Source organism: Clinocottus analis, unplaced genomic scaffold, assembly GCF_023055335.1.
Source record: "Clinocottus analis isolate CAN_PGR_092001 unplaced genomic scaffold, fCliAna1.0.p SCAF_8, whole genome shotgun sequence".
NCBI lineage: Eukaryota > Metazoa > Chordata > Actinopteri > Perciformes > Cottidae > Clinocottus > Clinocottus analis.
The window spans coordinates 11,557,830-11,621,420 of record NW_027176240.1 but is presented as its reverse complement, the minus strand read 5'-3'; the positions used below and the strand labels follow the sequence as shown (position 1 = coordinate 11,621,420).

Sequence of the window (63,591 nt, the reverse complement as noted above, 5' to 3'; positions counted from 1 at the left end):
TTAAGTTGACTACTTGTTTTCTTCTCATTGTCCGTATGAATGTTATTAGCAACTCGCTACGTCGCTAATACGCTAATGCTAACGCGATGCCGTCTTTGTAGGCATCACGCTGTCCACAGAAGCCTTACATGTTTGTCCTTCCATAACACAGGTATGTACAGTAGCTTTTTATATTGCTGTGATGTTTCATTTTTGTAATTGTATTTGTATTTTACAAATCCATTTTCTGTTCTGTTCATTTATTTTATTTCCATGTTAAAACCGATCACTATACGATCACTGTTGAATGTGTTAATGGAAAATCCTCAGTTACCAGAGGATTCTTGCACGAGGCATCACGCTGTCCACAGAAGCCTTACATGTTTGTCCTTCCATAACACAGACACGTGAATAAAACGGTGTTGCAAGAACGAATCCAGCTCCGAGAGAGTCATTTCAGCCAGGAGACATCTCACAGTGGTTACATTGGTGCCGTGACCCGTCCATGACTACGCCGGACCGGGCAGATGTCTTCTCACCACCGCATCGTTTCGGAGCTGTGACTCTTCTGACTGTCAGGTTCATTTAGCTAACAGCCGTATTCTCTTGAGACTGTATGTGACCGTGTCTGGTATTTTGCTATATATGTAAAAGTATGAGTCTTAACAGATTTAGTGCCTTTGATATGACTCCTCCTAGTTTTGGCAGGGGTAGAGGACTGCATGTCACACCTGTTCCATTTTCACTAGGCGACCATCAGGTGGGGGATAGAACAGCTTTAGGTGGGGATTCGGTGCACAGTCCTTTCAGATATAGGGAAGTAGTGACACCTCAGAGTCAGCCTATAGTTGAGTTAGATCCACCACAGGGCGCTAGTACATCAGTTCCAGACCCTCCTCTTGAGGAGGTGAGACTAGTTGACCAAATGAGCACTATTGTGCAGCAGATAGGGCTGCAGCTAGCTGACAGCATTATGTCACGCCTCGACACATTAAGCCCTACAGCTTCTGCGCCTACGGCTCGTGAAGAAACATGCAAGACACGTGACACCAGCCGCACACTGGATCTCTCCCAAGTCCAGCTGGTAACGCAGAGAGGCGTCAAGGACCCACCTGTATTCCGAGGAGAGAGTTTGGATACGCTGGCTGTTGATGAATGGGAGGACTCAATGCGAAATTACATCAGAAAGAGTGGCATTCAGCTTCAGAATCAGGCTGAAGAGATTCTCATCCACCTGAGAGGCAGAGCAAAGGACGTTGTGAGATTTGGCATAAGAAACGGTGAGGTTAATGTTCAGCATAACCCACAGGCCATATATGGACTCCTGCGCAGACATTTCGGTGCAAGCCATTGCTCCTCTGTGCCTCTGGCTGACTTTTATTCCACCATGCCAAAAGAACAGGAGGACCCATATGAGTATTGGCTTAGACTGAACCGCGCCGCTGATGTTGCTGCAAGCTGTCTTGAAGAGCAAGGTAAAATGTTTGACAACCCCAGTGTGGAAGTTACACGAATGTTCATCAGACACTGCCCCTGTAAAGATCTAGCTCTTACCTTTAGGTCCAAGACAATGGATAAATGGTCAGCTCGTGAAGTTCAGGAAGTCTTAGATGAATACCATCTAGAGAAGGGGATCAGATCTTCTGCAAGGGTGGGTAGCAGACTCAAATTGAATAAAGTTGAGGTTAGCGCTAATGCTACTTTAGTCTCAGACATCCCCGAACAGAAAAAGGCTGTGAGTCAAGAAACCTCTACTCTGGAGAGGTTGATTGGAATGCTAGAAAAAGTGTTGCTCCAGGGCCCGGGTCAGACTCAAGCTAACAGAAAGCCACATTCCAACAACAGGCTTCCGAGAGTTGAGGGACTAAATGAGGCGCCATGTTCCATATGTAAAGACGGCTCCCACTCTGCCCTCACACACTGTCGAGAGAACAGGCTCTGCTTCCTGTGTCACTTACCTGGCCATCCAAGACGCAACTGCCCACAGGGAGGACGCCCTTCTTCCCACGGTCAGCAGGGAAACTAAATGATCTGTGCTCAGGGGAGGACAGTGCAGATCAAGTGAGTGAGCCTCCCACTTCGGATTTGACAGACATGGATGATTATGAAACATTGTATGACAACTACAGCAGCATAGTGCCGTCACATAAAACATTGATTGTGCAAGGCTTGCAGAGACTCTCAAAGACTGACAGTCTATTCTACACAGATGTGACTACTGATGGCGGGCATGTACTCAGGGCGTTAGTAGACAGTGGATCCATGGCATGCACTGTAAGTGAGACATCCGCCACAAAACTTTCACAGTCCATCCCCAACATTGAAAAGAAATCAGCTGAGGACTTTGTCATTGTTGGATGTGGTGGTCACCTTGTCACACCTTCTGCCATGTATGACCTCACTGCATCAGTTTATGGCTACAAAGTGATAATTCCTGTTCTAGTGGTGCCAGGCCAAACTGATGAGATGATTCTCGGGAGCAACGCTATCAAATGGCTCATTCCACAGATGAAAGAGACTGTTAGTGGCGGGAACATCACATCTCCAGTGGACAGTGCTCTGAATAACGAGTTACCTTTTTTAGCATCCCTGCTGTCCAACTCTGAGGGATGGGAGAGCGGTGCAATGCCAAACAGAATCGGCACGGCTAAACTCAAAAGATGTGTCACTCTACAGCCGATGTCTGAACATTTAGTGTGGGCTAAGCTGCCTGCATCTGACATCTCTGGAGTGGGGAATACGGTCCTCATAGAACCCACTCAGTCCAAAGCCAGGCCTGCACAAGTTTTGGTGGGGAGAGTTGTTACTACCTTATGGGGAGATGGCTGTGTTCCAGTCAAAATGGTGAATCCTACAGACAAGCCTCTCACCATTAAAAGAAATGCCAAGGTAGCAGATGTGTCCCCCTGTCTTTCTGTGCAGGACTTACCTGAACCAGATCACATCCAATCCAGCGTGCAATTCACACAGAGCTCACCACCTTCACCAAGGTCGGAAGTGGAGATATCACGCATCCTGAGTGACATGGGCCTGCAGGATGTGGATCTCTCATCTTGTGAAGTTTCTCTTGAGTGGAAGGATAAGCTGCTGCGGCTCATCGAGCAGTACGAGTCAACGTTTTCAAGACACAAAATGGACTGTGGGGAGGCAACAGATTTTGTCCACAGAATCCGCTTGGTAGATGACAAGCCCTTCAGACTTCCATACAGGCGGGTCCCACCGTGCCATTATGACAAGCTTCGTACAGCTCTGAATGAGATGGAGGAATTGGGGATAATTCGTAAGTCTCAGAGCGAGTATGCATCGCCTCTCGTCCTAGTTGCCAAGCCGACTGGTGATCTTCGCATCTGCAATGACTTCAGGTGGTTAAATGCCAGAACAGTGAAGGACGCACATCCGTTGCCTCATCAGACAGACGCCCTTGCTGCTCTGGGTGGCAATGTGTTCTTTTCCACGATGGACCTCACATCAGGGTTCTACAATGTCAGAATGCATGAGGACGACAAGAAATACACGGCGTTTTCCTCCCCATTCGGTCTCCATGAGTACAACAGAATGCCCCAGGGTCTTACGAACAGTCCTGCCACTTTCATGCGAATGATGATGTCCATCTTTGGCGATGAGAACTTCACAAGCCTCTTATGCTACCTGGATGACCTTATGGTTTTTGCTCCATCCGAACAAGTTGCTCTTGAGCGTCTGCAAATGGTTTTCTCACGTCTTGCTACTAACAACTTGAAGCTCTCACCTAAGAAGTGCCACTTCCTTCGCCGGTCTGTTAAGTTTTTGGGACACATCATATGTGGAGATGGTGTTATGACAGACCCGAGTAAAGTGCAGGCTATAAATGATGTGCAGGAAACTGATCTAATGGAGTCTGATGGGAAAATACCATGTGCTAAGAAAATCAGATCTTTCTTGGGAATGGTTCTCTACTACCATCACTTTATTGAGGGATGTTCAGCTAAAGCTAAGCCACTGTTCAACCTTGTAGCTGAGCCTGCAACGCCACACAAAAGAGGGAGAGACCATAAACCTAAATTCAAAAAGGGCCACGTTAAACTGTCCCTGACGGACTGGACTGATGAGTGCAGAGAAGCATTCAGAGCTTTGAAACATGAGCTTGTGCACAGTGTCACATTAGCCCATCCAGATTTTAACGCGCCATTCATCCTTGCTGTTGATGCCTCCTTTGATGGCCTTGGAGCTGTGCTCTCACAGTTACCTCCTGATGGAAAGATTGCTAGACCAGTAGCATTTGCCAGCAAGACACTGTCACACTCCCAACTGAACTATCCAGCACATCGGCTAGAGTTTCTTGCACTCAAATGGGCGGTCTGCGACAAATTTAGCCATTGGTTGAAAGGGCGAAGTTTCTCAGTCTGGACAGATAATAATCCATTAACATACATCTTGACGAAGCCGAGGTTAGATGCATGTGAACAAAGATGGGTTTCAAAGCTTGCAGCATTCAGTTTTGACCTAAACTATGTCCCTGGCCCAAAAAACGTGGTTGCCGATGCACTGAGTAGGGAACCATTTGTCCAGTCATGCATAGGCCATCGTCTTGTAACTGAACCCTATTCCTTGTTACTGAGCCATATAAACGGGATGGTAGATAGGACAGTACAAGATGCATTCAGATGTACTACTAACTGCCAGTTGGTTGTTGATCAGTCTGAGGAGGGAACTACTGTCAGTCCACCTCCTACACAAGGGTCCCTCTCTTCACAAGATGTCTGTGCGGTGTTGGATGCACATGACTCTGGAGGTGTTAGTCAAGTGAGAGGAACAGGACCAGTTAGTCTCCAGCTTGCTGATGTCAACCAATTCGATTCACTGCCAAGGAGTGAACTTGTAAATCTGCAAGGGCAGGATGATGTCTTGAGTAGAGCCTTGTTTTATGTCCAGCGTCGCAGGAGACCCTCTAGGCGTGAACGTGCTGGCGAGTCTCGCGCTGTGATAAAACTGTTAAGACAATGGCCCAAACTCTCGATAAAAGGTGGCATATTGTATAAGGTGAAGAAAGACAGACAAATGAACATGACAATTCACCAGGTTGTTGTTCCAGATTCCCTGAAGGCCCAAGTCCTCAATGGCCTCCACGACTCAGCAGGTCATCAAGGGCAAGCACGCACGCTTTCTCTCGCCAGACAGAGGTTCTTTTGGATCGGGATGGAACGTGACATCATCGATCACGTGAGAAACTGCTTTCGATGTGTGGTTGGAAAGACTCCAGAGCCTAATGGCCGTGCTCCTCTTGAAAGCATTTGCACCTCTGAACCAATGGAACTAGTATGTATTGACTTTTGGACTGCTGAGCAGACTGACAAGAAGTGTGTGGATGTTTTAGTCATCACAGATCACTTTTCCAAAATGGCACACGCGTTCCCATGCAAAAATCAGTCAGCGAAGCAGGTTGCCCGTCGTCTCTGGAATGACTTTTTCTGCATATATGGGTTCCCTAAACGCATCCATTCGGATCAGGGAGCTAATTTTGAGAGTCATCTCATTAAAGAGCTCCTGGAGATGTCTGGCATTCAGAAGTCACATACAACCCCGTACCATCCTATGGGGAATGGAGTTGTCGAGCGATACAACAGGACTCTTGGAAACATGATAAGGGCCCTACCGCCCCAGTCCAAAGCCAGGTGGCCACAAATGCTTCAGATGCTGACATTCTGCTACAATTGCACTGAACACGAGACAACGGGTTTTGCACCTTTCTTTCTCATGTTTGGGAGGATTCCGCGTCTACCTGTTGACGTTGTGTTCCAGCATGCCCTCCCTAATGGTGCTGTAGTCGACCATCATGAGTTTGTCTCTCGCTTGAAACATGACCTATCTGAAGCTTCACGTATTGCCCGGCTGAACAGTCGGACAGAACAGACTCGTCAGGCGAAGAACTACAACCGCAAAGCAAAAGGGTCGCCCCTCACTGTTGGTGACAGAGTCTTGCTTGCAAATCGCGGTGAGAAGGGCAAGAGAAAAATAGCAGACAAATGGGATTCTACAGTGTATGAAGTTGTGTCTGTGAGGCCTGGGATTAATGTGTACAGCATCAGAGATCCTGCAACGTCAAGGGAAAAAGTTGTTCATAGAAACCTCCTACTCCCTGTGAGTTTTCTCCCTATGGGAGGTGACGACGCCTTGGAGTCGAGCTGCTCGTCAGTTGCTGGAAGTGGACAAAGTGACCCAGCGCTCTCTGTTGCTGTACAAGACAGTGTGTCAAAGACAATCGACTGGCTCCGACAGATGGATGATGCCAGTGATGGGGACGCCACAGCCAGCCAACCTGATTGTTCTTCTATTGTGGCTGGAAGCGCTCCACCCTCTGAGACTGGTGTGACTGTGGTTCCTCATGCTGTGAGTGAAGTTGTGACTACTCCAGAACCTTCAGTACAAGCTGCACAGTTGCCTGAAACCGCTGCTGAATATGTGGTGTCACAGGATGCCCTTTCCCAGCCTCTAGCAGAGGAAGCTATACAGATCCACATCCCTGAACAGGCAGATAACACACAGTTAGGTGCACTCACACAGGACCAGGTAGATTGCACACAGCCGCCTCCACTTCACACTAGGGCAGGTAGACCTGTAAAACCTCCAGTTAGACTCATTTGTGAAGTAAATGAACAGATTGTAGATGACTAAGTGTCATCAGTTGATTCTTTTTTTTTTTTTTCTTTTATGAAGGACATGTTTTTTGGTCAGATTGCTGACTGATTTGAGTTTTTGTTTTGTTTTACACTTGACTGAAGTGTTTTACAGTTGTTTGTCATAGAGCAGTGTTCGTCATATGAGAGGTGTACACGGCATCTTTTGAGTCTGTGTTGGTAGGGGGATTGGCCGATCCCTTTGCCGACTTAATTCCGAGTGGATAGTTTTTTTTAACTGATTTGAACTAGTTTGTGCTCTTATGGCTATGCAACTGGAGTTTTGGAAATGGTATCTTTTGGGTTTTGTTTATTTTATTTTGTGTGCCCCAATTTAGCAGGATTTATGGGGGGTGTATGTAACATGGTTAAAAAGGATGCATTATAAATCCAGCTAAAAAGGAAAACTGTGCCACCTGCTGTTGTAAATGTGTACCTGTGTCCCATATATCCGCAAAGGACCGTGGGAAATCCTCAGTTACCAGAGGATTCTTGCACGAGGTAACATGTCTGACTGTCTGTGGAAAAGTTTGTATTAGTTTGTTGTAAAAGTATGTGAGAGTTGAGCTGTTTCTGTTGTATGAAAAGTTATCGTATTCGCCTTTGTTTTTTATTAAGTTGACTACTTGTTTTCTTCTCATTGTCCGTATGAATGTTATTAGCAACTCGCTACGTCGCTAATACGCTAATGCTAACGCGATGCCGTCTTTGTAGGCATCACGCTGTCCACAGAAGCCTTACATGTTTGTCCTTCCATAACACAGGTATGTACAGTAGCTTTTTATATTGCTGTGATGTTTCATTTTTGTAATTGTATTTGTATTTTACAAATCCATTTTCTGTTCTGTTCATTTATTTTATTTCCATGTTAAAACCGATCACTATACGATCACTGTTGAATGTGTTAATGGAAAATCCTCAGTTACCAGAGGATTCTTGCACGAGGCATCACGCTGTCCACAGAAGCCTTACATGTTTGTCCTTCCATAACACAGACACGTGAATAAAACGGTGTTGCAAGAACGAATCCAGCTCCGAGAGAGTCATTTCAGCCAGGAGACATCTCACAGTGGTTACATATATATATATATATATATATATATATATATATATATATATATATATATATATATATATATATTAGATCATTTCAATAGCACCATGTTAGAATATCTGGTAAAGTGTTACATATACTTATACTGCATAGTTTAAAAACAAAAAACAAAAATATATAAAATGAACAGATACATATATTTGGTAAAAATATGGGAATTCTATAAAGTGAGAATGCTATTAAGTTATTGATTATGGTCATCGAAACGGAGCTGGAACCTTCTTCACGCATTTCGAGGGAAACCAAACACCGTTAGCAACATTTTATCTTAAGGTTAACCTTAAGAGACGGAGAAATACATAGTCAATACATAATCTAGAATAAGATTATATGAAACTCATCTGACAGCATCCCAGTATTTAGTGATCACTAGATGCGCCCGTGTGAGTGCGCTGCGCGTGCCCGCAGTCATCTTCATGAACGAGCCTGCATCGTCCGTGACAATCCCCTTTCTTCTTTCCTTCGATTGCCAAAACATAACATAGCCAAAGACAAAATCACAGGAAAATAAGGTAAGCAGCAACCAGTATGGTCGAGGACGTGGATGTTTACGAATGCAATTCGTTTATTTGTAAATGGTGGTGTAATTCCTGCAGGCTACACTAGTAGCGTACAGGCTAATTTATGAGAATACCGTGAAATGAACATCATGCATGCATGCATTTGCAAAACGTTTTATTGATATCATCGTACGTGTAATAATGAAAAGAGGAGCTGCCACAGTGCCATTAGAACTCAATATTGACATATAAGGATGATGGCCTATTAGGTATTAACAATTGCCATCTTTTGCCTTTTTTTCATAATCTTCCATGGAAGGAATGTTACTTCATCGTATATGCTGAAAGCTAAAAACAGCAATGTTATCTGGTGAGCATATTTATTTATAAACTGACCTACTTTAATGGCAAGGGGCAATCTGCAATATAAAAAAGGTGTCTTTACCAAACAGCAATATGAACACTACAAGATGTCACATTTAGTCATCTGAGTGGTGTTTACAGCATATTATGTCACACCGGTTTAGGATGATGTTTCTGTGTTGTATAAAAAATCGATTAGTGAAAATAAAAAGCATGGTTTCAACTGTTTGCGGAAATGTTCTGCCACCCAGAATCAAAAGATAGGTTATTGTTTTAAAACATTCAGATGGAGACAGATGGATAATTTCTCCATTTTACACTTTTTATGTGCAGTGAAACCACCGCAGGTAGGCCTAAGATGTGCACCATTGTGTATTCTTCCTGCCCAGATGTCAGGAATGAACCAGGTGGTGGCGACATGCTGGACTTGCCTGCTGCTTTCTGCTTTCTTTTGTGAGCCGGTGCTGTCCAAGGGCGGTCGTGGAGGTTCCCGGGGCTCGTCTCGAGGATCCCACTCCCGGAGCCCCACGACGGGGAGAGGAGGCGCCTATGGTGGGACCCGCTCTCGCTACAGGTCGACAGCCCGGTCCTCCCCCGTGAGGGTGGCAAGTGCAGCAGCAGCAGGGGCAGCGGTGGCGGTGGCATTATCAGCTGATAAATGGTACGCCTCTGCCTACCGCCGCAGCAACGCCGACAGCACAGATGAAGAGCTGGATTACTACAACAGGACCAATTACTTTGATGCACAAATGTCCAGCTCAACACAAAATGGATTTTCTCTGTCTCAATTGGTGTCTATCATTATTGCAACATTTTCCCCTCGAATATGGACTTTTACTGGATAGCGTACTGTAGATGTTCATCTTATGTTTGATTTAGTCTAGGATTGAGTTTCTGGTCTGGATCTGAACATAATGTGCACGACTGACCTGGAACCTGCACTGAAAAGACCAGTGGAAGGACTCAACAATTAGAATAACCTCTACTGTATGTTTTTACACATAATTATCTATACCAACGGACAAATGTACATTACCAACACAGTATTCAACGTGACATATCACCACTACAAGAGTGCGGTTTAGTCAAAACAGTGTGGGACAGATTATTGGGTCAGAGCTCAAGAACAATTAGTTTCCTTCCCTAAAGCTTGATTCTGAGATCCAATTTTTGTAATTGTTTTAGCAAAAAAAAAAAATACATGTTTTAGAGTGTAATCAAATCACGAGCTGCCAAATTTATTATTGCCAAAACTTAATCGTATCTTAAAAATCTCTATTTTCATAAACAACACAAAGTGCAGTGAATGACCAGCATCACTGCTCAGTAGGACTGGGGTGTATATTAGCAGATGTTGGTCTAAATATAAAGCCACAACTTTTTGTTGGAAATTGGGGGGGGGGGGGGGGGGATTGCAATTTGTAACCGTTTTCCTTCTACAAAACTTAATGTCAAGACTGTATTCACACAAAACATATATTTATAGTGGTAGTCATGTAAATTGTATTTAGATAGGTCAACATCACAAATCACAAAATAACCTCAGGGGGCTTTTACGATCGCAACATCATACGCCCTCTGTCCTTTTTGACCGTAGTCACTGGTGCCAATAGCCATAAGATGATTCTTAACCATAAGACAAGGCAAATGAGAGCAGTGTCCATTGAGAAAGTTAAACTGTATTTCCACAAGCATCTGAAACGTCTGTGCAATTTATACCCTTTTATAACACCTGAAATGTAAAAAAAAATCTCAGATCTGTGTATGAACCACATCATTGCTGGGAGGGATGCTAGGAAACAAACTGCTGCTCTCACAGTTTTTCATGTCTCTGGTGGTATGTACATCATTCCAGAGGAGCTTTCAACCTGCAGTAGACACTCAGGAGCAACATATGTTCCATATCAATAAGTGCACTCTATCACATACTCCAACACTTTTACATAACAGATTTGTTATTACTGTCTTTATGCAAATAAATATCCTGTTTACACCATTTCAGATATCTGTGTCATATAAAATTAAAAAAATGTCTTACTTGAATCAAGTTGAATCATTTTATTTGCGAAGGATCCAGCGCTTTGTACATTATCCAAAAGCAGACTGCATCATGTCCCCAAAACGTTAAAAGCATGATGACCTCATGCTTTCAACTGATAAACTTCCCCTGACAACATTGGTTAAATATAAATCCTTCCAGGTTGAGGGCAATTAGGTAAAACCCCAAACCCATCTCCTATTGTCTTCATCAAGATGTATGAGGTCAGTCCAGCATTACATGTCCGAGCTCTCCTTTCCTGAAGGTTCTTATGAAATCGTAAGCTGCTGCTGAGTAGTTTGGGACAGTGATGGAGATATTTCCTGAAAGAGACGAGGAACAAAGAGTTTCATTTTGAGAGCTATCTCATATCTGAAATGATGGTGATCACACTCTTGGCAAAAAAGTAAATACGTTTATTTTCCAAAATATCATTCTATTCCTTTAACTCAATGAGGCTCACAGATATAAAATCACTTATACTGTATGTAGCAGCAGCAACTGTATGAATATTACTTTCTTACCCACTCCAGTAATGGCTTTGACCCGTTGCGTCTTTCCAAGTTTTATAGCAATGCGTTTGAGGACATGCTGGATGTCATCGCTTGGCTCTTTGAGGTCGTATTTTTCCACATAACTACATAAAAACACACACACATACAATAAACATTCACCCTAATGTGAAGCAGGGCTACCATTATATGAACCCTGCATTATTTTAAATCATTTAGAACATAAATTAAAATGAAAAAGATTAAATAATGCTATCAATCAAATTCATCTTTAACTATGTATTTTGTGCAGACTGTCTCTTTTTGGCCAATAAATTACACTTAAAAAGCAAGTGAAAGGACTTGGAGAGAGTGTCTGTAAACCTAATTGTACATATAGATATATCATCTTATTTCAGAAGCGCTGACCATGTACAAGTTGATTAAATCATACCTGAACTTCCCTAGCCTGTTCAAAGAATAGAGAAGGTAGTCAGCAATAATGTCTTCACCCACGAGATGGTCCAGAATAGTTCCTAAAGAAGGAAGGAAAATATCAAAATATTTGTTGAGTACATAGTTTGTATATGTGACTGCATAAATAACAGCACTATTATATACAGACACATGTGACAGCAATTCCACAGCACAACAAAGTTTCCACATGGTTTCTTGAATGACAGTAACTGTTATGTTGGTCCAAGAAAAGAGCAATAATCCTCTTCTGCTCACCACATAAAGCCAGCTTCATGCCCGTTTCAACACTCTCAATCTTAGGAGGCAAGACCCCTGGTGTGTCCAACAGGTGCACTATGGGTCGTTCACACACCTGAGGACAAAGAAAAAAATAAATACTTTGCAGATGCGCACACAAACTATGAACCCATGAACACACAAACATACACAGTGACAAACATGTGATCAACACTCACCTGAATTCTCGTCAGGATTGCTTTTGTTATACCTGGCTCCCCACCTACTCGAGATGCACGACCTGGAATTGGTGTATAATTAAACCAAATTTTTATTACAGAGAAGACGATTATAGAGAATCAACGTTTAACAATTATCCACTACTTTATCACACAAACCTTTTTTCAGGTTTGTTCGTCTCAGGGAGTTAATAAGAGATGACTTCCCCACGTTAGGCACTCCAATCACCATCAGGCAAAAATTTGTATTCTGAAATATTTACATGCCAAAGTTAAAGCACAGGCAACACATTTGCCTCCAACACCTTAGAAATAGAAATATTGAGGAAAATACTGTAAATAAATGGTTCCAGCTGGATTCATCTCCACTGAGACAATAGAAAAGACACATTTGAATCACATCAAAATTTTGGTGAGCAGTAACATATTTATGCTTAATCAGTTAATGTTTCACTGTTATATTCTGACTTCTCATTTAACTGTATCTGTTTTATATTACACACACACTTGGCACGTCTCCTGATAGCAATGAGACTGGGGAAATTGTAGGTTTCTGTCTGGAAGAACGTGCATTTCCTTTGTTATCATATGACCATTTCTTACAAACCACTCTATGTGATGACGGGGGAAAGGTTCACGATTAGGCCAAAGACGTCATGAGGGTTTTTTAAGTAGGTCATGATGTGTATTTAAGAGGTGGTCTTTTGAGACATCTTTGAGCAGATTTTGATATGCAATTAGTAAAGTAACACATTGTGTCTCTGTCTCTGCTCCTTCTTCGAAGAATAAATGTTCCTGTGTTAATGATTTGACTCCAAGGCGTCGAGTGAATTTTTCTAACACAATAATTATGGCTCCGTTAGGGTATGACTTATTTTATTATTGGCTATTCCAATGTTTTATACCTCTTATATCAAATAAAGCTTGTTGCAGATATGTTTTTATACGTTATGTTGTGTGATACGTAACCATACATTATGTTTGAAGTTGTTTAGGAACCGTGAGGACACTGTTTCTATGGCAGAAAGTCCAGACTGCTGTAAAATGCTTATTGGCGTCTCATTACTTAGCTTACTACTCTTAAAGTTTAAACCAACATATATTATATATATATAACTGTCTGGAGTAAGCATACCTCATCTCTGTTAAAGCGTGGGTTGCTCTCAATAATTTCCACTACCATCGGCACCAACTACAGAAAAAAGAATAGGATTATTTTGCTTGTCATTTTTTATTTTATAACAGCTGTGAAAAAATTCTGCAAACAGTCGAATGTTGAGTATTCAGAGAAGATGACCTTTACCGTTTTGACGTTGTCATCTCTCTGTTTTAAACAGTCTGTGAAGAGAACATTCTTCACCCCATTTCTTTCTAGCTTCTGCATGATTCTCTGCAGGGCAAATGAAAAGAAGACATTGTATGTACAAGTACTTTATAACAGGCTGATGACGTGTGGCTGTGTGAAAACAACAGCAAGACTTTGTACCTGCTTGTTGGACAGATCGGCGAGGTCCATCTTGTTTAGAATTAGCAGGTGGGGTCTGACATCTAGAGTTTCCTGAAACACCGGGTTTCTTCCAGAGAAGGGGATGTCCATAATGTTAAAGAAAAATCCCACCGTTCTGATTTCACCGCTTCAGTAAAAAAAAAAAAAAAAGATGTAAAATGCTAGGATTTTAACTGAAGTTAAGAATAAAGAACTATATCTCAATTATCACTGTGCCCCCCTTATGGCTTCTGGTCAACACTTTCCTGATGGTTGTATCAAGGTCAGCATTCAATCAAACATGTTGTTGTCCGGGCTCTTACACTCTGTAATCTGTAAATCATAATATGTCCTTCTACCATTCTGCTCACTTTACCTCACATCATCTGATCACGCTTTTATGATTTGTTTTGGGATTCTCTCAATTTTATTAGTTGTGGTGTTTCTCCTTGACTGTTTTGCTGCAGTGTGTTTCTTAAGTGTACAAAATACGTAATGACATAACAATATGTCCTTTACATATGTAGATCAAAAATAGGATGTCACTTTATTTTGACGTACAAAAATAAAGGATATTCTGGCATCATGGATTTCTACGACGCAGTCGACACCCTTGAGGCTGGCTCTCATCTGCCTGAGTCCTGTAAACGGTTAGATGAAACTATTATTGACTGTCACTTTAAGGGGAAATTTGTGGCAGCAGCAAGCAATTTATGTCGAAGACACAATGATATAAGGTATGAAAAATATTCAATATATAAAACAAAACAGAACAGCAGAGCATATTAAATTTAGGACAATTAAACAATAGAGAAAGTGCAAAAATGCAAAGTATAAGCAGTGGATATTAAGTGTATATAATTTATGTGCAGTGATGAACGAAACAACAAAAGCGATGCAATTATTACAGCAGTTATGTGCCCTTTGACTTGCATTACATTGCGACGGGATGCTTGCTTTCCTCTCACAAATGTATACTCAAAATGCACAATTTGATATACTCTGGAGATAAGTTAAATCGACGGTGTCACCTTTAGCCATGTGTCCGGGGAACCAGTGAGCCACTTCCCGTGCCCCAAAGTCAAACCCAGTCCTGAACTGGCCGACATGACGCAGCGCGTGGTACAGTTTCATGGCTGCTGCTTGTCTACGTATCTGCGTCTAGCTTTTGTTTGTGTTCAAGACAGTTTTACTTTGACCGACTGGCGACAAAGCAGCTCGCTGCTTTTTTTTGACGGTGTACTTCACTGTTTACAGTCCGACTCGAATCTCCCGTCAAGCAACTCCGTTCCGGTGACTTCTTCTTCTTCTGTTGAATTCTTCGCAGTGTACACGCTAATGATGGTCCTACTGCCACCCGCAGGATGCATACATTAATCACTTCAACGACTATCTTTTGAACCTCTATTGTGCAGGAAGGAAATACAATAATAGTTTCAACTTATATAGCGCTTTTCATAGTACACAAAGACGCTTTAAAGGGGCAACAAATGCTAAAACACCATGACTCATACACATTATTCTTCTTTTACCATATAATTGCAGCCGCCTACCAAAATCAAGGTGTTTCTACTATGCTGGGGTAACACTTAGTTAGCTCTTACCAACTCTATCTATTCATTATTATCATTATTTCAAGTAATGGGCTGTCAAAATTCCTCACCTAAGGTTAAATTAACATTTCAGATAAATTTTCTGGTGGTCTGTTCCTGCATACTACTTATGTTTTATATTTTTTACATGCTTTTCTGGCTTCCAATCAAATTAGACAGTTGCTTGCTTCTTAAGAACAAATATGTCATATAGTCTGGTGTTCCCCCGAGACCAACCATTTTCTGTTCTCTGTGATATATTTTACCTTTTCAAATCTAACATGAGAGTTTGTGTTTGCAAAACTTTCTTCTGACAAAAAGTTTTTTGGAAAGTTTGTCAGTGAGGTCTCACTGTGCAGCTTTGGCTTGTAATGTTTATATTAATTAAATCAATAGTTATTTAAGGTTCTCCAGTCCAACCGCTCTTTCGAGGGCCAACTATGATTTTACAGGAGCAAATTTAAAACAAAATATGGTCAGTTACAAACAATAAAACAATTACTAAACTTTTTTTATATGTAAGATGCAACTTTATAAATATTTGTTGCACCTTCATGTGGTAATTTATTAACTCATTGACTGAACAGAACTGTTGAAATAGTTTATTCAAACAAATATATTTTATCAATATAATCTGATATTTCATTCAATACATAAGAAAACTGCATAGAATCTAATCAAAAAAAGGCGACCATTTTGTAAGATCACTACTAATTCTAGCGTTAACTTGATTTGTAAAACTGGATTACTGTGCAACTTTAAGCTAACTTTTTGTTTTCTATACAAAAAACCCTTTCATCAGGAATTAAAAGTTGTATTCTTAACTTATTTCATGAAAATTTCCTTATTGTAGCAATTCATTTTCTTGTCCAAGCCCACTTATATTTTAATGCACTGGACAGGTAGGCAGTACCTCACTTCACTGGTCTGGGCACTGCTTTATATCAACAACAGCACTCCACAATCAACTCGCAGATTTGAGCCATGAATTTGATAAATCATGTTTTGTCAAAGAAACATAGATTCCTTTAAAGTTTTGATTTAGACAACTCAGATGAACTCATGGAGGAGTAGTGAGCGATGAGCCTGTCAGCTTCTCTCCACCCACTGAGAAGAGCTCCATGAACGGTGGAGAAGTAGTTAGGATGAGTAGCCTCTCCAGCAAATAACACCTGCAGGGGCTGAAACAGACGAAATAGTTTTAAAGAGTCTTATTTCTTGGTTAATTATGTGTGAATCTGTGTTTGAGTATGAACATAGATACTTGTGACTTAGATTCCTTTGTAGGCAGGGGCTCCATCATGTTCTCCAGGTCCTGCTCTGAACAGCCTATTGCTGTGTTACTGTAAGATCCACATGTCCAGGGGTCATGGAACCACTGGGAGCGCATGATTCTCCTTGGAGTGATGGTTGGGTTTCCTAAACACACACACAGTTATTCTGCGGGTGCTAAAAGAGCTCAATCTAAAATTACTTTATATATATCTATATCTATATAGATATATATATCTCTCTATATATATAGAGATATATATATCTATATATATCTATATATATATATATAGATATATATATCTATATATATATATATATATATATATATATATATATATCTATATATATATATATATATATATATATATATATATCTATATATATATATATATATATATTTAAAAGAAACTCATAGATCCTGCAGATAAAATAATTCACTCTAAACGGTGGACAACTGTTGCCCGTAATTTCATTAGCATCACCTGTAAATCTGCGGAAGAGTTGTGTGACAGTGTGTGCGACCTCTTGTTCAGACAGTGTCTCCATGTACTCTGACTCATGTCCAGCAATCCAACCACACATAACATGGCCATACCTGAAAGTTAAACCACAACAGAACTGTATTCCCAATTAATGTATTTACCCGTTATTTTCTACTGAACACAAGAACGACACAGGAAAGCATCATCAATTGTAGTTGTCGACCTTTCAGTGGGTTTGAGCAGATTGAAGGCACACAACTTCCTTATCCAGGACCTTTGTATGTCTGTCACCTTGTCCACCATGCCGTCCTGAAACATGACAGGAGATGAAACAAAGTGTTTAAATGATTGCATGTGTTCGACATTTTGTGATCAATTGTCGCGGCATAAACATCAAACTATTTGGGACATTTGTAGGAGGAGAATAAGACATCAGTGTATGGTTGTGAATTATGATCCCGAATTGGTGATTTAACCCTGAAATGTGTGTTAAACCTGCTGGTCAAACAACCCCTCATGCTGAATTATGATGGAGGGTAATACATTTCTAGTGATCCAAAGATGAAACATGTCTATTGCTTTCTAATCTCAAAGCTGTTCTATTTTTCTCTCATAAACATATTTCAGAAAGAGATGAGAATAAGCTAACCGAGGAGTCAGGGACTGAAGAATCAGATTACCGGAAGGCAGCTGTGTAGAACTATGTGACTGACTGAAGGGTTGAATGGGCAGAGATGTCAGCCTGCACTCATTTGTGAGGAGCAGTGCTGTGTTGGCATTCATTTTTTGCATAGAATACTATTTTTGTAGGTGATTGAGTCCAGTGTGTGTGCACAAAGTACGTGTATAGCTTTATTCATTGACTGCACATCTCACCTCATCTTCCCACACAAGATGGATAAACTCACAGTCAGCATCCCACCATGGTTCATCAAACTCCACAAATATTTTATTGGTTGTTCCAAAACCTAGTCTCTGGACGGAGTGCAGCTTGTGTAGAGGCAGAGGAGGCTTGAACAGGGCTGAATGGTGCTTCTTTAGGTATCCTGAACAAACAGTGTACATTTGATCATTTAACACATCAAAAGTAACTAAAACCAGCATCTTATATTTGAGTTTGATCAAATCTTTTGTTTTCTAATCTTTAATCAGAGTCTACCTAAAGGTACTGTGACAATAACATGATCAGCAACGATCCTCTCCTCATCACACTCGATTGTCACAGGGTCTTCTCTCTTTTCTGTGTTGTTCCAGTGGACACAGCGAACAGGCTGATTGTAGGTCACCAAACCACTGGGGAGCTCCGACATCACATTTTTTACCAGACCTTCATAGCCACTGAGAAAGACAACTATGTGTAAGTTAATTTGGACATACACATGTGTGCTGTAGCAATTAATTAACAGAACAGTGTCGTGCTAACGTGCACTGCAAGGCCCCCCAAATGCAGCCTGAGCTGGGAGGGAAGCTAGCTGGCGAGAGTCTGGTTAGTCAAAATTTGACCCATGGAGACTCGTCCAATAAATAATGAAATAATTATATGGATCTATTAGCCTGTGAAGTGGACCCTCCACACGCAGGAATGGGTATTTGGGTTGGGAGCACTGTGAGCAAGGAGGCAGGCAAAGGTGAAAAGTGATACACTAGATGTTGGAGCAATGTTGGAGTACAAACCCTGGGAATGTACAGTCCAGTCCAGGAAGAGTTTTATAGAGGCCATAGGCCCCAAGGCCCACCTCATCCATGCTGTGAGTACCATTAATGCTGCACTCCAACTTCAACATGTTACTGATCATACACTGTCGCAGAGATCTGGTGGTTGCATCTACATCTTTCCACTCCTCTGCTGCTCGTTGTTGAACCTGCACCAGACAAGAACAAGAACAACTGTTAATTATTACAAGATGCAGTGAATTGTTTTGGTTTATTGCAGTTAATTATCAATAAGAAGTGAGATGGAATACCTCAGATATTGATAGCTAAAAGTTACTAAGAAAAACATACCTCTGACCGAACGAAATCTCCCACAGAGGCCAAGGGTTCTCCTCCTTGACTCTCAAATTTTGAACTTTCATTCATCAACTCAGCGAACATTTCCAGAGTTTGATACATGTCGTCAGTATTCAGCTTCCGACCTGAAAACGTTACACAACAAAGAGAATACTAATTAAGTAAATATAATCAGGTTACACTCTCACACTGCAGTAATTAATCAATAAAACATGCTTGCTACCTTCACCAATACATTTAGTTTTTGGTTGGCTCTATTCTGCTGAAAACATTAGTTTTATACTGTCCCTTATCCAGATTTTTACAAAATGCGTAATATTATATTATATGCTTATTATATTAATGAAATTGACTTGACCTGAACTGCAGAAAATGTTGGTGACGAAGGGGGGATGTCCTCCGTAGTCTTTGGCCTGGTTCTCTGGGGCGAGGGCCTCCGGATCCAGGAGCCTGTACTTACAGGCCAGACGAAACACAGGGTTCTCCTCGGATGGTCCATGGATCCAGTTTGCTCCTATCTCAACAATATTATCACCTGCAGGTGGAAAATATTTTGTGGTTGCAGAAAAAAGTATGTTACATAAGAAATGTCATTACATTGATACCGAAACATTAGGAATCAAAGATGGGACCCGAAAACACATGCAATCAGATTATATTTATTTAGAAAGGACCATATGTTATTACACGTTTTCGTGCCTTGAAATTTGTCATAAATGCTTTATTCTTCAATGTGTAGAGCAATACTGTAGAAGTTCATCTTGACCTAGTCTGATCATCGCCACCCGTGGAACAATAACAGGTTGATCTCTGTATTGTTTCGCGTTTCTGTTTCTTTTCTTTCTTCCTCTGTGCTCTCACTCTGGCTCTCATCGCCTCAGCCAAACAACAGGTGCTAGACAGCACCAAGGCCTGTCTGATGGCACCCTACTAGGAGGAGCATTAATCATAATTTCAATAATAATTGTTGATGTATAAAACTCATGTTGAACTATTTTTCTGGGTTAGACCTCCGAACCATCTATGGTGAAGAGCTCTGCCCATTCAGTTGAATTATTCCAAGTTTCTGTTTAGTAAATGCTTAAAGACATTTAAGAGTTAAGGTTAATTAATTTTCATTATAGACAGCACTTGTAATGTTGGTCGTTTATGATAGGGTAGTAAATCCATAATCATATCAGCACTTCTACTTTGAGTCTTGTAGTTTATTGCAGACAGAGTTCAGTCGGGTCATAGTTCAGAAAGAAGAAAAAAAATATGTTTGAACAATACTTGAATCTGTAAGGTCCCAAAAATCTGATTGGAAATAGTTGTAGTGACAGTAGAAGTTTCTATGTTTCTGTATTTATTCATGTGAGAGCTCAGCTTTGCTCTTCAGGATCGCAGGGAGTAAAACGTATTGCGAGGTTACACAACACTTCCTGCGAGGCAATGGAAATAACTTTGAGACTTTGCAAGAGCATGTCTTTTGGTAATTTGCCAAAAAACAACTAGAAGATACTCTACAGTCAAAGTTGTAAATGGTACTGTCACTCACCCAGTGTGCCAGTTTTTATTCTTCCTCCGCTTCTTCCTGTCGCTTCAAGTATGCGTACACGATGAAATCCAGCGTTAACGAGCCGGTGTGCCGCTGCTACACCTGATATCCCGCTTCCTATAATTACTACGTTAGCGTTCACATTCACAGACATACCTGGTTCTGTACTATTGACTCGGCCAATCACTTCGTGTTAACGGTCCTTCCTGTTGCAAAGACCGGTGACTTAAACAACGGGCTCGTTTGTTAGAGCTGCGCATCGCCTGAAATCCGGACGAGAGCACGCGACCGCTGCGGGAGGCGGTGACAAAAAACTGTCGGACAATTTTTCAGCTGCCTTCAACGTAATAACAGGAAGTTACGGAATAAAATACTCCCTGCTCCGATTTGTATGCAGCGCCCGGCTCTGAAATCGACGGCCGCCTTGCTCTCGTGAGAGTATCGTTGACCACGTGTGCATGACGTCAGAGCAAGGCGGGAGCAAGCCGGACACAAATTTAACCGCACGTGGATCGCCGGTGATCGATTGTACGCAGAACTGGCTCATCACGAACATGCCTAATGTCTTCCTGTAAAGATTTTCAAAAGCTAGAACCGGGCTTTTATTGTGAGAGCTATAATGGAGGAAATTAAACACTGTGATACACTGCTGATGGCTAGGAATAAAGTTATTGTCATCATTCAGATGAGCCACTCATAGCGAAACAAAGACTGTCACCATCTACCTAAACTACCCAAATACCCACTGAAGTACTGAGATTCAGCTGTGGCAGTACCTGCTGAAGTAATGAAACCATGTTTGTTCCATTTCAACCACCACTGAGGCCATCAATCTTAACAACATGTGGGATCTTAAGTGTCTAGTAGATTGGTGTTGATTGAAAAGAAACACTCTTAATCACTTTCATTCTCTCATATTTTCAATACCCCCCACCCCTCCCCTCCAAAAAAAATACTGCAGAATACATAAATTACTTGACAACATGAAGTTAGCTTCTCACCTGAGAGAGTCACTGGATAAACATGAGAAAACCTGAACAATGTCTATATTCTAAAGCAGTAAGAGTTTTTTCTCCTCATCACCATCAACAGGTTAATCTTCCTTGTGTGTTAGCTTTCTGTTACCATCTCTTGTGTTAATGGGTCAGTTTGTCTTAAATCAGCTGTGAAATACACTAAAAACAATTATCTATCCGATTTGTTTCTCGTCTCTTGGTTACCTTGTTTATTATATTGTTATATGTTTTAATATTTTTGGTGTGGGCCTCTTGACATTTTAGTATAGCTCTCAATTTCAATTTAAAAAAAATGTAAAAATGAAACTTAAGAGAATCATGCAAATTAATAAAAGGTTGTTGTGTCACTATTACTGAGAGATATTAGAACCCATCTAAAAATATACTTTTTTTCATTGTAATATTATTAACTATAGTAATACAACTATAGTTATATTACTGCTACGGGTCAATTTTTACCCATGTATATTTACTTCCAAGAAAAAGGCTAAAAAGTATTTTTTTTTCACCAATAAAACTTTAATACCAACACAACATGTTTTGCTGTATACTGTTTGAATCAATTAAGTCAGTCAGTTTTATTGTCAATTTTCTATTTGTGCAAACATACAGAAGATGTATGTTTCTCTTCTGTCCGACATCACTGAATTGTAATAATAATAATAATAATAATAATAATAATAATAATACTATTATTAAAATAAAGTGCAAAACAGTTTAAAAACAAAAAACAAATTAGGAAACTATGACAGTGAGACACTAATGATCCTTCCTGCTGCATTCACTATGCAGAGCTTTGCTGCTGTAGTCTGTGCAGCTTCTGTGCAGGTAGTGCCATGCCAAGTGGCACCATCTACTGGATATAAATGACACTGTTCAAAGCTGATACAATTTGATTAATGGTTTAATTGTTATGCATGTTGCTCTCTGTTATACACAGAGTATTGAGTATGAGTATTCACTTCTTTTTATGCCTTTATTAGACTTTAATAAATATAGGAGAAATCCTAAATTACATGCATTTAGTGCCATGACTAACTCCCACACCACCACTGGAGAGCTGAGAGCTGTCGTCATTGGAACACAAGTCGTTTTGAATATCTTTGCAAGATATCACTGTGATTACTTTACACAAACGCTGATACAGATGTTTTGTTTTCTAACAAGGCAAGAGGAGGCGCTGTCCCAATACCAGACGTTGTGATTGTTGTCATCTTGGCTTGCTCTCGGTGGTGGAGAAGCTAATTCGAGGTCTGACTCTGGAGGACAGCAGGAGCATGTTTGCACTCTTTGAACACGACAACGCCACAGACCGAGGCTTTGTGTGGCTGATGGGTTACTCTATAATATTTGATAAAGTTATGTTAATAGCTGGGTACTGTCACATAGGATACCAACACCATAAAACATAGATATGTTTGATAAGTGACAAGTTTGTTGCTTTCCCACCAGACTTGCTGGCAGAGAGGACGCTGAGTACGAAGGCCAATGGAAACTCTATTTTAAACTCTACTGCTTCCTGCATGTGGAGAGCATGCCTGAAGAGGGGGGGTGGGGTTTGCGTTTGTTTGAGGAGGTGTGTTTTACTCATCCTGTTATTAACTCTTTTCCATCACAAGTTGGTGCTCATGAATGATGACATCGCTTGTGCTGATCCTCCAGGCCCATGAAAGTTTGACCCGGGCCACTTCCCTGCCCGCGAGGAGACCTGCAGCACCTGGTCGCAACAAAGCAAAGGTCACCTGGAGCCTGGAAAATATCTCAAACCAACGTTCTCAAATGCTTTGATTTTCTTCTTATCCATAATCCGTGTGTCACTGAAAATGTCAGTCGCTATTTCATACCGTTACAGTATATATAAGTATAAAGTACAAAAAACCCACATTAGCAGACTTTAATAAATACATTATTTGATTAGTGGCTAATTGCCCTTGTTGAAAAAAAGTGGCGTGATACTACAATAATGTCTGTATGATGTGAAAATGGTCACTATGGCAGCTGTATAGTTTAACAGCTGATCACGCCCCCATCCAAATACTGTAGCAATAATGGTCAAGGTTGGTCCACAAAATATTGCATCAGCTTTTCTGTTTGTGAAACTGTGGGAAAACGGAAAAGCCCTTCTTTCTCAGGATACCCTCATTGTGTAATGGTAATAGGTTAACACACACACACGCACGCATGCACACACACACACACACATGGGAACTAGTTGGCAAATAGGGCCACTCAGAAGAACAATGCTAATCTCTGCTCCAGTTACCGTGGAAGTTCAGGAAATAATAAAGATGCTATTTTCTTCGTGGGAAGTCCGAGCTGGGTGTTATGTTTGGTGTCAGCACAGATCCAGCAGCATATTTAAAGGCCACAATAAAACAGATTTATTACTTAAAAAGGTCTAAGTCAGAGAATACATTACTAAAACAACAGCTTGTATCAATATTCAAATTTGCAGTAAGAGTTTTTATACAAAATGCAAATATATTAATAGTAGGGATATCAAAGCAGTTATACATTCACAAAGGAAGCACATTAGTGCGATGATATGGTTCTATTACAGCCCTTACTTTGACCCCTTTACCTCTACATTTACTACAGTTGTGGCAAATGTTCCCATATTTAATCAACAATCATTAGTGTTGAACTCTCTGCCCCCGACACACACATACAGGTCACATCAGTGCAAACAAAAGCACTCATATTCTGTCATTGGTGTGATCTCTGCCTTCCAGCTGATGTTGGATCCTAGACTTCAGAGCGCTGTACCTGCAAATCCAAGAAAACGCACACGATTAGAGACTGTCACTGACACACTATGAGACTTTTGATATATAATATTATTCACCACTTGTAGTTAAAATAAGTTTGTGCATCTTGAAATCCTAAAAACAGTGAGTGATGACTATTTTACAAACACTAATCTCATTGAAGGACTTGTTTTAAATTCTTTACTACCAGCGGCAGTCACAGATATTTGCTTCACATAATGAAATAGACCGTCATCAAAGAAGTCTTTGTCTAGACTGGAACCAGTTTTGTAACTGTCTGCTCAGTGGAGAGACTCTTGACTTACTTTACGGTCAGCTTGTTTATCTCGCGTTCCTCTTCCTCTTTAAGTTTCTCGACAAAGCTGTCTAAAACAGGAATTTCAAACTTTATGTATTGGGCAACCTGCGGAGAAACATATTCAAACATATCAGCAGAAGCAAGGTACACATGTCTTTGATCATAGGACACTGTTTGCAGCCATACTTTAAGTAAACAGACATTCAAATAGTTTTTACTGCATGTCTTTGTTGTGGGAGGTCGCAGTGACATTGACCTTTGACCACTTACATCGAATTAGTTCATCCTTGTGTCCAGTTGGATTTTTGTGCCAAATTTGAGGCAATTTGCTCAAAGCATTCCTGTAATATCATGAGAATGGGGCAGATATGAAGTCACAGTGACCTTTACTTATGACCTTTGATCACCAAAATCTAATCAGTTCTTCCTTGAGACCAGGTGTATGTTGGTGCTACATTTTAAGACATTCCCTCAAGGTGTTCCTGAGATATTTCTTTCACAATTGGACAGATGGACAGACGGACAACCCAGAACATGAAGCCTCTGACCACGCTGGTGTGGTGGCATAATACAATTATAAACTATAGTAAAGCTTATAGTAAAGGTAAAAGTACTAAAATGTGTCCGAAGAATACCTGTCTATCCACAAGAGGCCTTTAGTAGAATGGCTTTACCACTATCTAACTGTAAAAGGCTCAAATCACTGTACATTATAATACATAAATATTTATATACATAACCAACCAAACTAACAAATTAAATACATATTTACATTATTATAAAAAAAGGGGCATCTGTTTTCTGGACAATCCACATAACAGACTATGATTAACCCAGAGTTTTTTTCTGGAAAGAAACATTACTTTTGGATATTTTAAATGCGATTATTTTATGCTCCGAGCAACACAAACAAGATTCTATTCCCATTCACTGTGTTGGAGGGAAGGCAGAAGAACAGAAATATAGCTGGATATAAAAGTAAATTATTTGGATGAACTATCCCTTTAACTTTTGTTACTGAGTCGGCAATACAGAAAAGTTTCCAGCAACAGCTTTTATTTATTACCCAGGACTATCACAACAAAATGCTGCTATTCTCAGTCGCAAAACAGGATATCTTTCCTCAGCTTCCTAAATTAAACCTAACTGTCCATTGTATCATTGTGTGTCTATGTTTAGGACAACACAACAAAAAGGGGTCACTTACCAAGACCAAGAAGAGAGAACATAGTGGTGGCAGAAGGCCCAGACTCACATCATATGTAACTTCCTCTCCCAGGTCCGCCTCCGTGATCAAGATTTTGGAGATCTTCTCACAGGGTCCATAAAGCACACGAGCCACCAGCGGGTATTCACCATCCCTCAGTCGGGTCCTTTCTACAATGATACAAACAAATAAAACAAGAGATCGCAAAAACACACAACACAACATTTCTACTCAGAAAACCGCAACGAGTAAGTTGGTAATGAGTAATGGTGAGTTCTGACTTACCGCCAGACTCGTGCACCAAATAAAGGACGAAGTCTTCAGATTTATTCTCCACCTTCGAAAAGACGCAAGTACAGTTTACATCTATTTTCACTGAAACTCCACTTGAGATGTAACACGTGTCTGACTGCTAACCCTGAACTTGTGCAGCAGCAGGTTGAGGACTTGTCCAGTCGTCATGGAGCTGTTCACTCGTACGTTAGTGACTGATCCGAAGGCCGGAGTAAATACAGACGTCTAGAAGCAGGAGGGACAAAAGTACACAAAGTATTAGGAACTTTGCCTCATCAACACTTGCAGGATTCCTGGAATTCAACTCCTTGGACATTTTGAACGGGAAGGAAATGCCGCAGTTCAGAGCTGGACTCTGTTCAATAAAAACACAGTCAGGAGAAAATGATGAAGAATCGCAGTGTAGCTTTGTATTCTGTGGCACATTATGGAACCGGCTATTGTGAAACTCAGCAGGAGTGCAGGCACACTCGCACATGAAGCATCCTCAATTCTGCACCTGGGAATGTGTCAACAATGGGTTACATGGGGGTCAGGTGTTGGAAATCAGCATTCACTATATACACTCAACACAGTGCATTTGGTTTTCTTTTGTGCATAGATTCGTGCTAAGAATTCGAATGCCATTGTGATGTCCACATTAAATAAATAAAGTCAAGTCATTCATGTGTGTGTGTACACATTTTTTTTTTATTGTACCTTGTGGTTGTAAAAGTGTCCGTTGATTGAGAACCTGTGTGTTCGTAAGCGCTGCAAATCTCTGGCAGTGTGTGTCTTTGACCTCCTCTGAACCCGCATGAAGGAGGCGTCACTCCTCGTCCTCAGCAGCTGAGGAGAATCATCCTCCTCCTGAACACACGTGTCACCACCTCAGAGTAGACAAAAGCACACCTTAATGCATTATGTACAGTACATCAACCGCTATGTGTGTTACATGTTAGAAAACATTTGCAGTTTTACAAGATGAATCAACATTCAGATTTCTTTCTTTTAGCTTTTATAGTCTGTTGCCCGGCCAGATTTTGTGAGTCATTTTGAAATTCATATAGGTTTTGAAGATGAAATGACAATATCTACTATATCCTTTTATTCAATTAGTTCAGACTCACTTATAGTAAGTTAATCAATTAATTAAAATTTATTTGTTTTGAACCAATGAACAAAACATAATTTTGCTACTTCATAATACTTTCAGGGTAAAAAAGTAAATCATTTGCTGTATACTAAAACAGTCCATATAACATACACATATGTGTATACAGTATATGCTCTGTGTGTGAGTTTAGTTTAATAACAATAATAAAGGTTAAGTGTTTTCACCAGAATTAGTAATCTTCCCTCCGGCATTAAGATGACCATGCGATAAACCCAGACGGGTAACAGCCTTAACATTTGACTGTGAAACACTAAATGATAGTGAAATGTTAAACTAATTTCTGATCTGGATTCACAGAGGAGGAAAACAAATCTTTATTAAAAAAAAATACATTCATAATTTATTTACTTGTTTATCTGTGACCAAGAAGAACCATCTCAAACTGCCAAAGTCAGACTCGTGACTAAGTAGACTAACCCTGGTCATTTATAGAGTTAATGATCTGATCTCGGGGGCATCTCATGGTAATCTGTACTCAACATGGGAGCCAACCTGTCCAATGGGAATGCAGAATTAAACACGTGTGTTGATGTAACCTGTTTCAGCATGTGTTTGTAATCTACATTAACTAATTAATCATGTGTGAGTGTGTGAGGATGACTGCACGTGTGTTACTCACCAGCTGGTCCACTCTCTGTGCCCGGTGAGTTATTGTTAGTCTCTGCTGAGAGCTGCTTTGCCAAAGCAGATCTATCGTTTCTGAAGAAAGACAGAGGAACAATGTTTTTATTGTTTGTTAACATTTCTAGCATTATATATACACCATACTTGTGAAAATAAAGCTACAGCCGGAGGACATTTAGCTTAGTTTAGCTCGAGGACTGGCAGCAGTAAAGTAGATACCTAATTTCTTGTTTGTTTGTTGCTGGTAGGTTTTTACCTTTGAACAGAGCCAGGCCTGCAAACTAAACTAATTTAGCTCAATGTATTCAGGTGTTTGCTGAGATAACGTTCCTTGTTTTTAGTAAAACATATTTTTATTATAGATTAATCTGCCATCTGCAATCATTCTATGTTCAATGAATTTATTGTATTTGCTTATAAATTATGTATTTAGATTTCTTGTTTTTAAAACCCAAAGATATTCACTTTGTTACTTTGCCAAGGAGCTTACGATTATCATATTTGAGACATACATTTGAGAAGTTGGAACCAGTGAAAGATTTGGACCATAAAATGTGTTGCCAATGCAAAAAAGAAAGAATGATCTAGCTTTTGAATGTTCTTTCATTTCTCATTTTGTCTTAGACTTAACTATATATATTTAATTACATGTAAATCTTCTCTTCATTTATTCCAAATGCAGCCAAATCTTTAGTACAGCCCCATTATGTATAGGCCTACTACAAAGTTTGAAGGAGTTTTCCTAGTTTCCTTAAGGGTGGAGACGCTAATGAACAAGGTGTTTTCAGCTTCAATGTGTCTACTATTGTGTGAGAGTTCTCTGTTGCCAGTGTTGTAATCACACTACCCACACATGTCTGTTTGTTCACATGAAGTCATCTGTGTTATTATACCGATTGAGACGAAATCTTTCATTGTCGTCGTACATCTGGAGTCTGATTGGTCGGCGCAGACCCCAGTAGATGTTCAGCAACCCCTCAAGGATGAGCTCTCCATCTTCCTACACACACACACACACACACACACACACACACACACACACACACACACACACACACACACACACACACACAACAATGATCATCAGCACTCGTGGTTAGAGGGGATATCCTGCTGGCCGCCTGCCACAGCGGCTCAAAATCAGGTGTACGTGCAGGAACAGTCGCTCACAGCTTCTGAGTGAACTCTCTCATCAAGGAAAATTCCCGTCAGGTCCCCCACTCTTATTTTTTTACACAGTACAAGGGTGAAGTCACGTCTGAGGATACAGCAATAAAAGAGACATGAATGCTTTGGGTCACGTACACGGAGGTGGAGATGTTTTGATTTCATAAAAATGAAACTCTAATTTTGGAAGAAAATGATCTCACTGTGTTCTGAATACAGAAATAAAACAGTGTCCCCCTGTTTTTCAGTTTTTAATGTAAAAAAATATATATTATAATTATAAAAGTCTTTAGCTTGTTGGCCTGAGATCCATTTTTTTAAGCACTTATTGCAACTGAACCAGTAATGATTTAAATATTACAGCGCAACTGTGACTCTTTGTCTCCAACTGATTTTTATGCCTTCACAATATCTACTTTCATACTGGATACAATGTAGATCTTTTAACACAATTCTGCGGATGGAAAAGCCTATAAATCAATTCGTCACAGAGATTTTAACACTGAAGTGAAAGCAATTCCTATTGTTAGAATGCAGTTTTAACACAGTTTATCCTGCGGATATTCTTATTGGTTAAACCAAGCCATTTAATCTACAAATTAATTGTCAGCTCATGACAGATAATGGGTCAATTATTTGCAGTTGTGGAATGTAAGTATATTTACTCAAGTACTACAACGTACTATACTTTTTTGAGGTGCTTGTACTTCTCTTTATATTTGTAAATCACAACATTTTGGAAGCCAACATTGCACTAAACTAATATTAATTATTAACTAATACTACAACTAATATTCTAATATACTAACTAATTCCTGTTGCCTCCGACCATGTGATCCCAACATACTTATTCATGCAAAAAAGTAGTTGTTATCAGGATCTCAGACTGCTTTTCCATAAACATCTCATGGAGCAGAACTAATTATTCATGCTGAGCGTCTAAATGTATGTCTTTCATGTGTATAGACTGTTATTGGTTATAATTCAATGGATAACTTGTTGCTGACACAGTTACTTCTGATCGATGGATTCAAATTTGAATGCTGAAATATCAGAAAAAAAGAAGCTGAAGACGTGTTTTGGAAAGTGAGGCAGATTGCTCCCAGGGCTTCATTGTTTCTGGAATATAAACATTCAGGGCAGCTGCACTGCTAAACCTTCCTCACCCGCTACTCCTGAGTTTCCTGAACAGCCATGAACACACCCTCAAACACACGTGTAAGCACACACACACACACACACACACACACACACACACACACACACACACACACACACACACACACACAGAAATCCACAGAGATGAGTGTAAGGTCAACAGAGCTATTTTTGGAAGTGGTGGGTAATCGCTCTGCTATAAAGCCTGGATACACACTCTGGTCCAGTCATACTCAACTGAGCCCATGAGCTTTCACTCTGTTTCGCTCTGCATGTCAACCTCACAAGTCACACATCAAAGGTGAGAGTGCTTCTTCTTTTGTTGTTTATTATCATCTACTCTTTATTACGGAGCTTATAATTTAGACATTTTATTTTAGCAAGTTCATTTTAAAGGAATTGTAGTACCATTACATATACGATAAAAAAACACATGAAATTTAAATGGTAGGAAGGAAAAGAAGCAAGAAAGAAGGAAAGACGGCTATGTATAGTTATTAGCTTATCTGTTATAACAAAACAATTTAAAAGCTAAATGCTAAAAGACAACAGACACAGGTCAATGTGAAGAGTTTTAGCAGCAAAGGTACAGACCATGATTAAAAACAGAAAATTAAAATCACCATCAAGATTTCTTTTTTAGTAAAAGGTTAGATTTACGTTCTGTCAATGAAGTCTAGACAAAGAGCTACAGTCTAACTTTTCCTTTTTCCTCTCCCGCTACAGCATGAAACGCAGGCAGCTGTGGCTTTCCCTGCCTGTCCTACCCACCATTACTGAGACGCTTGAGGACTTGCCTGTCCACCCCTCATCCACTCAATCTTCCCAGAGCTCCCAGATCTCCCAGTCTCTGGAGGACTACATGACCAGTATTCAGGCCCTTGCACGGCCTGCTGAGGCACCGAGCTGCGGCCTCGTCAGACTCCAGAGGTCCCCCAAGCTACGGCAGTTCTCAAAGGCTCAGGTGAAGCTCTCTGTCTCAGCCTCACTTCCTCGTGGCTCTTCCCGCACACTAAGGACTTCCAGACATTACAGTCTGAGTCTAAACAGCGCAGAGGATTTTTCTCTCAAGATGGGCAGAGAAAAAGACCCTGTGGACTGGCTGTTTGGACAAATAAGGACTTGAAGAGAGATGCTGTTGTGGGACGTCCTGACTGGCACTTTAGTGGAATATCTCATGATCGAAAAAGGTTGGAAAAACTGGCTTCAATTATAAAGATTAAAACCAAAGCGCTGAATGATGAGACTCATTATGATGGCTGGACAAAGACAACATCACCAAAGAAAAGTGAAGATCTATTTATTTCTATGCACCGGGGACTTAAGTCTACATGTTTATGTTGGATATTTTGTAAAGACGAAAAGGGGATACTTTCTAATAAAATAATCACAAATATGTCTCTGCTTGTTTCTGAAGTTACTGCAAAGATGTGAATGACTATTTGACATTTTAGAGACTGAATGAAAAACATTATTAACAGATTATATGATTATTACTCCTGTTATTCAAGGTACTTGTACTTACAGTATTTACAATTTTTAATGCTTCATACATTGCACTTTTTACCCTACTGCATGTATTTATTTTTAGTTAGTTATGTTTCATGCTAATTATCAAATACATCAACCTGTTTAGGCTAAGTGGTTTTAGATAATGAATGGATATTAAAGCATTAGTACAAATAATGCAATAATATGATATGTGACTCAACCATTTAGTCAGATTATGTTATATTTAAGTTTGTATTAGAGTAATGGATAACTTTTTTATTCTTTTTTATTCAGTCAGATTATATTATTGTTAGTGTAATGGTTAACTTGTTTATTATGCCTTTACTATTTACATAATTACATAATTCCTATACTTGTTTTTGTCCTTTTTTACCATTGTGGGAGGAATAAAGGATACTCTTATCTATTTTAGCTTATTAATGAAACACTCATAGGGGCGGTTTTTATGAGTATATTTTTCATTATCTGCTTAGAATACCTAATGGAGATTATGACTGTGATTGCGTATTACTTTGACTTCAGTAAAGGAGCTAAATCCTTCTGTTAACCACTGCAATAGACCAACCACATCTCATTTTCTGTTTTTGCAGTGAGTCTCAAATCTAGACAATCGTATCCCACACTGACCTCTAGTGGTAAGCACTGGTGCTACAGTTGTGGCTCTGTAAACTAAAAAGTAGCCGATGGTCACTACAAGCAGAACAGGCAGATACTTTCAGTCCTTCCTTCGAAATCTTTAGCAAGACGGTGAACCAATATCGGCCACCGCAAGGACAAAATACCTCAAACCATCAACATCATCAATACAGTTGTACAGTTGCTCGGCATTCATGTTAGAGCTTGTTTTCTGGTTTAGCGTCCAAGTCAAACCAGATGACATTGCCAGCCAAAACATGACTAACTCACATCACCTGACCCCACCTGCAGAGCGTGATCATAATACAATCTGAGAACACCACCTTCAAAACTTCTTCTTTTTTCATACAGGACCTGTATGCGTCAGCTTGAATAATCGATAGAAATGAATAACAGCAAAGATTCAGACATACCAGGTATAGATGATCACAATAAAAGTCTGTCTGGGAGCTATAACATGACTCATTTAACTCACTGTATTTTCTTAGAATTCACATTAGAGGTTTCCAAATGTTGGTCTGAACCCAAGAATGTCACTGCTGAGTAATGCCCCTCATTCCCACAAAATATCTCATGAGTAAGTTGTGGGTAAGCTTTGGCTTCACTCCATCAGCTTTACCAGCGTCACTACATAACGAAAAGTATCAGCACAACAAAAGACAGTTTTATTTCTGATTATGCACCTTTAAAGTTATCACCGTCTATCACAATGTATTTTGTACTCTCCAATAACACACAGTTTTGAAGTTTTTGATTGTATAACATGATCTTCCTCAGTAGATGCTGTTGCCCAGATGTCACGCGACAGTCAACGTTTAATTAACAGTTGAAATTAAAAGTAAAATCTTTGACATTGAAAAAACATTAAAAAAACAATCTCACTATAAGGTCCATTTTGTTCTGGAGCTTTGGATTTGATCAGACACGATGAGATGAACATCTTAGAACAACAACCTCTGTTTGGACTTGTGGCTAGATTGTTTTGTCAGCTGCAGTTATGAACGTTCAATCAAAGTTTCTGTGATTGTGATTTAAGCTCTCATGGTTTCATGTCTTCCTTATATTTATCATAGTATTTTTTTTCTTGTAAAGATGAAGATTCAATGATGTCAAAATGTGTAACTTTTGCCGCTGCTCATTGTCGTCACATCACAGGTGAAGTGCAACGTGATTGAATGGGAAGAGATAAACTGAGCCTTCAAACCAGACACTAAAACAACAAACGCTGATACTATGTTCTATGTTCCTATAAATTATGACTTAGTATAAGAGAAACAGAGATACATTGCCGAGTGTATTTCCTTAATTCCTCTTACAAAGAGTAAACCTACACAGCAAAATGGGTAGTGTTACTTAGTGTCAATTTTCCAGTGTAAAATATTTTGAGTTGATCAGTGTTGTTTTGGGTGTTAAAAAAGCACTGGCAGTGCTGAAAAAGCTCTGCCGGCGGGGTTGTTTTGGCGAGTTAACGCAATGCACCCCTGACCGAGTTATCTGTACATTCGTTTTTTGCGCGGTCTTTCTTTTTCAACTGACGGTGATGGTGGAGAAAGTGTTCAGAGTGTTCACAGTAAAATCCACAGTTAAATATGCAGTGTCAAAGTTCAGTGACTCTTTCAGAGTTATTTCAACAACAGTTTGAGTAAGATGCCGCCTAATGTTGGTGTTAATTTACGAAGTTAAATCAGGTGGTGTTAAAAATACTCTAAAAAAGCCCCTCCACCCTCGTCACCTCATTTCTGGGTGCTGAAGAGGCTCTGGGGGCGGGGTTGTTTGGGTGAGTTAACACAATGCACTTCTGACTAAGTTATCTACACTTGCGGTTATTTCGCAATCTTTCTTTTGTACTTACATCCTGTGAGATTCTGTGATATGGAGTTTGACAGGATGACCCAGCATGCAGTTCGGCGGTGTAACTTTATGAATGTGAAACCCTGAATTAAGTTCTTATCCCTGTTGTGTATTCAGACTTTCATGTGTCATAAGACAACATTGTGAGTGTTGGATATTAACACAATTTTGTGTAAAAAAAATACTCTTTCATGTGTCATAAGACAACACTGTGAGTGTTAGATATTAACACAATTTAGTGTAAAAAAATACACTTTCGTGTGTCATAAGACAACACAGGGACTGTTAGATTTTAACACTATGAAAGAGATAAAATATGAACACTATCCAAAGTGTAAATTTAACTCTGAACCAGAGTGGATTATATAAACACTGGCAGAGTGTTGATTTTAACACTATGGGAGTTAATTTCACACTTCCAATTTTGCTGTGTACACAAGAGAGTGTGGGGAAGATGAAACTTGTATATCATCAGGATCGGATTTCATATCATGCAGATGATCAGACTATGTTGGTATATCTTTTTTTTTTTTTTTTTTTTTTTTACAAATGTACTGTAAACAGCTCATTCCAAGCTCATAAAAACACAACAATTTGACACTAAAGAAAACATATTTCTGCCAATAGATTCCCCAAAACAATGTGGCTCAAAGGCTTCTATGATACAGCTAATTTCCGATCACCAATAAAATAAAAATATTGTTCTTGAAAAAGGAGCTGATGCATCACATCATATCATATAAAGTTATCTTATATCAGTGAGTTGTTGTCTGTTTGGACTTGGACAGTCATCTCTTTTTTGTTGGTTTTCCATATTTCTCACCAAACTGGAGCCTCAGACAATAACAGAAAGCAACAACACGGCTTCTCACAACAGCATTCTGTTTTTACAGCGACCACACTCGAGACATATATACTCTATGTATTTAGTTTATTCTGGACTGAATCTATTTAGCGTCACGTTCTTGTAGAAAAATTATTGCAAGTTTCAAGAAGACACTCTTGCAAGCCCAAAATAAAGCTTAAAATGGGTCATTACAAGTTAAGCAGTGTAATGTGTTGTCATTGTCCATAATGACTTCTGTTTCTCATCAAATCAATCAATCAATCAATCAATCAATCAATCAATCAATCAATTTGCAGTTCAAATGAGAAAGTTCAAGCTATTGTATCCTTCTTGGGGGTTAATATTGGGTCATATTGTGATATCACTGGTCCTTCTATTATACATGTGTATGTTGCATGTACACATGTTATGTCTGTGACTGTGGGGGGATTTTCCCAGAATGAGACAATAGTGAGTTTAACTGTTTTGAGCACACTCAAAAACCTTCTGGACACAAAGGGGAACTCCTGACCAAAAAACCCATAGAATAATTATCAAACAAATAACTAAACACACTGCAAGAGCAAAACGTTTACTGTGTAAATACTTTGCTAAGCAGTTAGTGTACAGAACAGAAATCTGAGACTCTTTCTCTCCTTCCATTTTCATTTTGAGGTAAAGGGGATTTTTTGTGGTTTGTCAACCGTTTGGCATTTTGGAGTGGCAGGACTGTGCTCCGAAGCTTATTTGGTCTCAGGTTTTCTGTCCTCATGAAAATGCTGGTTTAACTGGTTCCAGTTTTGTATGTGTGGGACCCATTTTACAACACACTATGTTCTGTAATCCCTCACGCCCACACATACCACCGAGCAATCGTCAAACACTCCCTGTTTACCTTGTATTATTATTTCTGCCAGCACTTTCTCCTGTCAGGTGATCTTTTTGAGATGATCTTACCTCGCGAGTCCTTAGCTGAAAGTTTTTCCCTTCATGGTAACAGTTGTAGGTTCTAAGCAGTGACAAGATAGCAGACCTGAATGTGAACACAAGAGCACAAAGGGTATTAACGCTCACAGCCCTCAAACAATGGTGACGTTTAATGCAACAACATTGTTATTTCACTTGATTGTTTGTGACTACTGGGCAGTGCGTAAAATGAAATGACTTACTTTGGTATAAGTTTCTCTTCACTGAGCTTCACGTAGGTCTGACTTTCACCCATTTTGTCTCAAACCCAGCTGTGCAGAAAAAGACCACAAAACGTTAGTAAAAAAAAATAAAGATTGTACTATGGTTATGAAACTGTGTACAAATCAATAACTGAGTCTAATACATTATGATTATGTCCAGAAAATATAACCGTGTGTTTTTAAAAAGATGATGACCAACCACATAACACAATGTGCAATAAATATAAAATATGAACAATAGTGTAATGTGTTGTCATGTTTCACTTTTGATCCAATTTAAACCAAACGCTTTCAAACAAATAGCTGTGGTGGTAAAATCACGGGCAGTGAATTAGCAGAAATCACATGGTGTGTTTGACACAGAGCCAACAGAGTAACATGTTGCGGCAAAGCTCAATAAAGCCCAGAAAACACTGTGTCTCTTCCCAGGATCATGCCTGCTACTGTGCCGGGTTCCTCACAGTTAGCATCACATTATTTATAAAAAACACTACTTATTCTTCTCTGTGGCACAGTTTCTAAAGAACACAACCAATCTGCAACACCAGTGTCTTTTTTAGTCGATAAATTTAGTGCACAGTAAAATTCAAAAGGACACCTATTAATCATCGAGTCCTTCGGGGTGCTAAGTGTCTTCTGACAAGACAGAGGAATGGTGGCCCTGATCCCTGTATCCTGACTCCGGTGTCCATATATTTCAGAAGGAAAGTGCCATGGGGAATTTCCTGAATTGGAAAGCCCAGTCACAGTCACTGAGTATGCGGGGGGAGGAGCAAGAGTATAAAACAGTAACATGTGGCTCAGAGGCTCAGCGTCAACACTCAGCTCGTCTCCAGAATGAAGCTCTGTCCTCAGTCCGTCCTTGAGCTTGCCTTCTTCAGTCTTTGCTTTGTACTGATCGCAGGTAGGAATCATCACCGCTTATTCTTTCATAAAATGTGGACACAGTTTTATTGGAGCAAAGCTGCCTGAGCTTGTTAACTTGCTGTAACTTAATCTCTGCTCATGTTTAACTGTATTGAATGAACTTGTAATCTTGCTACTGTGTCTGTGCAGTGAGAGTGTCAGACGGCACATTCGTCCCAGGGAGATGTTTGTGTCCAAACACACAACCGGGCGTCAGAGGGCAACTTAAGGAGCTGACAGTCTACCCCAAAAGCCCCAGCTGTGCCAGAGTTACAGTAATGTGAGTTACAGATCCTGCATACACACAAATGCATGTATATGCACACACACTTCCAGATGAGTAAATGTGTGGGTCTACACGTGTTTTTCAGAGTGACTCTGAAGAGTACCAATGAGCTAGTGTGTCTGAATCCAGAAGCGCCGATGGGCAAACAATTGAATCGCTGCTGGAACAGGTCAGTGAAACTTGATCAGTGAAATTTACCTTTTAGTGACCTTTGGTTACCAACTGCGCCTCTGTCAGTGTGATACCACAGGTTTGCCAACCCTCCGAGTATCATGTAATCCTTCAATGTGTATTTGCACATAAAAACAGCAATATGCATCTAACCTATTACACAACAGATTGCAGAATATTTTAGCCCTGGGTCCTGACTTGTTAAAGAGGGGTTCCACCCATCTTTAAGTTCCCGTAAATCACTGCCAACGATATCTTATTTGTTGCCAAGCCAGTTCTTGTAACAAAGCACCTTGCTGAGCAGTTTCAAGTTCTTTTCTCTATGATTTGCTACTTGGTAGACAACAAAGAATGATGGGTTCTTCCTAAAAAGCTCTTAATTTCACAAGAAATATTGTATCAAAATATTTTACTTGTCTGATGCGTATTAGGAATATCAATTCACAGCCCTTCCTCCAGACTTACGTCCATGCTTCTGTGTGTGTTATACAGAGCTAAAAAGTTGGGTCGTGATGTGACACTTTGCCTGAAGAGGAGGAGGAGGGGGCGAGGTCGTCAGCGCCAGAGGCCCCAACAGAGGAGCCGGGGCCTCAACAGAAGAGCCTCATCCTCTGATTCCCAATAGGCAATCAACCTGACAAATGAAACACAGCTACTGCACGGAAAGACATGTGTACATAATGTTTTTTGCCACACTGTGGACTCCAGGTCCACAGGTACCACTTTTCTTCCTATAAATATCACACAACTCAGACATCAAGAACCCCTAAACTGTTGTCTGAGCTGTAAATCAAACTTTCCTTGTCATCGAGCAGCAGGGGGCTTTACTTTACCTCTTATGACTGATGTTATGTTGAAAACTGAGCCCTGGAGGCTTGTCATAAATGTTAACAGTTTTAGCTTTAAAACACTAAATGTTTCTGTGTAAATCTGTAGATTGCAGCTGGAAAAGCTAACTGAAAAGACTTTGTTGGTTATTTATTTTTATAATAATATGAACATTTTACAGCCAATGTTTTTTTTTAAATAAATAAATATATCAGCAAAACATTGTGACCTTGTGTGCTATTTATTGTTGAGAATCCTGATTGTCTTGTGACTAGAACGTTTATAAAGGTGATTACTTCCCTGGCAGGATATGAGAGGTCAGCCACAGCCTTGAGTTAATAAACTACAGGATGTGCGTCACAAAGCAAACATGTCTTACTGAAAACATCTGCACAAACAAGAGCTAACTGTGTTTCTGCATTATAAGGTATAAATATCTCATTCTACTGGGCTTAAGAGCATTTTCCTGAGGTATTTTGGAAAATATCACACCATTAATTTATTTTCACCGATAATACTGGACTATTGTTATTGCACAACTAAGACAAACAGGTGATCGGGCATGTTTTATAAAGTCAACATCGGAAACACTTTATTTTTCAAGGCCCAGTCACTCTGGAAGCATCCATTTATTTCAGAGAATGAAGGTTGATGTGTTCACGGTTAAACATGTACTTGGGTAATGGAAAGTGAATAACTCAGGCAAGTGCTAACCTGATTTGTCTTCCAGATAAAATATCTACTGGCATTGATAAGAGCTCTTGTATAACTGCTATGTGATCCTGTTACAACTTAATGCTCCGCAGCACGAGGTCGTCAAATGGAAAGTGAAAGTAAACAGCTGAACAAGGTGGCCTTTGTTTCAGGGCAAGCTTGATAATTTAATTAAGGGACTTTTTTGTATATCTCATATGTTATTGATCAATACAATTCAAGCAGTTACCTTTCAAGTAAAATATTAAGCGGAAAAAGAACCAATGTCAAGATAACAGTCTTGTTACTGGATGGCATGTGGCCAACAGGAACCCCCTTCAAATCCAAACTAAAGTACAAAAGTATTTTTTACACCACTATGTTTGTGTGACAGCTGTAGTTACTGCAGATTGAGATCGTTCAATACATTCCATTTTGCAAACCGCTTATCCTGTTTCGGGTCACAGGGTCGCTGGGGCCAATCCCAGCTGACATTGGGCAAAGGCAGGGTTCACTCTGGACAGGTTGCCAGTTTATCACAGGGCACATCTAGAGACAGACAACCATTCACGCTCACATTCAAACCTACGGGCCATTTCAGAGTCTCCAGTTAACCTTACTGCATGTCTTTGGACTGTGCAAAGAAGCCGGACAACCTGCAGGGAACCCACTCTGCCTCGGGAAGAACTTGCAAACTCCACAAAGAAGGACCTGCATGCTTCTGCTTAATGCTTCTGCTTAATGCATCAATAATTATGGTCTCAGTAATAAAAACAAATATATATATAAATCCTAAAATACTCTGACGAATGTTTATACTTTTAATTATATTGTGCTTTTAATTATATTGTGCTGATATTAGTGCTGTACTTTTACTCAAGTATAATTTAGGATGCAGGATGCAGGACTGTTTTGTCGTATTGATACTTCTATTTAAGTAAATGATATGATGACTTCTTCCACCACTATTAAAATCCCATTCACGATTTACATACCAACACACCTTAGACCTTTACACAAGCTAAGAACCAGCCTTCACTGCACAATTGCCAGACATCAACACACACACACACACACACACACACACACACACACACACACACACACACACACACACACACACACACACACACACACATCTTCCTGTAATTTTCTAACTATAATGTTGCTGTTTGCTATAAGCTGACAACGACAGTTTATATTGCAACACATGATTCTAATGCATTCCTATCACTGTATCTACAATCATGGTGTTGGTGCCACCTAGTGTCTCCAGCATTATGTGCACTGAACTTCCTCATGCATCGCTCCATCCGGCTCAGTGATTATAGTGTTCAGTCTAACTTGGATTGTGATCTCTAACACCACCTGCAGGAACATTGCGAGCAGGATCCTGGAAAAATATACTTTAATGAACGTGTTATGTAGTATTTATTTAAAGTGCTACTGGCTGAGTAATTGGTTGAGACTCTGTGTTTTATGAGACTTTTAGTCACATAACTTGGTCACATGAGTCTGGATGAGTAAAGAAGAGAAGCCAATCAGTTAAAGTACTGATATGGGATTTATTTTAAAATGCAGTTCCACTTATACATACTTTATTATGATATAGATTATATCCCTGTTTGTTATTAGCTGTAAAGAAAATGAGAGTAGGTATGTATATAAGAATAAGTTCTAGTCCACAGGAATTGGTTCCTTTGCATTTTCTGCAGCTGAGACAGAAGTTTCTTCAGAAGAAAAGTAGACCAAAAAAAAAACCTGCTTGCATGAGCAACAGTAGTTGCCACAAAAAGCAGGAAACAGTAGCCACAGCACTGTCTGACTGGGAAGTGGTCTCTGGGAGGAGAGGTGCAGATTCAGCTAAACAATAAACACTGAGCACAAAAGAGGGAGTCTTTCAGATTTCTGTCACAATGCCGGTCCTCCTGTTATCTTCATTTAGCTCGAATCAACGTGATCATCTTCATGAAATTCACTAAAAATATGTTATTTTACGGATGCAATGGCAACACTAGTGAGCCCTCCACTCCCTTTAACCTCCACCTCCACTTTTTATCCAGGGAAACTGCTGACAAAGTAGGTGCATAATGGGACGGTCAGTCTATCTCTTATGCATATTCATACATAGCATAGTAATGGGTGTATAAATATTCCATCACTTAAAAGATTCCAGTCTGTCACCATTATTATGAATTATTCAGACATTGCACAGCAGATGGACCAAAAGGTCACACTATTTGGGTGATGTTAAGATTCGAGTGAATTTACATATTTAGTCTCGGGTTTTCTCTCCTCTTCTTCTTTTGTGACTAAATTACAAATTACATGTGTGTGAAAGCTTCCTCGGTGGACAAAGAATCGAAGCTGCTAATTGGTTTGATTATCGCGAGATTTGTATCCAATTATAGCACCTCGTGTGAAGCTGAACCCGGAGACAATCCCATTCCCACGCGTAAAATAATGTCCAGGGCAACTCCAAACACTGCACAAAGCCTTTCCAAAAACGTATATTTAAGACAGACACTTAGATTCATCTTTAAATCACTTGATAAGATGCAGCTATTTCTTTTGCAGCTCTCCCTGTGAAGAAGATAGTTTCGTATCTGCAGATTTAAGATGACGAATATGAAAGTTTTAACCAAGTGCTAAAATGAATTTAAACCGTAAGTCGCTGCATCCAACTTCACAACAGCCTGTGGTCTTCAGGGCATTATGTTGTTCTTATGGTTAAACCGCTTAATCGCATCGATAATATTCCTTTCTTCTTGATAATTGTGTGTAGTTAAACACTTCAGGTAGTCTAATCAGTTTGGTTTCTTACCATAGCAGACTGCGTCCTCCGTCTTCTTCCGTAAATCCCACCGATGTATCCCGCGCCGTTGTTCGTTATCAGTCTTCATTCACCCTCTTGTCTTACTGTATTCAGAGCTGAAAGATCAAACTGACAACAATATAATCCAATAGAAAGCCGTGCTCATACGCGTCAACCAATCAACGTTGAGGGTGGGCGGGGCGAACGTACTTACCTCTCTCCGCTCGATCAAGGTGCCTCTGAGTGCTTTGCTGCATCCTCAGCAGTCAGAGCATCAGTTTAACCCTTTTGCTTGAACTAAAGTTGCTACTTTGGCCTTTAAACTACGAAAAAACTCAGGTTAGAGTTAACATTTGAATGTGTTCATTGACGTATTTCATGCAAAATATGTTGATTTGATAAAAATGTATATTTTTGCATCATGTAAATGCATTTCCTTCCTAATTCATTGTTGAGTACAGATTTTTTTTTGAATGGGCAACCATGTCTTGTGTATTGAAACATAATTTGTGTTATTAGACAATAGATGTAAACGTGTCAAGGTTAAGATCCAGCTAATTTGCATTAATGATTTACGTTATATTAACTTCTGCTGTTTTAATCCTATAGCTTAAATTATATAGGTCATTGAATTTGATGTTATTTTATTTTGTTCTGTAAAATGTGTTATGTATATATCGTTTGACAAAGCCATGTTAACAAACAATACAAAGAAACAAATATCTTTATTATTTGTGTCTGCCTTCATAGAAGAACGTCTCATTCCTTTGGCACAGCCACCATTAAAGCGCTTATCCTGTTATGTTCCAGCTCAGAAGAATAAAGAAAGAAGTCCCTGTGACCTGTTAAGATTTATTTCCCCATCCTGTTTTTGAGCCTGGATCTGCCGTCTAGGAAACTATTGTACAGTGGAAACACAAACTGTAGGAAGTCTCTCTCTCTCTCTCTTTCTCTCTCTCTCTCTCTCTCTCTCTCTCTCTCTCTCTCTCTCTCTCTCTCTCTCTCTCTCTCTCTCTCTCTCTCTCTCTCTTTCTCTCTCTAAATAGGATTTATGATTTAACATGCACAGAGGAAGTAAGATGTTCCTGCAGCTGTGTAACTTCCCCAGTAGAGAACAGCTCATTCTAAAGATATGACAAAGTTGCTTGAAACAGACTGGAAATGCTGACGTTCTTTTCCTCTCCATTATTGGGTCACTCAGTTTCTGACCAGAGATCCTTGTGCAAATGACAATACAGCCCCGATTATCGGCCTCAGTTAACTCGAGACAAAGACCCCTTGTTTTCTCCGTAACACAGCTCACCCCTCCAGACTCACATGGCATGGAGTTCATACGTTGTGTCAAAACATGTTTAAAAGGACCGATGAATCTATGACACTGCGTAGTGGCAAATATGAAGAATAAGCTTGTTTTTTAAACTGCAGGCTATTTTTGTGTCAGCGTGTTTTCACGTGACTGTCTGAATGAGCTGCTTTCTGAAAGTGGGGCTCTCTGCTGGTATTGATTCTCTCCTTAGCTTTGGTGCTGCAGAGAGATTGCATCGTATGCCTATACAGTTATAAATCTACAATTCAGTGAACAAAGGACTAAAGAATATGGTGTGTGTGTGTGTGTGTGTGTGTGTGTGTGTGTGTGTGTGTGTGTGTGTGTGTGTGTGTGTGTGTGTGTGTGTGTGTGTTGACAGAACAAAACAGTATTGATTTATGACCTGAACAAAAGACGAATGTCTGGTGAATTGTATTATGTGTAGCATGATACACACGGAAAAATAATGGTTCTCAACTGGTTCTTTATAAGGCTGTTTGGTTCCACAAAGAACCATCTCCTAGAATAACCAATGTATCAATTGGATGGTTTGTCATATGGTTTCTTTGGGATATTATAGGGTTGCAAATCATTGTTTGAGTTATTATAAATGGTGGGAGATGGTATACAAAAGAATACGACATGGGTGATCTGGGCGTGGGGTAAATATATGTATGTATATATATATATATATATATATATATATATATATATATATATATATATATATATATATATATATATATCTACATATATCTATATCTATCTATATATATATCTATCTATCTATATCTATCTATCTATCTATCTATCTATCTATCTATATATATATATATATATATATATATATATATATATATATATATATATATATATATATATATATATATATATATAGATAGATAGATAGATAGATAGATAGATAGATAGATATATACATACACAGATTCCTCCCTCTGTCTGCTTATTATTCCTGCGATCGTTAGAGTAAAGAACCATTGTTTAGAAACCATTGTTTTTGCCCCAATGGCTTCTATTTTGGGATGGTGACTCCTCTCTTCTCTCTTTTTCTCATCCCGTACTGTTTTTTTCCCAATGCACTTGATTCCTATTATCCCCCTCCTGCAAAGCAACAGAAATCAGAGCTAGAAGTGAGCAACACTGAGGGAAAGGAAAGGGTCTACCCAGTAATACAGGTTGCCAGGAATATAAACCTGTCGTGTCTTAGAGGACTGGCAGCAGCAATGGAAGGACCCTTGTTTGTCCTGTGAGTTGAAACAAAAGAAGCAAACCCTTTCTGTTCACAAAAATATTGTATTTGTCATCCATTTTTTTTGCTTTACATCTTTCGAGTTTAGTTTCAGGTCATTTACAAACCCAATCTTGTTTGCAAGTATTTGGTTTGTAGGTGAACAAACTGGTTAACTCAGCATAATAATACATCTAGATGTTTTTCCCTGTGTCATTCTATCTGGTTAGAACTCCGTTCTCTGCCTTCATTGATTTATAATTTGCTTTAAAAGCATCCAGAACTATGATATTGTTGTTCAAACCGTGGATTTTTTTCTGTCCGTTGATTGTTCTGTAGCTTTATGTTCAGTCCGTTCCTTCAACACTTCATACTTCCACTTACAGTCATCTTCATTTATAAGCTTGTTAAAGTCGTCAGAGTGGGACTTTGTTTCGTGCCACCAAGACTTTCTCCTCGGCTTTCAGTTCAAAGAGATTGGTCTTGACATATTTTCTGGTCATGAGCTGTTCATTGACAACCTGGATTTGCTGTTTCAAACCGTGGTATGGGTATAAAACAAAGGAAAAAGAAATGAAATGTTTATACAAGCTTTTTATACCCACTTTTCTATCACAACTATTCCATTTTATGGGTTTATAGAGCTTGGGTCTGATTCACACCTTATCAGTATTATCAATGTGCAACATATGAGGTAATATATAAATGCATGAATAATACTTAGTAATAATGCGTTGGTTTGGTGGCGCTCTGGTGGGTGATCTGATGTTTTTCTCATCACCATAATAACGTAAGCGCTCCTCCCAGAGCGCCGTCTCCATGGTCACCGCTTGCACATGACAAACACACAATGAGAAGACTTGAATGCGACGAACACACATGCACCTGCACAAGCTCTCATGCTTGCAGTCACAGTCATATACATTTCCTCTGACAGTGAATGGATGAAACAGTTGATCTAATTTATTACCTCGTGAATAATGGATGTTGCATTAACTAGATTGGATTGCTTGTCGTCATTAATGTTTGCTCTTCAAATCACTGCTGGCTTTGAAAAAAAAAAAAAAAACAGACTTAAAGCCAACGACTTGCTGATGTAGGTAACCACAATTTAATTTCTTTGACTGTATACATCTGAGTATCACATTAAGGTTAAAAACACACACACAAATACATTCTGTACATACATTCTGAGATAGATCTTTTTAAAGTCAAAAAATAATAAACCAGCAGAACATTTAATAAAAATAATCAACTTGTTTATTTAAAATACATAGTACATTATTAATCACACTTAAAAATGCAATTGTGGCTGCTTGGCCATTTGATAATGTTGTTTTCAGCTTAACATCCACCACAGTGTAGCACCAGCTAGTCAGTACGAATACATTACACATGCTTTCCTTTGTGTGATATCAGTATGGAGCTCAGTCAGTAATCATGGGCGCAGTGTCTGAGGTGGTGTCTGGCTCTGGCTCACAGTAACTGTCCATCTCCTCCATCTCTCTCTCCACAGGCTCCTCCCTACCTCTCAAGCAGATCAGTCTCCTTTCTTTCCACCTCCTCCTCTCCCCGTCTGTGCCTTTCGGTGCTATTGTCTGCTCCAGCTCCAGCATGGCCTGAACGCTCTCTCCTCTCTCTCCCGGACCGAGGCAGCGGCCTCTGGTTGCGAGAGCCAGTCCTCCCCCTCTCCTTCCTGTCACCACGTGGAGGAATGAGACAGTGCTGTTTGAGAGTGCCCCTTCTGTCACGCAGACAGTGGTCGGGCCTTGGTCGCTGTGGCTTTCCTGTGGTCCTTTGGGAGATTTGATCTTTGTTTTCTTGCTTAGTATAAAGTTAAAAAAGGCTGTGACCAGAAGCATTATCCCTGCAATCAGAAAATATATTATATTTATTTTAATGTAGACTCTTTGACACGCTCCAGTAGCAACCGCGCTGATGTAAATAAGAAAATTATTGATGGCTTAATTTCAATTAGCTGCTTCAGTTTTATTGTGCCTGCTGGTTTACTGTCACACCTCTCTGAAGCACTTGAAATGAAAGGGGCATTCTTAATGTTATTAAAATATACCCTTGAGTTTTCTACTGTATGAAGTTGACGTGTCTGCTGCTGTAAGTATGATATTTGCAAGTGTTTTTTTTTTCTTCTTTTACCTGGGATGATTGCATGCCACACCAACACAGGGTGCAAGAAGCAGACCACTGACATTATGGAGTAATAGAGGAATTTATGGAAGCCTCCAATGTGAGCCATCTTCCCCCACAACATAAACAACTGCCAGTCTGGAGGACAGCTAGACAAAGATAAATACAAAAGAAGGACTGAAGCAGTCAAAGGGAATGAGAGTCACATATCACTTTAGATAATTTTGACAATAATTGAATGGCTGACATCATGACGGACTAAAGTTAAGAATTCATTTTTAGATTTCATTTTGGATATGCTTTGACTGTTCATAGGGTGTTAAAAGACAAAAGAGAATGATACTCTTATATTATAGCATTAATACACAGAGGTTTTTGCATGCTCAAGTATCCATGTGAAACAATTGAGTGTCGTGTCGGCTACTCACGGCAGACACATGACTAGAAGCGTGTCCAGGAAATAGGCCAGCTCAAACATCATGATGCCAACAGATGAAACTCTGGGAGGAGAATAGAGCCAGAAGAAACTGTTATTGTGATAAACTCAGTGAACTTTCTCTAGCTATATCTACATATGTCACTAAATTGTCTAAATTGTCCAAAATGTGGGTCACAAGGAGATGCTTCAAGTTGAGAGATAGTGCCTTCAAATAGTGCACTTGACATTTAGAAGTTGTGTTAGTGTTTTTTATACTGTTTGCTGCTGCAGTATTCCCGGTTTACTATTTCATGTTTCAATAGACTGATAACCATCTGATTCAGTAAACCAGAAAAATGCCCCCAGACGAAATCTCTGAAGAGTTATCGCTTAGTTTGTGTGTGTGTGTGTGTGTGTGTGTGTGTGTGTGTGTGTGTGTGTGTGTGTGTGTGTATGTGTGTGTGTGTATGTGTGTGTGTGTGTGTGTGTGTGTGTGTGTGTGTGTTTGGATGCGGCGTTCATCTGCATTTCTTTATTCTGAGAGAATAATCTGTCATGCATTTCTGTTCTCCTTTGGGAGATGTTTTCCTGCGGCTTTGTGGGAGTTTGGCTGTGAGCCACAGAGATAACACGAAGTAGCACTGAAGGACTGGTCTCCATTCTGCCCTCTGTACCACACTTCATCCCTCTGACTCCATCCCAACATCTCCTCACAAGTGTGTGAATGTATGAGTGATTATGACGACAGGTCCAGTCTTGTAATTGTTTTACAAGCCTTCAGCCCTCGCATTCTTTGCCATATTAACATCCAGGCCATGTGTGTGTAACTCAGGAATGCCACCAGTCAAGAGCTCTTAAATTCAAATAGCATATTACAAGATGGATTACAAAACCTAAACACTTACATTAGGTAGATGCCGAGGCTACTGAATTCTCCCTGTTTCAGAGTTTCCACTCCCACACCACACAACACTGAAAAAGAGACAGGAAGAACATTTCACTGGTGAGCAGCTTCTGTCCACCAGATGTCAGACTTAGTTCATAATTTTCATGTTATAGTTGTAGGAAGGGTTGCTGTAGCAGGTCAACTTATCTAAACATGAGTAAATAAATATTAATATTCCCACTGTCATGCACCAATTTGCTAGTTTTCCTGTTCTTTTACATTTTTTATGTCTCTTTCTCATTTTACTATCAAGGTAGTCTTTAGTGTATTATTGTAGCTGTGATGTTTGAGGCAGTTGTTAGAAACAAATTGCAGTTCTGCTTGAAAACTGTGGCTCAGTGGTTTGCATGCCCGTCTTTCAATCAGAGGGTTGGTGATTCGAGTCCCGGCTCTGCTAGTCCATGTTGGTGTGTCCTTGAGCAAGACACTAACCCCTAATTGCTCCCCGTTGCTGTGTCTACGGTATATTGAGCAACAATGTAAGATGCTTTGGAAAAAAGTGTCAGCTACACGAAACGTAATTCACTCATTGAGCAATACACAATGACCTGATGTGATCCAATGTGAGCTCATAGTTTACACTATAAGGGGCAGCATTGAACTATTGATCTAAGATAAATATAGTGCATTTGATACTGGTAATTGTTTCCATCATGGTTACAAAATTCTGGTAATGGCTTACTCATGGTTGTAATTATCATATCATACTAACGGACAGTTATTATGTCACAGATCCTCTACTCGAAAAGAACCATGGCATTTTAAAAAACTTTGCCACTTGAAGTTGAAGTGGTTATTACATGTCATGGTATGTTAAAAGTCTTTGCTCTAAGTTTACGAGTAATAAGTGCTGTTCCAGACCAGTATTACTTCTATTCTTATCTAATTTTACTGTAAATGAAAGCACACACATATTGTAAAAAGGAATACTGGGATGCAACTGAATGTGGCTGATTCATTCCTCTGCAAGATCAACATTGCTGCAGTGCCTTGCCGGACCCTGAATCACTTTTAAAGTAATTTATTTTGAACTATCAATACTTTTGCAGATGCCCCCTTCAGAATATTTTAAAGGAACTGTCGTTTTTGGGAAATACTCGCATCTACTCTCTTCCGGCGAGTTTGACAAGACTATCGGTCCTCTCATGATTGTACACTCGCCAGCACATGTAGCTAATGCCAGCAACCAGTTAGCTTAGCTCGGCACAACAACTGTAACTGAGGCAACAGCTAGCCTGGCTGTCCAAAAAGTGATAAAATCCAGATCGGCAACTCTGGAGCACACACATGTACGGCATATCTCGAAAATAACTCGTCCTATCTTGTCAATTGAAAAATTGAAATTTTGTAAGATTATACGTCGGGGTGTTTCCATTTCACGCGCCGAATGCGAAACTCAATTAAGGTCTCAATAAATTATCTGTTTTCTCAACAAGAAACTCAAAATGTCAAACAATTTTAAATTTAAGTCTTCACACCAAATCACATTTGAACACATAGGGAAAGATATAAAATCTGAGCATAACAAAATGTAAAAAACTATAAAGGAAAGCCTGTTTTGTTAATCAAACTTTTTCTTGTGAGGTATTTAAAAGGTAAGCATGGTTGGTGATTGCCACTGAACAAACACATGGAAATTATTTCTCTGGTTTGCCAGAAATTGTGAGATAAAATCGTCCCCAAAGGCAAATCAGTGGAATGTGGCTTAACTGTTTCTGGTTGTTTATAGTGTGAGAAGAATTAACGCTGTGAATAGACCAGCTGGATATTAACATATATGTGCTCCCATATGTCTGTCGACTGAACACACACAGAGGCAGACAGGCCAACACAGACATGTAGACATGTGAACACACAGGCAGAGACATAGAGGCACATAGAAATCCCATAAACATACTCACAAACACACACAAACCCACGTACATGTAGAGACAATGTACAGAAAGCTCATGTAGGTGTGAATGTATAACAGCTTGTGATCACATAAGCTCAGTAACCCAGCTGGATACAGAGACTTGGTTTTGGTGTGATGTGAGGCACATGTTTCTCTGTAAATGTTCAATGTCTGCAGCTGTTTGAATTTAAGTGGAGGGTCCCATATTTTTTTTTCGAAGCGGGCAGCAACCAGAGAGCTCTTTCCCCTGTGATGATTTAATGTGACTAAGAGAGCCGCATGCAATCTGACCCTGTGTGCCTGAAGAAAACAGAGGAGCAACCATTACAGTGAGGTTATGTATGATTAAGTATGTTTTATATGCTTTATGTATCTGCCAAGAGATGTTTTTGAGTTGTTTGAGGTCAAAAGTACAGTTGGCCAACATCGCCTGCTGACCTTCTAACATTTTGGGTTCATGAAATCCTAAAAAAAAAAGCCAAGCTGGATAACTCTCCCGACAGGACCACATTTAATCCAGATTCCTTTAGTCTTTACAAAACTATGTTAGCCTTGGCAGTAGAATTGATCAAAGAGGATCCGGAGTCTTTTGATCAAATCTGTTCAATCCAAATAATTAGTAATGCTGCCCATACTTAAACAATAAGTGATACACATAAAACTGAATTTAATCTTGTTATATGTTTCTGTTTGTCTTTATATATTTTACCTGCTGCTGTAGAAACACCAAGGATCCTGCAGGCACACTCCAAAATAATCCACAAGACCCTCTCTGCGTTCCCCATGACCTCAAATACTTTCCTTCCTCACTGTCTAAAAATGCAACCTTCACTCTTATTTGACACTATTTGAAATAGTTGGTAGCCTAGTAGTTACAAAAGTAGCATTCTAGACAATTAGTTGACTGTAAACTAGATTGATGGCAGTCGGTAAAAAGAAATGGCAATGTTGGGTAAACCACGAGAGCCATGACTAAGATGCCTTAGACTGGTCGACTTTACCTCAGAAAGGTTTGTGACTCAATGCCCCTGTTGCTCCAATAACTGCTATTCAGCCACACACACACACACACACACACACACACACACACACACACACACACACACACACACACACACACACACACACACACACACACACACACTTACACACAAACACACAAACACACACACACACACACACACACACACATAATAGCACATTCAGCTGGTTTAGCATTCCACTCTGTAAGTCAAGGTGAAACTTCGGGTCATTTCTGCACCGTATCACATATGTTATTAGAGCTGGTGAATAACTAATTAACTAAATAACTAACTAACTAACACACACACACACACACACACACACACACACACACACACACACACACACACACACACACCAAATTAGCAATCATTGTGTGCACCCTCACCCTTGAACAACATAGAAGATTAAGAACAAGCAACTTCCCCTTGTTCTCCTGTAATTTCCCCTTGTTTGGAAGATTTAGGTCATTAAGGGTTATCAAACCATCGGAAACACTTTATTTTTCAAGGCTCAGTCACTCTGGAAGCATCCATTAATTTCAGAGAATGAGGGTTGATGTGTTCACGGTTAAACATATGATAAACAAGTTCAACTTAGTTTTTACTTTACTTGGACTCATTTAACTTGGACGCTCTGCACATTGTGAAAAGTCTAACAATGCAATGGATATCAAGGAAACCGCCACAAGAACCAGCAGAGACCCTTTGACACACTTACACATATTTAAATGTAAACCCACTTAAGTTGATGGAGGTTTGGGTGGGCTTTTCTTCAGGCACCGCAGAGGCCGACTGGAACAAGTATTCAGAGCACACGTACACCCTGACTCCTGCTAGAAGCCAAAGTAAGCTACATAAATCTTCTTAAATCTCTAACAAAGACACTTTTGTACACTGGTTCTGCTTGTTTCCGGCTTAGCATCCAGGTTATTTGTGGCATTTATGGTATAATGTATAAGTGAGTGTGTGTGAGCCGTGCAATGCGTACTGACAAATGAACTATATTTTAAATGGTGTTACTTTTCTAGGAATGGAAATGTCACCACATGTAGACTATTGGATACATTTTCAGCTAAAAGCTTATTTTTAAAGGCCTACATGGTCACGCTCCTTATGTTACAAGACACCAGCAAACCAGTAGAGTGAACACACAGGCCTCAGTAAACAAGAACTATTGTATTGCCATGCGCAAGACCTCATTGGGACCATCAGTCTTTTCTGTTCAAGGAGCAAAACTAGTGAACTGGAACCCAACAGAATAACAAATGCAACACCATTTGTATGTTTTTATTAGAAGTATTAAATTATGACTAAAAGAGAAACATTGTTCTCACTCTTAACACCCCTGTAAACACACTTGTACTTTGTGTGTTTATCAATGCATACTTTTTTATCTTGCACTTTTAGTAAAATGTCTCGACAACTGATGGATGGATGCCGTGACATTTGATGCACACATCCATGACTCGCATCAGGATGAATTGTAGTTACTTTGGTGTTCCCTAAGCTCTTTTTGCATCATCATCAGGTCATAATATAAAATATTGTTCAATACCTTAACCAACTACCTGAAGAACTAATGACATTCTCATCAGACTCAGCTGTAATGTGTTTATTGATAATTATATGTTAAACTGAAATTGTGAACATCATGTTTGCATTGTAGCGCTGTAGTCTAGTGGCTCTGTCACCTCACTGCTAGAGGGGCCTGGGTTTGAATCACCATCCCAGCTACAGGTTTGCTGTTTGATTGCTTAAATGTTTGGTAAATGGACTGTATTATTATAGTTATTTTGCACTAAGTGTTTTACAACGTCCTTCATTTCAACTCACACACAGCAATTGGTGTTCAGTGTCTTGCTAAAGGACAATCCGTCGTTTGGACAGTGGAAGCAGGGCATTGCAGTGACAGTGACATTGACAATGACATTTACTCGACTGTCTGAGCTACAGAACTTACATTACAGGATATTGCATTTATTTAGTTTATAGTTTTCCAAAGAATAAGTGCAGTCAACCATGAGGGTAATCAAAAATTGCAAGAATTATGCAAGTACATCAACTTCATAAAATATGCTGAACTACTTCAAGCGCTACATTCAGAGACAATAGGAGATAGATTCACTCGTGAACAGATGAGTTTTCTTTCTACGACAGCTGTCCTGATGTCAATGGGAGTTTGTTTAACTATTGTGGTGCAAGGACAGATCAGTATGTCCTGGATGTTGAATGGATGCCCATCGCGCCATGAATGGCCATGAATGTCTTGAATCGTATACCTGTGCATACAATCACTGTAACATAGTGTTAAAAAAAATGCCTCGAGCACACAACTATTTCACCACCCATTGATCGATTGAATTAGTAAAAGAGAAAAGGAGAAATAAACTAATCATATGCATATTTAGGCAGCAGCGCATTATTGCACACACATGAGATAGGAATGTGTACTGTGCATGTTAACTGAGCCTTGCCACCATAGTCATTTTTTATGTTTATTTGACGTGCTAGGCTCTCACAATAAAAGGCATATGAAATGAATGTCACGGTTATAAGTAAGTGTATTGTTTGGGGATCATTGCTGACATTTACAGTACGTTGTGAGCTTCATGGCAGTTGTCAGAATATGCCAGAGGGTTGAGTAATTTATATAATTGTGACTGATTGCCATCTAGTGAGACCGTAAATCTAATGTTACAGTATAAATACAGTCTCGTGTTTTCCTTTGCTCTATGCAGCGATATAGCCATGTCTCCTTTCAACGCTCAGCTTCACCCAGACTGACCTACGACCTTTCACCCACTTCCCAAATTTTCACTCGCCTGCTCACATGTTCTCTCACTATGTAATCATCGCTGTGTTACGCCTCCTCACCCTCCACCTCACCACTGATTCACACAACTCCCCCACTCTCTCCCCTGTGCCCATGGGCATAGAGATTAGCCATGCCTCTCTCTCTCTCAACTTTCTCCCTCCCTTCCTCCCTATCCAACCTCTCTCAGTCTGGCGTGGGTGTCTGGTGCCTGTCAGAACCAGGGAAAACAGCGCTAATCTTAATTACACCACCAGCTTTGTTACCCTGCTCTGTTTCTTTACTCGTGCAATATCTCCATAATAATCACGTCTTATGGTCTGTTTTATCTCAAGGCCGAGGGAGGGTCGTGAAAGATTCCTTAAAGACTGAACTAATACGTGAACATGTCTTAAGCTATTATGACATTAAACGTAAATTGCCACATTGAGACTATTCCAACTCCCCGCAGTCTTTAGCACAGGTACTCTGGCATTGTTGAGCCTAATTACTAAATGTGCAATTGCAGTGAGCCACCTAGTGGTTAAGATGTGTTGGTACATTACAGTGATGAAGTGACATGATAGATTTACACGCTATCAAGGGGGGGGGGGGGGGGGGTCTTGTTGTTTCTAAGCACTTCTTTCTAAGTTACCATTTATAACAATACCAAAAGGTCAGGAGTCTCCCCCAGTCAGATGAAGCACAGACATGGAAAGGAGCAAGAAAAATATGTGGTTGTGAAACAGATATGAATGGAGAAGGTTTTGGGAAGACAGGGAGGATGTTAATGTCCTCCTGTCTAGTGTCCAGTTGTCAACACAGATTACATACATCATTACGATGAGGTGATTTTTCTCTGTGTTCAGACCTCCCACGAAATGGAAGACGTCAGTGTTTTAATGCAAATAAAATTAGGTTTACATAGCCAGCTCCCATTTCTGCTATGCTTTTAAGTCTCATAGCAACAATCTGTTGTAGGGCCGAGGCATGGAGTAACACTGCTGAAGATACGATTAGAAACTGAATTTTTGGGCTACCTTTGGTGAAGCAGAAACAAGCTGTAAACGCAACTCTCAGCTTTTGAATTGGCACGTCAAACCTGTTAGCTAATCACTAACTATTTTAAGGTAAAAACACTGCCAATATGACACAAATTTTTTGTCATTTTTAACGTGTACATGAATGCCGTCCAGGTGAGTCCGTGCACAGTTATCCACACCCAGCGATTTGGATCAACTGAACACTTAGTTCTGATAACCCGGTCCTTACACATCAAACATAAATGGGTGTTCCTCATAATGCTAGTTTAGAAACTGTGTAGAAAAGACAAACAGCAGTATACATGGGAAGGTTTTACCTTGTGCTTATTTTTGTTTGAGAAGTTTTGATTCCCGTTCACACAGGGTGCAAATGAACTGGCTGGAGACGATGTGGAAATGTCCAGTTAGCCTTCATCAAAACCAGATTCTTTAATATGTCTGTATGTACTTCTGTGTGTAAGTCTTTGGCTAATTGGTTAACTAATAGATAGTCAAATACGTAATCACCCCAAGTCTTTAAAGTCCAAAAAGTAAATGCTAAGCCGTCATGTTCTTTCTGTTGCAGGTTTTGATTTGTGCAGTGCTGCGTCAGGAGGTTTACATCCTCTGCAATGAGAAAATGTGACTTTGATCTTCTTTAAGTATTCATCACATACCACAGAGGTCATCGGCTGTTTGTTGTGGTGATTGTGTTGGCGGCTCTCTCTCTCCCCTTTCACTTGAAACGACAGCACATTATGATGAGCCAAAGCAGTATTTCCTCATTTCCTTATAAACCCGTCTCCTCCTTAATGTAAAGGTTTTCAGGCTGGCTGTCTGTCATTTGTCTTCTCACCAGCTCACAGCCAAACCTAATTAACAGAAACAGACACAACTCTTTTCTCACAAACGCCATCAGATGAGCAGCCCAGATGAGTGAGGAATTTATTTTTTGGCCAAAGAGAAGATGAGAGAAGGCGATCTGTAAGACCGTTCTGACGTTTTTATACCGGGCCATTATCTTGAGCAGTTACAGGCCACACTGTTCTTACACATTGTCACATCGAGGCGAGATTAAGGAATGTAGTTTAAAGTGAGAGGGCTATTCCTCTCCAGTGTTCGCAGAAACAGACACACATACAGTATATGCACACACAAGATTCACACACTGATAGTGAACAGAAAGAAGAACTGTAAGCAATTCAGTTTGGCCTTGGTACTGAGGGTTCTGATTTTTTTTATTTTTCTTTCTGTATGAAACAACATTTCTGTCCCATGAGTAGTTATTCTGTGGTTAGTGCAAAGTCTTTAAAGATGTAGTATTTGCCCTGTAACCAAGAGGTTGCAGCACAAACCCTAGCCCCACTGTTCCTCCAGACTGATGGCAGCTCCATGTGGCTGACGGTCGCTTACATATGCCTTCTTCAGCCATTCAAATCTGACAGAAGGATGTGGATCGAAAATGATTTAAGAATATGAATAAAAGATTAAACAAAACCTGCAGTATTCTTCCTTCAAAGCATGTGTCTGTGTATAATCATCTTTCTCGTGATAATATCTGATAGATGGTAAGTGTGTCATTGTAAGCAGAAAGATACATTCAGACACAAACATAGTTCAGCATTCTTTTCATGACATCCAAAACATAGTCATAAAAGTCCGCCCTTCATTTCTTCATTGTTTCAAAAGCTTTAACTATAATTTGGTCTGGCTGTAAGATACAGTTTCAGAAAAGAAAGGGGAAACGAGCAGAGGAGACGAGAGGAGACGAGAGGAGAGGAGACGAGAGGAGAGAAGAGAGGACGCATGTAACATTTCTCAATAGACAACAGATTGCAATAGACTATACGAGCATTAGAGTTGTTTCCTTCCTGAGCAAATGTTGTCGTACATTGTGTACCTGTAGAATGATGGATGAAGCTAACCTGCAGGATTTGGTTTATCTCCTGTCACAGCACAGATTAAACGGCTGTTCGGAATTGAGGGAAATCCTGTTACTGTATTGTATTGGCCATTTGTAAGCAGTAAAACACAGTCATCATCCTTATATATCAAGATAAAGTACATTTAGGGAAATAATATACGCAAAGCATATACAACTTGTGGTAAATACATGGATTCACAATGTGTACATTATTACTTACAGAGAGACTAGTTTAAAAATATTGAAATATCATTGTTGTGTTATTACAGACCACAGCTTAAGATCACACATTGTTTACCGAGAGTGTGTATTTGTGTCTGTGTGCTGTGTAAAATAGAAAGAATACCATCATCTAATTAAGGACCCCACCTTGCCCCTCCTGTCTCTATTCTTGGGGTTTTTATTTCAGACTGGGTTTAGGTTTAAGGTTAGACATGAGAAAGGGATTTCTGGGGTTTAGGTTACTGAAGGTCCTTACAAAAATAGTACAGATTTCCAAGGCATAAACCAAATAACAACATTCTTCCTCAATAAATAACATCTTATCAGTCAGGATACTACCACAAGTCTGAGTTGCATTTGTCAAGAAAAAAGAAGAAAAAACAAACAAAAAAATCAAAAGCAAGGAAACAAGGATTATACATGTTAATGAAGTCCTTAAAAGCATGACGACAAAACACAGACAAAGAAACTATCCAGCAGAAACAGACTCAACCAACAGGGGTGTAATACAGTACTCAAATACAACCAGCTGGCACACAACCCTTTGACTACTTTACAACGATTTGTTTATGTATGTTTGTCAAGGCCACAAACCAGGAGTGAATTTAACGTCCTCAGAGGCCCAGGCAGATGGTGATCAGTTTTGTGTTCGTACATTTCTGGGTCCCTGGAATCAGACCAGAGAAAGTGCACAGCTCCTGTTTGTCTGGTCATCAAGAATTTGGATAGATGCATGTTTGGAAGAAAATGGTTCATGTTTAGTGTGTTCTGCGGTGGTTTCCAAACACACAACCACCTCATTCTGTGGCTGACATTTTCAATCGCCAGCTCTGCCTAAAGACAACTAATACATTGGATGATTATGTTCAAGATCCAAGTTAAGAGGATTGAATATGTCTTATTATACGCCACATTACAAACACTGTCATTAGTCATGCCTTCTGACCTCATGCTGAATATCAAAAGAGAAGCCATCCTCCTCCCAATCCTTAACATATGGCTGTGTTTTACAAGTGTGTGCGGTGGTCAGGGTGATGGCCATCCTTCAGCCTGGTTAAATGCTTCCATGTTGCAGAGTTTTGCTGGTCGCCCAATTGTACCAATGAGAGGAAGCCTCAGTCAAGGACGGCCTGCCAAGAAAATCGCTACTGCTGATAGTTCAGGAGTTTGCATGCAGAAGCTTCAAGTGCAAATGGATGCATCTGCCTACTATGGGTATATGTCTTCTTCTAAAAAAAAGAGAGAGCAAATTGATGATGTGTTTTTGTTCAACTTGTGAGGCAAGGAGAGCGTAGTCAAACAGCATAATGAGACGGATTTGTTAACTTTTGTTATTCCGTCTGTTAAAAAAATAATAAAACACTGATTAAACACCATGCGGCCAATTGGCTGCAGTTCAACTTAATCCTCTTGGTACTCTGAATGTTGGCCCACTTCTTATTTCCAAAATTATTAATTTAAATTACTTCATAACAAAAGTGCGTATCTTCAACGTTATGAGAATAGACAGATGTGATGACAGAAATTCAGAAATTGTTTATTCTGGCATCCACAAACGTGTGGCCTAATGAGGGGGGAGCAAAGGTTTTATTTGGTACGAGTATGAGGTTGAATATATGGTATTAACAGCGACAGCACGTACTGCGTGAACCCTGTCACATGTACTGTACATAAATTAAATTAGAATCATGAGAGGACGTGAAGAAAGAGTTTGCTCTATTTACTGTACTGTTAAGATATGATCGACAACCAATAAGCTCTAAAAGTGAAAGAAAATTATGCTCTACCAGAAAAGAGGTGTAAAAATCTATCGACTGACTGTCTTTGGACTTTTCAAAGATCCAATTCCACAAGACAAAAACAACGCTTCATAAAATGTTTCATGTGGCTTGATGTAGCCACTGAGAACCGAAAAGAGAGATGTATAGGAAGTGGTGAATACAGGAGAACCATGAAGAGAAAAGAGGAAGCTGCTGTTGGAGAGATAGAAGCCCGTCTGCACGCTGGTCTCCTGTTTCTCCTACACCTGACCTCTCGCTGATCCTCTGTAAACCTGTGACCCTGTTTGACCACACAGAAGCTCTCCCTCACCAGGGTCATGCCCGCACTTTAACCCTCTCTGCTGTTCCGGCCTCAAGACATGCGTGGAAGTGCAAAGACGTCCTTAACACTCCTTGTGACCCTGCCGTGGGTAATTCTGAAATGGGCCGGTTTTCATCGCAGCCAGAGTTCACAAGCGGGGGTCAGATAATCCAATGTTTGGATACTCCCACATAAAAGCACAAGAGTGGATAAATCATCAGAGATGGAAAAGTGTAAGGGAAGAAAATCCATATAAGTGATTAGGAGGGTTACCAGTGAGGTCAGTAGGATTTCATAACGCAGAGTGCTTCGTTCTAGGTTTTAGTGAATTTGGTGACTATGAAGGTGCCAGATCCCAAGAGTCCACTTTTCAGCCAGGGTCATTTGTGTAAATGAAGAAACTCAGCACAGTAATAAGTCATGCATGACATGTGTGTTTAAACTTAACAAGACAGAGCAACAAAACACAAAAGTTTAACACGTCCTTAATGTAAATGGTTACATAAATATAAAGGAACATGATTCTGTTACTGTAACAACAAGAAGAGTAATGACTATAATTGTTTCAGTTTACCACTAAATGTGGTCGGTGTTATTCACTGTGGGTCGATGACACTACCTGAGAACTAAATTGGATTCACTTGGAGAGTTGAGATTTGAAAATTGTAGTTATTTGTTCAGCTATAATATGAACCTGTGAACTCTTCAGTGCTGAATTATCAGCTTTGATTTTCATCCAGACAAAGAGTTATGATTTCCCAATAACATCATTACTAAATTTCATCACCTCTTGAATCCACCTGCACTGACAAAAATCCTCCTCATTCTCAGAAATCAAAAAGCAGTTTTTCAAGCAGCATGAACACTTGATGACTTCACAGGTTGTCCTCTTTCCAACCTGCTGTTCCTCGGGTGAAGGTCAGAGAGTAAGTCAGCAGAGTCCTTAACCCTTGCATCTGCTCCAGCTCACATCAACCTGACAAAAGCTAGAAGAGCGATACACATGACTAAAGGCCAACAGGTATATAAAACACCTGACAGTCTTCTTACAGCCCAAGTTTCATCTGTACAGAGAAGTACTGTGATTGTGACCAGACGCCATCCCAGCTTGCTTAACAAAATAAAAAAACATAGATTGATTGAAGCCTTTGTCACCACAATGTCTCTCAACATTTGCTGCAGTAGTGAAATAATGTTGTTAGTGATATAAAAGTTTTTCTGAAGGGCCTGTACTTGTAATGGAGTAATGTGGGTCTTTTATTACTTTTACTTTGTAAATTATCTCAACTTCTCTCCACTGCTGCATCAAGCTACTTACCATAATATGACACACATATTTGCTGGTATTTCATTCTGCAAACTGCACAAAAAAAATAACCAAATACAATTCTGGGTTCATAGCATATAGTGATATCTAAACACCAAAGTTGTCCTTGATATTCTGAGGAAAGTACTTGCCATGACCTCATGGAAATCCAGCGCGGTAGATTCAATCTCCACATACCACACACCCACACATTTGTCGATAAGCTGCCAAGTGATGCCTGACATTGCACCTTGTCCAAATTTCACGGTCTCTTTATTTGATGGAGGTCACACCATGATATATTCTTACGGTCATGACCTCTAACACTATGGTTTCTGGCAACCGCACAGAATCTGAGAATGAGCAATCCGAACATGATGTGGGATTACAGCAGGGTTGCTGTCCACAGTCATGCACCTGCAAATCTTGACTCAGCGCCGTGACTCTTCTGTGTATCACTACAGGGGGCCTGACTTTAGTGTGGAAGAAAACATTATAAAACATACTGATTTAAAATTGCAATATGAACTGTGCAGTGACATAAGCACAGTAACACAGTCGTGACAGGTAATCATACAGGTAAATGTAGAGAATAAAAGAAAACAAACGCACTTAAAGTTTATGACAGGTACACACACACATAGAGCCCGCCCTCTCCTCATACGCACACCAACATGTGCCAGACCTTTGCTAACTCATGCAGAGGTCATGGTTTCTCTTGTGAAAACACTTCTGCTAATTGGTTTATGTGTCATACCATTCGGCACATGTGGGGGAAATAATTGTAATAAAAACGTTTTTAAACTGTGAAGATTTCTGGCCTATTTTTTTGTACGAAGAGAACGAAGGAAAACCAATTGGGTTATCTGCACCTTATCACAAACAATTTATGCAAACTTGATAGAGAACAATTCACTGTTTTACGTCATCTCCTAAACAGCGGTGGGCTTTGTTAGTGCTGTATGTTTATAGCTTAAAATGTTTCATAATTGTTCCGATGTGATTTTGGCAAAATCAATGTTTGTTTTCTCTTGAGCATACGTCATAGTTAATGCACTAACTGCAGCTGGCATGAGGGTAACACAGCATGGAGAGGCAACGTTGGACTCTGAGTCAAATGCAAGTCATCAGATAGTGAACTGCATGATTGCTTATAAAAAACACCTATTCAATACCCAATCTGCTCCTGGTTTATTCATGCTGTGAGCAACTGTTTACACCCATGTTGTCTTTCCAAGCCTGCCCGCTTGATGTAGACCACCATTGACAAAGACCAAATGCACAGAGAGGCAAACAACTCTCTATTATGTGAAAAAGAGCAGAATTGCTTCACAAATTGAGTCTGTGTTTGAGATGTTTCCCAAAGGGACCATGAATAAAGCTGCCTGACCACAGTCTAAACAAATGACAGACAGATAAACCTGCAGTGAACATCTCTCGCTGACACCAAGACAAATACAGACACACACAATGTGTACAAACACACATACACACACACACACACACACACACACACACACACACACACACACACATACACACACACTGTCCACACTGTTATAATAATCATTTAATACAGGCATCATGACTTTCACAGTAAATTAAAGAGACAAAAGATACTTTTTATTGTGTTATTTATCAAAACCATATTGTTTTTGTATTTAGAATATTACATTTGTTTTAAACGTCTTTCTAAATTGTGTATTAGTGGATGCAAATAAATAATGCTCATTGGCATAATTAATATTATTCCAGTATCATAACAACATGATATTATGACATTAATCCTTTTTTCAGCCCTTTTAGAAAAATGTAACTGTCTTAATAATTCTTTTAATTATATTCATATGATTTACAATTGTATTGTAAATTGTATTTTTCAGACCATCACATGCTGCCACTTTTATTTTCAGAAAAGCTACTTTTGAAAGGTCAAGATGGCAGGAGAGTTTTTGCTGTAAACTAACACGGACAGTATAGTTACATGGGGAGACTTTCAGGAAGCTGATCATAAATCATACACCAGGGGACAGAGCTTTAGCCCTGTTGCGAAGCCAGTTTAACTACCTTCCAGCCGAAGCTGTGGTAGTGAGCCCGGCGTGTGCTCTCAGTAGCCCCAAACTGCCACGCGTGTGTAAAAGCAGCATTTGATAATGTTTGTCCTAAAGGACACGTGTTGGATTATGGCTGGCAAAAATGGCCTCAGGCTGTGTTCACAAGTCATAACTGCATGACTTGAGTGCTTACCAGTGTTTGTGTTTTGAGGGTCGGGGGGAGACAGGAAACCCGCCTCCATCAGGATCAGTCCATTAAGCCCCAGACAGATTCAATTAAAGGAAAAAATAATTACACACTAACATAACGGCAAAAAACAAAGCTCAGGCCAACATTGTGAACTTTAGAGATCAAACTGAAGTTTAATCACTGTTTTTCATCCCACATTTCTTTCTGAAAGCCATGCGGTATAGAGCCCCGCATTATAATCGGGATTTCACGGATGAAAATGTATGGCAAGTCGCCTCAACAGAAAACAAATGCTGCTCTCTGCGCTTGTTAAGCGTTGAAAATATCTTCCTCAACCCGAACTGAAGTAGAATGTTAATAGGTTTCAAATTAACATTGTTTAGTTGTCCTTCTATGTCTTTCCACGCGGACCTGGCCAGCTGCACAAATATGAACGATTGACCCACAGGGAGTATAACTTTCGTTTTATACAAGAGCCCTGTGGCAGACACCAACAGGCAAGCCATTGCAGATAGAGTTCAAACCGTAGGAATAAAATATGCAGAGGGGAAACCTAATAGATCAGGACAATAGAAACTGCCGAGTAGAGTCTTGCCACAGACATGGAAGCAGTAGAAGAGAAGCTCTAATCTCTTCCAGAAGTAGCTGTCAAACCTTCAAAAAATGCCTATTTTGGAGTGAGATGAGAGAGATGTAGATATGGTAATGAAGCTTTTATGTTTTAAAAATTCTGCATTTAAAGATGATTACATTTATTTACTGAATGTCCCGAGGACTGGATGATAAGGACCGCTTTTTTAATGCTTCAATGAAAATCCTTCAAGGATTAACTCTACATTTGGCAAAGACTATTGCCAAAGTCAGATGTGAAGATTAATACCGGTCATATTTGTGTCAGGTTAAATATAAAGCTACAGCATAAAGTTAGCAGCATAGCTTTGCTTAAAGGCAAGACACACTCACCCAGGATTTTTTTTTATTTTTATTTTTAGCCGGCTGTAGACAGTGGGAAGTTATGTGGTATCAATCTTCTCATCTAAGTTTTCGCAAAAATGAGAGGAAGCAAATTGTCCCCCCAAAAAATGTAATCTTCACTCCTAAAACATAATTCAAACCTGTTATGATCATCTCAGTCTAGCAGAGCTGCTTTAATCATCTCTCTC

General features: G+C 39.8%; 6 protein-coding genes across 6 annotated transcripts; 2 read left to right on the top strand and 4 right to left on the bottom strand.

Annotated features, from left to right (window-relative positions):
- The first annotated feature begins 9,007 nt into the window (after positions 1-9,007).
- On the top strand, positions 9,008-9,454 carry sprn (shadow of prion protein). Its single transcript, XM_068567994.1, has one exon. It carries the CDS (start codon positions 9,008-9,010, stop codon positions 9,452-9,454), a length of 447 nt encoding a protein of 148 aa, XP_068424095.1.
- A 677-nt stretch (positions 9,455-10,131) lies between these two features.
- On the bottom strand, positions 10,132-14,803 carry mtg1 (mitochondrial ribosome-associated GTPase 1). Its single transcript, XM_068568767.1, has 11 exons — positions 14,588-14,803; positions 14,133-14,197; positions 13,557-13,661; positions 13,374-13,460; positions 13,206-13,262; positions 12,230-12,320; positions 12,071-12,132; positions 11,871-11,967; positions 11,593-11,674; positions 11,172-11,284; positions 10,132-10,970 (listed from the first exon to the last, which is right to left on the bottom strand). The coding sequence occupies exons 1-11, from the start codon at positions 14,688-14,690 to the stop codon at positions 10,873-10,875; spliced, it is 960 nt and encodes a 319-aa protein (XP_068424868.1). The 5' UTR covers positions 14,691-14,803; the 3' UTR covers positions 10,132-10,872.
- A 986-nt stretch (positions 14,804-15,789) lies between these two features.
- On the bottom strand, positions 15,790-20,860 carry paox (polyamine oxidase). The gene is made up of 10 exons (XM_068568115.1): positions 20,453-20,860; positions 19,274-19,450; positions 18,910-19,040; positions 18,580-18,767; positions 18,065-18,243; positions 17,782-17,951; positions 17,129-17,214; positions 16,906-17,018; positions 16,413-16,567; positions 15,790-16,329 (listed from the first exon to the last, which is right to left on the bottom strand). Exons 1-10 carry the CDS (start codon positions 20,604-20,606, stop codon positions 16,177-16,179), a joined length of 1,506 nt encoding a protein of 501 aa, XP_068424216.1. The 5' UTR covers positions 20,607-20,860; the 3' UTR covers positions 15,790-16,176.
- A 3,041-nt stretch (positions 20,861-23,901) lies between these two features.
- On the bottom strand, positions 23,902-41,952 carry rassf4a (Ras association domain family member 4a). The gene is made up of 11 exons (XM_068568102.1): positions 41,864-41,952; positions 36,135-36,203; positions 35,923-35,998; positions 28,709-28,815; positions 27,811-27,890; positions 26,735-26,904; positions 26,159-26,260; positions 26,027-26,078; positions 25,790-25,911; positions 24,542-24,639; positions 23,902-24,234 (listed from the first exon to the last, which is right to left on the bottom strand). Exons 2-11 carry the CDS (start codon positions 36,185-36,187, stop codon positions 24,165-24,167), a joined length of 930 nt encoding a protein of 309 aa, XP_068424203.1. The 5' UTR covers positions 36,188-36,203; positions 41,864-41,952; the 3' UTR covers positions 23,902-24,164.
- On the top strand, positions 36,982-38,530 carry LOC137780116 (growth-regulated alpha protein-like). Its single transcript, XM_068568464.1, has 4 exons — positions 36,982-37,059; positions 37,212-37,341; positions 37,433-37,516; positions 38,011-38,530. The coding sequence occupies exons 1-4, from the start codon at positions 36,993-36,995 to the stop codon at positions 38,141-38,143; spliced, it is 414 nt and encodes a 137-aa protein (XP_068424565.1). The 5' UTR covers positions 36,982-36,992; the 3' UTR covers positions 38,144-38,530.
- A 3,884-nt stretch (positions 41,953-45,836) lies between the features above and the next one.
- On the bottom strand, positions 45,837-50,597 carry tmem72 (transmembrane protein 72). The gene is made up of 5 exons (XM_068568748.1): positions 50,522-50,597; positions 47,878-47,944; positions 46,983-47,054; positions 46,564-46,703; positions 45,837-46,276 (listed from the first exon to the last, which is right to left on the bottom strand). The coding sequence occupies exons 1-5, from the start codon at positions 50,595-50,597 to the stop codon at positions 45,837-45,839; spliced, it is 795 nt and encodes a 264-aa protein (XP_068424849.1).
- Positions 50,598-63,591: the final 12,994 nt, after the last annotated feature.

Bases quoted from the DNA above. Each gene is read 5' to 3' on its own strand.
- sprn (XM_068567994.1), top strand. From the start codon at position 9,008: ATGAACCAGGTGGTGGCGACATGCTGGACTTGCCTGCTGCTTTCTGCT.
- mtg1 (XM_068568767.1), bottom strand. From the start codon at position 14,690: ATGAAACTGTACCACGCGCTGCGTCATGTCGGCCAGTTCAGGACTGGG. The intron at 14,198-14,587 runs GTGACACCGTCG...AACCGTTTACAG, and splicing joins CCCCGGACACATGGCTAAAG to GACTCAGGCAGATGAGAGCC. The intron at 13,263-13,373 runs GTAAAGGTCATC...TTTTTTCTGTAG, and splicing joins GAGATGACAACGTCAAAACG to TTGGTGCCGATGGTAGTGGA.
- paox (XM_068568115.1), bottom strand. From the start codon at position 20,606: ATGTCTGTGAATGTGAACGCTAACGTAGTAATTATAGGAAGCGGGATA. The intron at 19,451-20,452 runs GTGAGTGACAGT...TTCCACCTGCAG, and splicing joins AATAAAAACTGGCACACTGG to GTGATAATATTGTTGAGATA. The intron at 17,952-18,064 runs GTAGACTCTGAT...CTGTTTGTTCAG, and splicing joins TATTGTCACAGTACCTTTAG to GATACCTAAAGAAGCACCAT.
- rassf4a (XM_068568102.1), bottom strand. From the start codon at position 36,187: ATGGGTGAAAGTCAGACCTACGTGAAGCTCAGTGAAGAGAAACTTATA. The intron at 26,905-27,810 runs GTGAGTAACACA...GTCTACTCTGAG, and splicing joins CACAGAGAGTGGACCAGCTG to GTGGTGACACGTGTGTTCAG. The intron at 24,640-25,789 runs GTGAGTCTGGGC...GTTTCTCCGCAG, and splicing joins GAGAGGAAGTTACATATGAT to GTTGCCCAATACATAAAGTT.
- LOC137780116 (XM_068568464.1), top strand. From the start codon at position 36,993: ATGAAGCTCTGTCCTCAGTCCGTCCTTGAGCTTGCCTTCTTCAGTCTT. The intron at 37,060-37,211 runs GTAGGAATCATC...GTGTCTGTGCAG, and splicing joins TTGCTTTGTACTGATCGCAG to TGAGAGTGTCAGACGGCACA. The intron at 37,342-37,432 runs GTGAGTTACAGA...CGTGTTTTTCAG, and splicing joins TGTGCCAGAGTTACAGTAAT to AGTGACTCTGAAGAGTACCA.
- tmem72 (XM_068568748.1), bottom strand. From the start codon at position 50,597: ATGGGGAACGCAGAGAGGGTCTTGTGGATTATTTTGGAGTGTGCCTGC. The intron at 47,945-50,521 runs GTAAAATATATA...TCTCTTTTTCAG, and splicing joins TGGTGTTTCTACAGCAGCAG to TGTTGTGTGGTGTGGGAGTG. The intron at 46,704-46,982 runs GTGAGTAGCCGA...ATCTTTGTCTAG, and splicing joins CTTCTAGTCATGTGTCTGCC to CTGTCCTCCAGACTGGCAGT.